Genomic DNA, 72,089 nt, shown 5'->3' with positions numbered 1-72,089 from the left:
CATTTAACGCACCGCGAACACCTGCAAACAGTCCATTTGCACAACCGCAAACTCCCCATTTACACAAGGTTGGATACCAAGCTAGCCATGTCCCGTTCCTTGTCCTCACTGACGTCAATGAACCTTTTGGAGATTGCAGGCGATGGGGGTTTTTCAAAGCCTATGGTCGTGCTGAGGTAGTTCAGTGACAGTTAAGTGACCCAGAAAACAATGATTCTGCAGTGTGGGCCCATTGTTGGCCTAGTAGGCTTTAATGATCACCTTAGATTATCACAAAAAAAATTAATGTTTTTTTTTATGCAAAATTATCCAGCCGATCGCTTTTGGTCTGTTCACAATGAAGCAATGACCTTATCATCTGGGGTGTGCCAACATTGCCATTGCCAACACACTCATAGAGGTGGTCGCTTCATTGTGATACGCAAGCCCCTTCACCACAACAAGGTAATGATCACGAAGGGGAATTGACACATGTATGTGCCTTTTTCTTTTGTTTTGTTTTTGCAGCCACAGTGCAGCACCAGAGGCCAGAAAAATTAGGCATGTACACATGCCTGAAAAAGTAGGTATTGTTGCAGCCGCTGCTGTAGCAGCGGCCAGAAAAATTGATGTTTTCCAGGCAGAAAGTGCACTAAAACATTGCGGCTTGAACCATATTTGGTGGCGGATAAGTCACGTAAGTCATCCGGCATGCAGAGATAAAATACAGCAGCGTGTGGAACATTTGTAGCCCAAGGAAGCTCATCTCATCAGGCCTTTAGTCAAATGTATCCAGTGGCGTCTCCAGCTTTCATATTTAGGGGGGGCACATGGGGGGACAGGGACAAAAGTAGGGGGGCCAACTATAAAATGCAATTATATATATATATATATATATATATATATATATATATATATATATCCTGGGGCCCTTTACTACGATCCCACTATGGGCCCTTTCACATGTTCTGCAGTGAGCTCCCTTCCTACTATACTGGGGCCCCCAGGGTGGCAGAAAACAAGAAATATATGTCACCAGCACACCAAGAAAATATAAGGGTCCAAAGCAGTGGAAGAACTATCATTGTTGCAAAGGTTGTCTTGCCACCGGGCCCTGGTGTTCTGCCACAGTGGGGATCCCCTGCTGTCATGTCCCTGCTATTTACAGCGCTGGTCTGGCATCTGTCTCCTTGGCAGCGGCGGCAGTCTATTAGGACCTAGTGCTGGTGACATTATGGGTGCATGCAGGGGAAGGCTGGCACTATTGGTTATAGAGAGCCGAGCCCCCAGCTGGTCACCTAGCAGCAGTAATGCTGTATAACCTTCTCTGTTGACATGCTGATTGGGATGTGATCCAGGTGATGCTCCCAGTCAGATCTAATAAACACAGTGGCCCAGATTCAAGTAGATTTGCGCTTTATTTGCTCCCGCGCCGAGCTGTACGCGCATGCTCCGTCGGGAAACTTTCCCAACGTGCATTGCGGCAAATGACGTCGCAAGGACATCATTTGCTTCAAAGTGAACGTGAATGGCGTCCAGCGCCATTCACGAATCACTTACGCAAATGCTGTGAAATTCAAATTTCACGTCGCGGGAAGGCCGGCTATACTTTAGCATTGGCTGCCCCTACTATTAGAAGAGTACAACCACATAAATATAATCAACCGTATGATCAGCAGCCATGTGGGCTCTATGCCTGTAAAGTGTGGGCTTTGATCAATAAAATCACTGATATTTATGACTAGGATTTGATTAAGAGCATCACCTGGATTGCATCCCGATCAGCATGTCAGAGAAGGGTCCACTGCTGCTAAGCAACCTGCAGGGAGCTCAACTGTCTACAACCAATAGAGATGGGCTCGGGTGTGTTTGAAATCCCACATGCCCGATCACGCCAGGAAGCCGACACTCCACAGTGCTAATCAATGTATGGGCTGCCTAAGAGCTAAGACCAGCCATAGACAGTTTTAATCTCAGCTGGTTCAGCAGAAACTGGCTGAGATTTGAACCATTAATGAGCAGATTCTCTTATAATTATCACAAGTGGTTGCTGTATAGCCACTGGTGATAATCACTGTTTGTCGGGAGAATACAATTGCTGGGCAGGAGGGATATTCCCCTGTCACCACTGTCTGTTGATGGGGGAATAATGCAAGTTTCTTTCCTGCAATCTGTGGATGCAGGAAAGAAATTTGCATTGTATATTATCTGCCTAACTGAAAGTGAAAGTAAATTGTGAATGTTTTGAAAGAACAGGAGAGGGGGAGGGAGACAGATGGGGGGGGAGAGAAGGGATGGAGATAATGTAGTTCAGTGATTACAGTGTACTGCAGTCTGCAGTGCACACACTTAAACACAGTCCAGGCTAGAATATCTGGTTGTGTGAGCGCTCGCATTATGCAGTGTCGGCGAGCAGAGCTGACTGGGGCCGCTCTCCCTCTCGGGGGGGAAAATACCAAAATTGCAAAAAAAAAAAAAAATTTTTTTTTTTTTTTTGGGGGGGCACATGGTGGGGCACAGCATGATGTTGGGGGGGTCAGGGCCCCCTCTGGCCCCCCCTAGGGACGCCTCTGAATGTATCTCCCACTGTCAGTCCCTTCGGGATCCATGCCTCATTCATCTTAATAAAGGTGAGGTAATCTAGACTTTTTTGACCTAGGCGACTTCCCTTCTCAGTGACAATACCTCCTGCTGCACTGAAGGTCCTTTCTGAAAGGAAACTTGAAGCGGGGCAGGCCAGAAGTTTTATCGCAAATTGGGATAGCTCAGGCCACAGGTCAAGCCTGCACACCCAGTAGTCAAGGGGTTCATCGCCCCTCAGAGTGTCGATATCTGCAGTTAAGGCGGGGTAGTCTGCTACCTGTCGGTCGAGTCGTTCTCTGAGGGTGGACCCCGAAGGGCTGTGGCGACGCATAGGGCTGAAAAAGCTCTGCATGTCCTCCATCAACAACACGTCTGTAAAGCGTCCTGTCCTTGCCGGCGTGGTCATGGTAGGAGGAGGATTACTTTTACCCAGGGCCGTCTTTAATATGGTTTGGGCCCTGGGCAAACATTTTTTTTGGGCCCCCCTCCAGCTTATTTTGGGCCTGGCTGGTTCACATGTATGTGTTTTGGCGGCCCTCATTTGTGCAGGTACAGCAGCCCATTGATTTGAATGGGCTGCCATGCCTTCATTTCCTGCAGAAAAAAGGTGCATTCAGCATTTTAAAAATACAGTTGCCTTGAAATCCATTCTGCTTTTGCACCATGCTACCTGCAGTTCTTGCACACACAAACACACTGTGTTTTTAAAAGCGTGACCTAAACGTCTAAAAATGCAGCAAGTTTGACAGTGCGGGAACTGCAGATAAGTCACAGCAGACAGCAGAATGGACAGACAGTGCTGTATTTCAGTGCTTGATGGGCATAGGCGTGCCGTGTTCGCAGCCTATTACATGAGGCATGTGCTTTTCTTTGCAGGAAACGCAGGAATGGCGGCCCATTCAAATGAATGGGCTGCTGTGCCTGCGCAAATGTGGGCCGCCAAAACACATACATGTGAACCAGCCAGGCCCAAAATAAGCCCATCAAGCAGTTAAATACAGACAGTAATGCCATGTGCTCTGAGGCCTTACTGTGATTTAAAGAGTTCCTCTATTTTACACATGGCATGGCATGGGGTCCCATGGTGCTAAAGCAGAATGGACAGACGGTGCTGTGACCCCATGCCATGCCATGTGTAAAATAGAGGAACTTTTTAAAACATTGACCAGACCTGCAGTGAATCATCAAATATTATAAAGACTTTGGGCACACTCTACAGAAAACTTCTATTTACAATATAGATTAGCAAACAGTGACATACCTTGAGGAGCAGGACATGAAGAAGTCAGCCTCGGGAAGAGCAAACTGGGGATGTTATAAAATCACATTCTAATTCACTTTTATATACAAGCAGCACCCAGTGGCAGGATGGGAGAAGTGCACGTCTAAAGGGAAGCCAGGGGTGCTGTACATTTTAAAACACTGGGAAGGGAAGCAGTACTGTGACTGGCTGCGTGCCACTGATGATTTTCAGCCTGATTTGTGGGCAGCACAGGGGCTTAACAGGCGGCAGGGCATGGGCCCCCTGGAGCAGAGAACCGGGGGGGGGGTGCCGCGAATTTATAAGCGGGGGTCCTTTACAAAAAAAGAAATAAAGAAAGAAATAAAGAAAAATATATATAAAAAAAGGGGTGTAGCCATCCGGGGCCCTGGGGACCTCTGGGCCCTTTAATTAAAAAAATATATATATAAACAAAAATAAAAAAATAAACATTTATAAAAAAAATAAAAAAGGGTGTTTGCCACATGGGGCCCTGGGGACCTCTGAGCCCTTTAATAATAATGAAAAAAAAAATATATATATATATATATATATATATATATATATATAAAATAAAATAAATAAAGAAATATATAAAAAAGATTTTTTTTTATAAAAAAAGGAGGGTTGTCATCCGGGGCCCTGGGGAAATACGGGCCCCTGGGGACCCCCAGACCTCTAAAAAAAAATTGGCCCTTTAATAAAAAATAAAAATATATAAAAAATATATATTTTTTTTTATTTAAAAATAAATAAAAAAAGGGGGGTTGCCATCTGGGGGCCTCCGGGCCCCTGGGACCCCTAACAAAAATTGTCCCTTTAATAAAAAATAAAAATATATTAAAAAAAAAATGTTTTTTAATTTAAAAGTAAATAAAAAAAGGGGGGCCCTGGGGGCCTCCGGAACCCTAAAAAAAACAGTGACAGGGCCCTGGGCAGCTTCCCCGTTTGCCCTGTGGTAAAGACGGCCCTGCTTTTACCTCTTCCACTGTTAGATTCCCGTTGTGCTGTGACATCACCCTTGTACGCTGTGTAAAGCATACTTTTTAATTTATTTTGGAACTGCTGCATCCTTTCCGACTTCCGGTAATTTGGTAACATTTCAGGCACTTTCTGCTTATACCGGGGGTCTAGTAGCGTGGCCACCCAGTACAGGTCGTTCTCCTTCAGCCTTTTTATACGAGGGTCCCTCAACAGGCACGACAGCATGAAAGACCCCATTTGCACAAGGTTGGATGCCGAGCTACTCATGTCCCGTTCCTCGTCCTCACTGATCTCACTGAAGGTCTGTTCTTCCTCCCAGCCACGTACAACACCACGGGTACCAGATAGGTGACAACGAGCACCCTGGGATGCCTGCTGTGGTTGGTCTTCCTCCTCCTCAAAGCCACATTCCTCCTCTGACTCCTCTTCCTCACACTCCTCTTCCAGCGTTTCTGCAGGTCCAGCAAGTGATGCTGATAAGGCTGTTTCTGGTGGTGATGGTGACCACAACTCTTCCTCTTCCTCTTCCTGCTCATCTACGGCCTGATCCAGCACTCTTCGCAGGGCACGTTCCAGGAAGAAAACTGTAACGGAACCCCAAATGGGACAGGAGTTAAATCCGTTCACGATATTCCATTCCACCGAAGACAGCTTATCGACACTCCACAATCAGGCAAACGAACACGACTGATAAGAATCCCCCCCCAGAAACGAGACACACAGCTCGGTTTGAGGTTCAAAACAGGGAATGACTCTTTATTATCTGCACATGGTAATACATTCCTTTTCAAAATACATTCCTCCCACCCTTGGGAAACAGGGTGGGTTAAATTGTCCAATGACAATGGTGATACAGGTCAGGTGTGTTCAAACTTCTCCTTCAGTAAACTGTCTTAGCAGGGGGGGGGGTTGCTGGAGTGATCCCCCCCCCTTTCCTCACAGCAAGACACTTAAACATCCCATAATAGGTATGCAGACTGTACACCAAGCTCCAATCCACATAGCAGACTTAATTACCACAATAGACAATGGAATGCAATCACACCCCACCCCTTTCATCACAGCAAGCTGACTAGTATACATCAGCCAACACACAATATATATACAATATATACAATATCTGACCGCATTAAATGTGACTAGCACAGACCATAGTGGGGTTCTCATTCACCCTGTGCCCCTAAAGTGACTCCCGTTACATGACTCCCTCCTTGTGGAACACTCCGGCAGACCCGGCTTGATCCTTTTCGGGTCAACTTGGGGATGTCCGGAACTAGGAGGCCGGGATGACGTCTGTTTGCCGGGATAAACCATCAGCATTGCCATTTGGCTTACCAGGTTGGTAGCTGATGGTGTAGGGGAATAATGGAATTCAGTTCTGGAACAGTCACTTGCTTTGCTCTCTCAATGGCTCCCAAAACCTGTTGCTGATGCTCTTGGGAGAGATAAGGCACCACCTGGATGCAAATCCCATTTAATCTTTTGACAATTTCAGCCTGTTTGTGCATTTCAATGTTCAAGCCACGGGACATCTCATAATACATGACGTAGTGTCGTTGCATTCCCATTTTAGACTGTGATATTGTCCCGGATCTATAGTACATGTCGGGGAAGGTAGTCTTACCCGGGTCTCAGCAGCAAGCGGGTTGGTTCCAGCAACGCGGGTCTGGGCACAGGTAGTCACTGTGTGGGCTTCATCGGGGAACATCGGGGCGTACGCAGAAACAAGGGGGGCCAAATCATTCCCCAGTAGTACATCCGCTGGCAAATCCTTCATCACCCCCACATTCACATGTCCCGAACCAACCCCCCAATCCAGGTGAACCCGGGCAACGGGTAGCCGGAAGACGGTGCCTCCCGCTACTCTTACGGCTACAGTGTCTCCGGTGTGCTGGCTCTCTGGGATGAGTTTCTTCTGTAGCAGGGTCATGGTGGCTCCAGTATCACGTAGGCCATTGGCTACCTTTCCATTGACCCAGACAGTCTGCCTGTGTTGCTGCCTGTTGTCCTGGTTAGCTGCTTGTATTGGATCTGCCTCGTGCAGGACGCCCCAATGTTCTTCCTCCTCAATGCAGTGGGCCGCAGGCATGGGTGTGCGGGGGTTCCCCCTTTCTAGCTGTCTCCATGACTGTGACTGCCTGGGTGGATTCAATGGACAGTCTAGCTTTTTGTGTCCTAGCTGTTTACACCCAAAACACTTGATGGGTTGTGAGTAGTCCTGGGAGTTGAACCTGGGCTGCTGAGGATAAGTGGCCGCTGGAGGTGGTGTTGTAGGACGGTCCGACTGGGGTTTGTAGGCAATAGCCGGCGGGGGTGCCGCTGATCGATGATCCACCCGAGCTGTTGTCTTGACCACAGAGTTATCCAGTTTGCGGGCGTCTGTGTATTCGTCCGCCAGGCGAGCTGCTTCAGACAAGGAGAAAGGGTTTCTGTCCCGGACCCACTCTCTGACTTCCCGGGACAGTTTGTCAAAGAAGTGCAGCATTAGGAACACCTGCAGCACCTCTTCCCCGGATTCTGCTTGGCATCCATTGACCCAGTGGGATGCTGTGCGGTGTAGGCGGCATGCCCACTCGGTATATGAGTCTCCAGTCTGCTTGCTCGTCTCTCGGAAACGCCTTGGGTATGCCTCTGGTGTGACGGCATACCTGGCCAAAAGTGCTTCTTTTACCAGTCCATAGTTCATAATATCCTTGCCTGGGATGGCCCTGAATGCTTCACTGGCCCGGCCGGACAATTTCCCAGACAAAATGGTAACCCATTCCTCTGTGGGCACCCGGTGTAGGGCACATTGCCGTTCAAAATCAGCAAGGTACCCATCAATCTCCCCTTCAGTTTCAATGAAATTCTTAAAAGCAGCAAAATGTATCTTTCTCCTTTCAGTTGGTGCTGCTGTGACTTCTGCTGCTGCAGAACCTCTTTGCCGTAGCCAATTTGCATCCACAGCAGCTATAACTCGGTCTATGATCTCCGGTGGAGGGTTAGGACCATAGTGTGCCAGTCTTAGTTTAACAGCCCGATCAAAACTTGCCTCTTTGGGTGTCCTGTCTGTTATGCTGGGCCTTTCTGTTAAGTTGGGTCTTTCAGCTCCATCCATTTGGACAAGTTCTGTGATCACGTCCATCTTCTTATGGTTGCTGGCCGGTCTGCCACAGTTCTCTAGTAAGTCCTTGAGGGTAGAGAGCTTCAGCCGTTCCTACTGTGTCTCCATTGTCCTGTGTCCTTGTAGCTGCCCTTTAAGGCTGTGGGATCATCTCACTGCTTGCCAACAATTGTAACGGAACCCCAAATGGGACAGGAGTTAAATCCATTCACGAAATTCCATTCCACCCAAGACAGCTTATCGACACTCCACAATCAGGCAAACGAACACGACCGATAAGAATCCCCCCCCCCCCAGAAACGAGACACACAGCTCGGTTTGAGGTTCAAAACAGGGAATGACTCTTTATTATCTGCACATGGTAATACATTCCTTTTCAAAATACATTCCTCCCACCCTTGGGAAACAGGGTGGGCTAAATTGTCCAATGACAATGGTGATACAGGTCAGGTGTATTCAAACTTCTCCTTCAGTAAACAGTCTTAGCAGGGGGGGTTGCTGGAGTGACCCCCCCCCCTTTCCTCACAGCAAGACACTTAAACATCCCAGTATGCAGACTGTCCACCAAGCTCCAATCCACATAGCAGACTTAATTACCACAATAGACAATGGAATGCAATCACACCCCACCCCTTTCATCACAGCAAGCTGACTAGTATACATCAGCCAACACACAATATATATACAATATATACAATATCTGACCGCATTAAATGTGACTAGCACAGACCATAGTGGGGTTCTCATTCACCCTGTGCCCCTAAAGTGACTCCCGTTACAAAAACAAATGGGATGATGTCGCTGATGCTGCCTTCAGTGCGACTGACTAGGTTTGTCACCTCCTCAAAAGGACGCATGAGCCTACAGGCATTGCGCATGAGCGTCCAGTAACGTGGCAAAAAAATTCCCAGCTGCGCAGAGGCTGTCCTAGCAACCCCCCCGGTCATACAAATACTCGTTGACGACTTTTTCTTGTTGGAGCAGGCGGTCGAACATTAGGAGTGTTGAATTCCAACGTGTCGGACTGTCGCAAATCAGTCGCCTCACTGGCATGTTGTTTCGCCGCTGGATATCTGAAAAGTGCGCCATGGCCGTGTAGGAACGTCTGAAATGGCCACACACCTTCCTGGCCTGCTTGAGGACATCCTGTAAGTCTGGGTACTTATGCACAAAGCGTTGTACAATCAGATTCATCACATGTGCCATGCACGGGACATGTGTCAACTTGCCCAAATTCAATGCCGCCAACAAATTGCTTCCGTTGTCACACACCACTTTGCCAATCTCCAGTTGGTGCAGAGTCAGCTACTGATCCACCTGTGCATTCAGGGCGGACAGGAGTGCTGGTCCGGTGTGACTCTCTGCTTTTAGGCAAGTCAACCCCAAGACGGCGTGACACTGTCGTATCCGTGATGTGGAATAGCCCCTGGGGAGCTGGGGGGTTCCAGTTGATGTGGAGCAAGACGCAGCAGCAGAAGAGGACTCAGCCGAGGAGGTTATCGAAGAGGATGGAGTAGGAGGAGTAGAGGAGGTGGCAGCAGACCTGCCTGCAAGTCGTGGCGGTGTCACCAACTCCTCTGCAGAGCCACGCATTACATGCTTGGCAGTAGTCAGCAGGTTTACCCAATGCGCAGTGTAGGTGATATACCTGCCTGACCGTGCTTTGCAGACCAGGTATCAGTGGTCAGATGGACCCTTGCCCCAACACTGTGTGCCAGGGATGCCATGACTTCCTTTTGCACAATAGAGTACAGGTTGGGGATTGCCTTTTGTGAAAATAAATTTCGGCCGGGTACCTTCCACTAGCTACAAATCTTTTGAAGGATTTAGACTCCACCAGCTTGTGTAAAAGCTGGCGGGCTAAGAGTTCCGACAAGCCAGCTGTCAGACGCCAGGCAAGGGGGTGACTCTGTGACATTGGCTTCTTATGCTCAAACATTCCTTGACAGACACTTGACTGTGGGCAGATGAGCAGGAACTGCTCAAGGTGAGAGACTGAGTGGCGGATGGTTGAGAGGGGGCAAGGAGGACAACAGTGGTTGACGTGACTGAAGATGCTGCACCAGGAGGAGGATGGTGGCTTTGAGCTTGTGTGCTGCTTGTACTCGTCATCATGTGTTAATCCCATAGGCGTTTGTGATGTGCGATCATGTGCCTTCGCAAAGCAGTTGTACCTAGGTGGGTGTTGGATTTCCCACGACTCAGTTTCTTTTGGCACAGGTTGCAAATGGCATCACTGTTATCAGAGGCAGACACACACAAAAAATGCCACACTGCTGAGCTTTGCAATGACGGCATTCTGGTGGTGGCAAGAGCATGCGTTGATTGGCGTGCTGTCTGGCTGACTCCGGGTGCCGATACATGCTGTCTGACTGTGCCACTAGCTCCTTGCGATGACCTCCCCCTGCTTCCAACTCGTCTCCTCCTCCTCTCTGTCTGCCCATCTGAACTCTCCCCCTGTTCTTCTTCTCTTCGAGCAGGCACCCACGTGACAACCCCCGGACACATCGTCATGTCATAGAATAATTAATAAAGCACGTACATAATTAATAATCAGAGAAATATTAATATCGCACGTAAATAATTAAAATAAGCTATAAAAACCTTTTTGTCTATATAAAAATTAAAGCAAAGAATAGCGCTGCGAAAAAGAGAAAAGTATTACATTTATTGATACAGAGAAGACACTTGTATTAATCCAATATTTACAAACCATAACATAAAGGATACCACCTTCAAAACCAAGATGATATCCCAGGCACACAATTATACAAACAGTAAGATGGCTAAAATGGATACATCAGTATCTCAAGACAATTCATAGGAAAGGAAAAGTTACAGAGATTAAGCTTAGGAAGGGAGAGATAGAGAGAGAGAGAGAGAGGGAAGAAGAGAGAGAGAGAGAGAGGGAAGGAGAGAGAGAGAGAGAGAGAGAGAGAGGGAAGGAGAGAGAGAGAGAGAGAAGGAAAGAGAGAGAGAGAGTTATATCACCACGCCTGGGTCAGCTCATCCATCATGCTTCAGGGCAAGAGAGAGCTCTCAGAGCTTTCTCTCTGACCTTTATGCTCCCTTGCCCTCCTCTGCCCCCCTCCCTCCAGGATTCAAAATCCTTAGGATGCTATTGGTGTAAAATGGCCTTACGAGCGGATTGGTTGAATCTCAAACTTAGATATTCATTAGTTCCGAGTTCCATCCAAATCCTGATTGGTTGCCTTCCAAGCCTTATAAAAATGTTTCTAGCATGCACTAATCTAAAAAAACTTATCAGTCTAGGGTATGTCAAACGTTCCTTTGATGCGTGGTTTGACCATTTGCTCCATTAGCATGCTAAGGGCCCCTACTGTGATGGGGCCTTTCAGACTATCAGAGCTTCCTTTCAAGACAAAAGGATGATTTAGCTCATTTAATTAATACCTGACACCTTTTACTGATTCCCACGACAGGAGATGCCTTCTACAGTACAAGCGTGGCCCTGTCCTAGTAAAACATACATTCATCTTTTGCACTGGTATGAAATATGAAGTTCAAACTTTCCACCACAGTCATCATCAACCGCTTCACTTGTATCTGACAACTCAGCAAAGGAAGCAGCAGGGGGTACATTATCATCACACCATACGTCCATGTGTGTAATGCTGCCTGGCTATCCCTTTTATCTACAACCTCTGGCAATAATGGTTGCGCATCACTCATTTCTTCCAACTGATGTGTAAATAACTCCTTTGACAGATCAAGTGAAGCAGCTGTGATGCTAGTGTTGGTGGTGGCGGCATGCGGGCGAGTGGTAACTTGAGAGGTGCCCGAAGCTGAGCTGGAGGAGGATGGTGCGTCAAGGTTACGAGCGGAAGCTGTAGAAGATTGGGTGTCCTGTGTTAGCCAGTCAACTATGTCCTCAGAACTTTTCGAGTTCAGGGTACGTGGCCTCTGAACACTGGGCGTTATTCTAGGGCCAAAGGGAATCACAGCACCACGACCACGACAGCCCCTGCGGGGTGGCCTGCCTCTGCCAGTCATTTTTTTTATTTGTTTAGTTGTACTATGCGTGCAAGCTACTGTGACACCAGATATGAGTGGCACTATGTACTGGCAGAAGTTGGCAGAGTAGACGCTGTAGGCCTGACACACACCTGCAGACAACTAACTGCTATTCTATTGCAGTCAAAATTGTGTTTTTTCTTTTTAAATGTATTCTACTATGCCACCAGATATATGAGTGGTGGCACTGGGCAAGTGGGCACAGTATACACTATGAGCCTGACACACACTGGCAACTGACTACTATTCTATTGCAGTCAATTTTTGGGGGTTTTTAAATGTTATGTACTGTGCCACCAAGACAGATGAGAGGTGGGTGGCACTGGGCACAGTGTACGCTGTACCCCTGACACACGCTGGCAGCCAGGCAACTGACTACTATTCTATTGCAGTAATAATTTTTATTTAATTTTTTAAATGTTATGTACTGTGCCACCAAGATAGATGAGTGGTGGGTGGCACTGGGCACAGTGTATGCTGTACCCCTGACACACGCTGGCAGCCAGGCAACTGACTACTATTCTATTGCAGTAATAAACAATTTTATTTTTTAAATGTTATGTACTGTGCCACCAAGATAGATGAGTGGTGGGTGGCACTGGGCACAGTGTACGCTGTACCCCTGACACACGCTGGCAGCCAGGCAACTGACTACTATTCTATTGCAGTAAAACACATTTTTTTTTAAATGTTATCTACTGTGCCACCAAGATAGATGAGTGGTGGGTGGCACTGGGCATAGTGCACGCTGTGATCCTGACACACACACACGTTGCCTAGCAGGCAACTGCAATTAGATTACAGAGAAAAAAAAAAGCAGACTGATATACTAGCCCTAAAAAGGGCTTTTTGGGGTGCTGTCCTTACAGCAGAGATCAGATGAGTCTTTCAGGACTGGAGTGGACACTGAAAACACTAGCCTAGCTATAGATTTGCCTATAAATTTAGCAGCAGCAACACTATCCCTCCTCTCACTAAGAATGCAGGTTCAGAATGAATCAAAAATGGATGCTGCCCGAGAGGTGGGAAGGTCAGGGAGGGAGGGTATGCTGCTGATTGGCTTGAATGTGTCTGCTGACTGTGAGGTAGAGGGTCAAAGTTTGCTCAATGTTAATTAATAGGACTCGGATCGAACAACGCATATGTTCGCCCGCATCGGCGAACGCGCAAAAATCGCTGTGAATTATTCGCCGGCGAACAGTTCTGTACATCTCTAGTCACAAACTGCACAGAATAGACAGCTGAGTGTAATCTGAGACTTGATACTGTGAAATTATAATAATACCTGCGCTACTGTACTGTAAAATATGTATTTTGTGCAGGTGGCTGCTAACAGTAATATGTTCCCACACCTATGGATAAATTATTTGTAATAAACCTGTTGCACCCCCTCAAACGTATAAATACAAATTCTCACCTTAAAAAGAAACTATTGCAAGCCTCCTTAAAACACGTATGTGCAAATCACAAACCCATAAAGTGCATAAATCATGTGCAAAATATGCAGATATTGCACATACAAAAGAAATTCATATATATACATTTCCACGGTGCAAAAAAAATGGTACTCTTTAGTACTATGAAGCAAAAGTCTTTGTGGAAGATATTTACGTGTACATCCAGTGGTCAGGTATTTTTTCAGTTTATTCTTTTTAAGAGCTGTGATTCCCACCACCATTCGCCTGTGCTCTCACCTCAAAGGATGGACCCGCTATGAGGTCTAATGCGACTTCCCCTTGGGCAGGGGAAAGAGAGATGGCCGCTCCAGGTGGAAACCTTGGCAAAAATCAACCCCACAGAGATCCCAGGTGCAGGCAATGCAATCCGCAAGGCAGGAATAACAAGGATGAATTTCTGGACTCTTGAACAATCGTTGCCTTTATTTAAAACAGGAACAGCACTACAAGTCAGCCAGCTATTACTAAACACTAGATATAGTGTGAAACGCGTCAGATGTCTGAGGTTCGATTGCTGTGACTTGTAGTACTGTTCCTGTTTTAAATAAAGGCAAAGATTGTTCAAGAGTGCGGCTGTCCAGAAATTCATCCTTGTTATTCCTTCCCCTTGGGCAGGGACTGCCTTAAATCCTGTTCCGTTATGGTGCTTCTACTAGTTTTCCTGTTTTGGTCACTCTTGGAATGGTCACAAATAGATAGGCATGTGGCCCTTTAAAAGATTGTGTGCATGTCCTGCAATGGACAACAAGGGGGATCCCCCATAGTGCAGTAAGCTTAAACAAAGGTGTTTATTTATTAAAAGTACACTTACAAGATGCAACAATAGTATCAGCTTGTATTTAAAACAGCGGGGCCGCGGCTCCCACGTCACTTCCAGTTTCGTCAATCTGTCAGTCTCCCAGCTTTGCGGACATAAGTGTGAATGCACGCTTGGTATTGACCTGTTTTATGGGTAATTTACGTAAGCACCAAATGTTAATAAAAGTGCATTTTTCTGCAACAAGGACAACTAATGGCAAATCATAAGGCTATGCATCCTCTCACATACACCGATCAGCCATAACATTATGACTACCCACCTAATATTGAGTTTGCTAAAACAGCCCTGACCCATTGAGTCATGGACACCAAAGTAACATCCACATGAATGGCAGGACCCAATGTTTCCCAGCAGAACATTGCTCAAAGCATCACACACTGCCTCTGCCGATTTGCCTTCTTATACCACATTCTGGTGCCATCTCTTCTTCAGGTAAGTGACGCACACACACCCGACTATCCACATTATGTAAAAGAAAACGTGATTCATCAGACCAGGCCACCTTCTTCTATTGCTCTGTAGTCCAGTTCTGATGTTCATGTGACCCAGGGGCAGATCCAGAGTCTAATCTTCGGGAGGAACACTGCCAAACATTTTGTGGGCAATTTGTAGGGTGGATGCAGCCAGGTGGAGGGGAGGACAGGGTAGATGCAGTCAGGTAGAAGGAAGGGAGCAGCCAGGTGGAGGGAGGACAGGGTGGGAGCAGCCAGGTGGAGGGAGGACAGGATGGGAGCAGCCAGGTGGATGGAGGACAGGGTGGATGCAGTCAGGTAGAAGGAAGGGAGCAGCCAGGTGGAGGGAGGACAGGGTGGGAGCAGCCAGGTGGAGGGAGGACAGGGTGGGAGCAGCCAGGTGGAGGGAGGACAGGGTGGATGCAGCCAGGAGGAGGGGAGGATAGGGTGGATGCAGCCAGGTGGAGGGGAGGACAGGGTGGATGCAGCCAGGAGGAGGGGAGGATAGGGTGGATGCAGCCAGGTGGAGGGGAGGACAGGGTGGATGCAGCCAGGAGGAGGGGAGGACAGGGTGGATGCAGCCAGGAGGAGGGGAGGACAGGTTGGGAGCAGCCAGGTAGAGGGGAGGACAGGGTGGATGCAGCCAGGTGGAGGGGATGAAAGAGTGGGAGAAGCCAGGTGGAGGAGAGGTAAGTTCTTACCTTGGAGGATAATAATAGATTCACTGGCTCACTCCACTCGACAGCCTCATGGTCTCTCTTCTCCTCTCTTCCTCTTCCCCCTTCCCCTCCCGCTCGGCATGTTGGGGGCTGCAGTCCTCTCAGGGAATCATCATGGGGCATGCTGGTATCCGGGACTACATGTCCCATAATGCTCTAGCTTCTAGTTTCCCAGCCAATCCCTCTGAATGTAGCCAATAGGAGCAGGCATTGCCAGGTGAATGCTCGGCTCAAGGAGGAGAAGGAGGGGTGGAATTCTCTGCCTGTGTCTTTTCACAGAACCTGTCAGTTTCGGCGCTGCTGCCCTGTCCTGATGGGGGTCGGCATCAGCACAGCCTGCTCACTAGTTTCTCGTGGGGGCAATTTCCCCAATGCCCCCCCCCCTGGATCCGCCCCTGATGTGACCATTGTAGAAGCTTGATTGTGGACATGGGTCACCATGGGCTTTACAGCCTCATACACAACAAACTGCGATGCCCATTTTTTTTCTGCTTTCACCACATCAACTTCATGGACAACATGTTTACTTGCTGCCTAATAGATCCCACATATTTTAAGATGCCATTATAACGAGATATTCCCTTCATCTCTCAGTGGTCATAATGTTATAGCTGATCAGTGTATTTTAATGTACCAAAATAATGGTGTCCACCTATGCTTTAATCTGATTGTTCAAAGTGACAAAACGTTTTATATTTTGGTCTAATCTAAGCAAAACTCGAGAGTAAAAAAATTCCTTTTTGATCTCTTTATGTTCATGAAAAAGAAGAGATTAAGATAGGTCATAATATTTTCAGTCATTTTGAGATTTAAAAGCATAAAATGTATTTTTTGATCCAATCCTTTGAGCATGCCTATTTGATCACTTCCTTTTTTTTTGACCTGTCATTAAATGACCGTGCCATATAATTGCTGCTTGAATCCAAAGTCAATTAATTGGTATTTAAATTCCATCATTTCATGTATTCCCATATTTTAGACTAATTTTTTTTTTTTTTTTAAATCCAGAAACACACGAGTTGGTGATCAAAAATAAATGAATCTTAGATCTAATCAAGCAGCTCGATTATATGCAAATTAAAATAAAATATTGATGTGCATGGCCAATATGATGAAATAAAAATGAATCTGACAGTTTGACCTACCTCTTCCCCTAGATATATTACCTTTCTTTATATACAACACATGAATAGTTAAACAACTGCTTGTGCAGTTAACGCTTTATTTACACCATAGCGTGCGAAATCCCTGACGGTAACCTGCAATCAATGAGGATGCCTCAGGGAGGTGTGTGGGGGCAGGAAGGCAGGTACTCAGGAGGCAGCAGCCACATCTTCTTGTTGCTAGGTAACTGGCACGCACAGTCTGTACCGAACGATTTTCTTGAGCAGAACACATCTACCAGCATATACATGCCGTCGTGCTTGCCCTTTTCCACAGCCTAATAAATGGCAACATTATAAAAGCCTGTCATTGAGTTCCAAGAGCCCCCTCACGTCCTCCACAAACACAAACCCATCCTCCTCCATTTTTCTTTTGTTCCCGTGAAGTTCTGTGAATTCTCCATGGTAACGATGGTAGCAACTGATCACGTGCACGGAGAGAGTACATATGCACAAGGCAGTGGCTCAAGCAATGTATAGGGCTGCATGCTGGGCTTCCTCTGCATTTTTCCGCACCCAGTTGGGCGGATTTCTAAAAACTGCAAATGGAAGGTCTGAGTTGTCCAGTGACTAGAAATGGAAGATATGAGTGATAGCAACCAATAAAATATCCATAAGAAAATAAAAGCAAACACCTGTTTGGTTGCTGTAGGCTTCTGTGCTCTAGTGCATTAGACAAAAACATGATACATGTAGAAACATTGATATATATCAGGGTTCATTTACTAAAGGTAAATAGGCTGTTCATTTTTCAAAGGGAATGTTCTCTTAGCTTAGTGAAATAGGTGAAGCGCTGCTGACTTCTATTAACCAATCACGTGAAAGCAAAAATTATGGGCTAGATTCAGATAGCCCTGCGTAACATTGTGCGGGCGTAACGTATCTCCGATACGTTACGCCGCCGTAAATTAGGGCGCAAGTTCCGTATTCAGAAAGAACTTGCGCCCTAAGTTACGGCGGCGTAACGTATGTGCTCCGGCGTAAGCCCGCCTAATTAAAATTTGGATTATGTGGGCGTGTTTTATTCAAATTTAGTGTGACCCCACGTATTTGACGTTTTTTACGCCGTTCGTAAAAGAATCCCAGTGTGCATGCTCGAAATTCCGCCACAAATCGTCAATGCTTTAGACGTGAACGCAACTTACGTACAGCCCTATTCGCGAACGACTTACGCAAACGACGTAAAAATGTCAAAATTCGACGCGGGAACAACGTCCATACTTAACATTGCGTACGCCTCATATAGCAGGAGAACCTTACGCCGGAAAAAGCCTAACGTAAACGACGAAAAAAAATGCGCCGGGCGTACATACGTGCAGGCAATATGTTAAATCGCATGCCAAATCGCTCCAATGTGAACCTGGGCTTACTCACACTAAAGGCCAGATTCACATAGAACTGCGGCGGCATAACGTATCGTAGATACGTTACACCACTGCAAGTTTTCATCGCAAGTGCCTGATTCACAAAGCACTTGCGATGAAAACTACGCTGGCAGCCTCCGGTGCAAGGCAGGCCAATTCAAATGGGCGTGTGCCATTTAAATTAGGCGCGCTCCCACGCCGGACCTACTGCGCATGCTCAGTTTCGCAATTCCCGCCGTGCTTTGCGCGCAGTGACATCATTTTTTCAAACGGCGATGCGCGTAGCGTAATTCCGTATTCCCGGACTTGTTACGCCAACGACGTTAAATTTTAAATTTGGACGCGGGAACGACTGCTGAGTAAAGTTAGGGCAGTTCAAACGATGACTAACTTTGCGACGGGAAACTAGACTAGCAGCGACGTAGCGAAAATCCGTCGGGAATCGCCGTAACTCCTAATTTGCATACCCGACGCTGGTTTACGACACAAACTCCCCCCAGCGGCGGCCGCGGTACTGCATCCTAAGATCCGACAGTGTAAAACAATTACACCTGTCGGATCTTATGGATATCTATGCGTAACTGATTCTATGAATCAGTAGCATAGATAGAAACAGAGATACGACGGCGTATCTCTTTGGTGAATCTGGCCCTATATCCCCATCTGGCAGGGCAGGAGACCTGATTTTTCTTTAATAATATTTTTTTTAGGAACTTTTACAAACAGGTGAACACAGAAATGCAAATACTTACAACTACAACAAATTTGTAAGAAAACAGTGTTGTCAAGAGTGTGACCCTGCCAGGTCTGACAAAAGGAGACCTGCAGTAATGTCCTTGTCCTTGTCTCCCACCTGTGACTGAACAGTGAAGTGAGAGCAGCAGATTGCCCTCTCCTTCTATCAGCATGCTACCTACACTGCAGCACAACTAATTGGTTACTTGCGCTGCTTCTCCCTCTTCCAGTCTGAGCTCTGCTGTACAGGGACAGCAAGAGGTTTATATCAGGTCAAATTCAGGTTTGCATGTTAAAAAAAAAATAATAGGAATGTATTCAAGTGAAACTAAAGTCTGCAATACTTGCTGCTTCAGCAGTCAGGCGCCCACAAGGTCCCTTGTAGGTGCTTGCATTTTCTCCCCAGCTTTTTTTCAGTGCTGGTCTTCAGCCATCTTAATTGGTCAGTGCAGGATGATGTCTCTCCTGCCCATGCAGTGCAGGAGTTCAGTCATCCCTGCACACAGGTACTGTGCACGCACAGCTCACTGTACATTTTAAGGAAGAATGCGAGCGGGCGGGTAGGTTTATTTTGTAGCAAAAGAGACTTTGGGCCAGATCCACGAAGCAGTTACGCTGGCGTATATATTGATTCACCGCGTAACTGCTAGGTTGCTCCGGTGTATCTTTGTTTTGTATCCACAAAACAAGATACGCCTGAAACTGGGCTAGATCCGACTGGCGTACGTCTTAGTACGCCGTCGGATCTAAGGTGCATATTTACGCTGGCCGCTAGGTGGCGCTTCCGTTGATTTCAGTGTTGAGTATGCAAATTAGCTAGATACGCGAATCCACAAACGTACGTCCGGCCGGCGCATTTTTTTACCTCGTTTCCGTAAGGCTTTTTTCAGCGTAACGTTACCCCTGCTATATGAGGCGTAGCCAATGTTAAGTATGGACGCCGGGCTAGCGTCAAATTTTCCGTCGTGTATGTCGTTTGCGTAAAACGTTCGCGAATAGGGCTTTGCGTAGAATGACGTTCACGTCGAAAGCATTGGCTTGTTGCGGGTTAATTTGGAGCATGCGCACTGGGATACCCCCACGGACAGCGCATGCGCCATTCAGAAAAAACGTCATTTACGTCGGGTCAAGAGGTATTAACATAAAACACGCCCCCATCTCATCCATTTGAATTGCGCGCCCTTACGCCGACACAGTTACACTACGCCGCCGTAACTTACGGCGCAAATTCTTTGTGGATATGGGAAATACGCTGTAAGTTACAGCGGCGTAGTGTATCTGAGATACACTACGCCGGACGTAAAGAAGCGCCGAGGTACGTGGATCTGGCCCTTTGCATTTAAATTTTAGACTTTAGTTCTGCTCCTATCAAGAAAAGGAAATGCATTAACCTGTGTCTTTTATATCTTTAGGATTCATAATGCGGTAATATTGCCAAGCTGTCATATGTGTATTATTAGCACTGCATTCATGGGATGCACCCACATGTATATAAGCACATGCAGTCTTATGCCCCGTACACACCATCGGAATTTCCAATGAAAAGAGTCTGTGTTCCGTCTGTGTTTAGAAATAGAACATGTTTTATTTTTTTCCGATGAAAAAAAAAAAACAATAAGAAATTCCAATCGTCTGTGTGCAACGCCGACGGAGAAAAAACCCACGCATGCTCAGAATCAAGTCGACGCATGCTCGGACGCATTGAACTTTTATTTTTCTCGGCTCGTCGTAGTGTTTTACGTCACCGCGTTTTGGACTGTCGGAATTTGGTCTGACAGTGTGTATGCAAGACAGCTTGAACGCAATTCCCACGATAAATTCCATCGGAAATTGCGATCGTGTGTACGGGGCATTATCCTTGAGAATGAAAATGCTTCAATGTCTTGTATTACTGATTCTCCCACACCCAGTATCCCTGATAAATGACAAGCAGGCAGGGACACACCTAAAATAAATGTGTCCTGATTATTAGACCAAATCCAGGCAGACACGCTAGAGTGCACATGCAGCCCACACTTTATCACGCTGATGGCTTTTGTGTGAAGTGCAGACTCTGCCTCTTTATTTGTCTCCTCCTCTGTCTGTCCCTTCTCTGGGTTCCTTCCCTCCATCACTCCTGGACAGCATCCCTCCTTCCTCTTCTCCCTTGTCTTGTCCTGGGTACCAATGCCACTAGTGTTACAGTCCTCCAGTAGGGCATCTCTCCCATTGTTAACTAGCATGTAGGAGAGTCCCTTTGTAAGGTGTCCAGAATTGCTCTTTTGTTACAGCGGGATACAGAGATTTTGCAGACCCTCCCCCATGTGCTCTGTATTCATTCACAGGCATCCTTTGGGCTCCTTACTACTGTAGCTCAGCATCCTGCTCTACCTCTCTTTGTTCCTGGTCTCCCCTTAAAGTCGGTTTGATGTTTCCTTCTCTACCCTGCATCTCCCTCCCTTGACAGGTAAATATATTTTTAGCTAGCTCTCGAGATGTTGCTTGTGGATTTTGCTGGTTTGATTGCATGGAGTATGTATTCAGGGCTGGGCTAATGATTTACCGGAATACTCATTGAATTAGGAATATGCACACAGCAGTTGGCATCTCCATCTATTATACTTCTCAGATATAACACCGATGGCATTATCCTTATGTCATTTCTCCATTTGCAATTTATGGTGAGGATCTATTGATTACTGTGAAATGCTATATTCCTTAGTAATATGCAGCTACAATCAGCCCATATCATTAAGTGTGCTGAAATGCATCCCTTGCAGTAATTACAGTAAAAACCTTGGTTTGAGAGTAACTTGGTTTGAGAGCGTTTTGCAAGACAAGCAAAATGTTTTAATAAATGTTGCCTTGGTATACAAGCGATGTCTTGATATAAGAGTAGCGTCATGTTACAACTGAGTATAACAAAGAAGAGCGGAGCAATATGGTTACATTTAATGAAGGTACAACATTTAGCAACTTATTGCTACACTTAGAGGTGCCTCTCTTCTCTTTTATACCCTGTAAAAAAAATGCTTTGATATACAAGTGCTTTGGATTACAAGCATGTTTCTGGAACGAATTCTGCTCGCAAACCAAGGTTTTACCGTACATCTTTTGACAAGTTATACCACGCTGACAGATATTATGGCTGCAGTATTTATGGCATTTAAATAAAAATTCTGAAAAAGATACCAGTTGAGTTTATTTGTCTACATTATTTTTGCACATTCTTACTTGCTTGAGTGCAGGACTGGCTTTGTAACTACTAAACAGTATTAATATCATGTGTAAAACCACATGCGTCCTTATGTCTCTAGGTATCCGATATCTGAAGCGTTGTCATTCTTGCGTGTTGCAATTTTCTACCCATTTTTTTTATTTTTTATGTTTGATTGTATACGAGTATTAAAGTGTCAAGGCAGTGGTCAGGGTCTCAATCATGTACTCTTCAAGCATGAAGGACAATATTGCATTGTACTATAGTTATCATTCCACAGACTACAGAAAATTTGGCTTTACCTGTCCAGCTAGGAACGCTATCTGCATGGAGTTGGTATGCTTAACGTGTGTTTGAGTAGGTTTATTCTGATTGTTTCCTCCCCCAACCCAAATACATACTGATACATTCACTGGCATCTTACCAAACTGGCCCTAGAGAAGGTTTGCATATGAGCTTACATAAGATAATACAATGATTCTTCCTACTGACACCAATAATAGGATACTATTCTTCCTACTGACCCCAATAATAGGATACTATTCTTCCTACTGACCCCAATAATAGGATATTATTCTTCCTACTGACCCCAATAACAGGATACTATTCTTCCTACTGACCCCAATGATAGGGTACTATTCCTCCTACTAACACCAACATCTGGCCCCCTTAAAGTCTGAAGGCCCTTTGTTTAAAATGTTTGGAGACCCCTATTCTAGAGGAATCCCACAGATATAGTTGTAGCGACCTGCTCCTGTTGAACAGGCACTACTGTAAATTTAGAGGGGGTCTGAGTCGTTATTTGGCTCAGACAAATATGATTGAGGGCAATTTAGCCTCTGTTCCAGCCATGGCAGTGCTGGGAGTAACCACCATTGCTCACCTGGGTGTGTTATTACCATCCCAGGCCAAGGGTGGCAGCAGCAGAGTTAGGGTGTATTGGGTGTCCCCCCTCGGCAGCAAATCAGTGGGAGTGGTCGCCCTGCTGTGCATGCTGGGGAGGGGTAGTTAAGGGATAGACGCCATTAGCGGGGGCCCGTTGTTCGCGCCTCATAGCCCGCCTGGCCTGGGGTGCGTGTTCCTGAATCCTGACTCCGGGACCACGTTGGTCCGGGATTGCGGCTTCGCTTGGTAGGCCCAGTGATCAAACTGGGTCTGCATTTGCAAGGTGATCATGTGCTGTCTGTCCTGCGGGAGGAAGCCACTTGATGAAGAAGGCCAGGGGAGGACCTGTCCTGGAGAGGACCATGCAAGAGGCTGGTATCTTGGGAGAAGGCCTGGAAACTTCATCGAAGGATGCACCATACTCTCAAGTTAATCTGGAGAGATCCGGGTGCTGAATCCTGTGGCAGGGGATTCTGGACCGAAAGTGTCTCCTCATAAGGGAAGGTCTGTGGCAGAGACTGTACTTTATTCCGTGCGCCATTCCGGCTGCTAGGCCAGTGAGAGGGACCTATCCGGTTGAGAAATACCCACTCTGGCTAGAGTGGCGATGAGAACTGTTTGCTGGAAACAGGAGTGTTTCCTATTTGTGATTATATACCTGAACCTACCTACTTATTTACCCTTCCACCCCTCCAACTTCTTTTCTACTAAGTTCTACAAATAAATCCTAGAAAAAAAAAGTGTCTTCGCACTCTCTTTACCACCCCGGGCAGCGAGAAGATTGAGGGTTACCTATCGTTAGTGCCACCCAAAATTACTCAGCAGCTCCTTCGGGGGTAGTGCTACATAGTATATGCATAATTACATTGGTATAAGCTGGTCCAATGTAACTATGTAAAAAATACCCAGAATTAGCGTTGCACTGATACCGATACTTGTACTCGTGCAAATGCTCTGAAACTGAAACCAATACCTACAGACTCGGTTCACATATGTTTGGGCTGGTTTTCAGTGCAACATCAAAGCCCAGCCCCGTCCGGTGCAATTTCGTTCAACCATTCATGTGATTCCAATGCAAATTGTAGTGTATGAGATTAGAAATGGCACCTAAACTGGACTGAAATCGCACAGGACTCTTTTTCAAATCAGGCTGTAAAAAATCAGTGAAAGCACATGAAAACCGATGTGAAACACATCTCTGCAAGTGAAATCTGTGCTGTTTTTCCATCAGTTTTCATGCATGCATGGTGTGAATGAGCCCTAAAAAAAACTGTCACATGACACTAAAAATAGGTATCGTAATTGGTATCAGCGAGTACTTGAGAAAACGAATCAGTACTCGTACTCGGTCTTAAAAAAATGGAAACCGTGCAGCCCTTCCCTTCTTTTTTCTCTAAACAATTTTTTTTTTATAATCAAAAGTAACAGTCGTACAATCATACTAGCATTTGTACATGAATTTTAGCATGGAAAATTTGACATTTAACATAGCTGGATTCAGTAGTGGAGTGTTCTTTTTTTCTTTTTCTCCTTTTTCCTTTTTTTTTCCCCTTTTCTTCCCCTTCCCAAACAACTTTATTGTAACAGAGAGTGCATACATGTCATTACATACATCTAAAGTGTCAATGATTATATGAGGGTGTGCAGCATTCAAAATACCAACAGTTCAAGGCCGGTGTCATGGCCAACAAAGAGACATTTTACAATGCACAGAGGAAACAAAGAGAGCAGTCTGGTGCCCACCATGCAGGTACTCCAGACCCGCACCGGAGCGCCCAGCCAGGTGTAGGCCACCCATCTGGCAACATAGACCTGTGGTGCCTCACATTCAAGTATCCGGGTCCAGTAACAAACGGTCCCAAATTTTATCATATTTGGTCGGGCATTCCCTGTTAATGTACATAATCTTTTTGTACGGAAGATTATTATGGACCTCCACCTTCCATTCCACAAGTCTAGGGGGTACGGGTCGCATACAGCTCCGAGCAATGACCTTCCGCACTGAGAACAAGGTCTCATGCAGGAACGTCTTTGTGTATTTGTCTATAGTATCCGGAAGCACCCCAAGTAGGCACTGTTTTGGGTCCAGCGTAACTGGAGAGCCCATGTGATCGTGCAGAAATGTTACCGCTTGTGCCCACAGGCCCTGCACTTTGGGACATGACCATATTAAAAGAAAGAACATACCCACCTCCCTCCCACACATCTGACAGAGTGTAGATTGGGTGCTTCTATATCTGGCAACCCGGAGGGGGGTGAGATATGCCTGATGGACAATATAGATTTGGGTCAACCTGTCGGCGAGGTTTGCAGGATTCCAAAGCCTCTTCCCACTCCTCATCCTCCAGGGGGCCCAACACTCTCTCCCAGCGAGGTTTGAGTTTATATGCCAATTTGGTTGAAACGGGGGAAGCCCTTCCCTTCTTTAACTTGTAAATACATTGGTAAAGAAATCCTCTGATGCTTTAAGAAAAATGTTAACTATGTAAAATATGACTACATAACCAGCAAACTCTTAGTTCAATTTTAGCATGCTTTCTGGGAAGAATGGTTGCCATTTGGGATGCATTTACCATGCATTTACATTGACTTGTACAGAGGAATAACAGTAATACATGGTAAAAACAACATTAAAAACTGCTTGTGATAAAATTTAAAATCCAATTTTATTCTACATCTTGTGGAACAGTTGTGAATTAAAGGAAAATGGGGGCTACTTTTGCTGATTTTTCTTTCTGAACATAGAATTTCCATGGTTGACATGGTGGTCCTATGGCTTCAATACTATTTGAGTCACTGACTCCTGTGACAGATTTCCTTTAAAGCCCAACTGAACCTTTAGTTTAAATCAGCTAAATACTTTAGATGTGCATTAAAACAAAAGGTGTGCAAAGTAGCCACAGATTTACAAAGTCTGTCTCCTGCCAGCATGCTGTGGAGAAGGACCCTTGCTCTCTTGGTGGAAGCAGTGGTCCCGCTTTAGAGGTCAGACACACTCTCTGCTGAGCATAGGCGTGGGCACACCCTAATCACCATGCACTGTGCAGATTCCCCCTGCTGCCTGGCTGCAGAGAAAGGGACTGGGGAATCTCTGTCCTCAGTCCCTTTCTCTCTCTCAAAAGTTAGAAATCAGGGGTCTGTTTAGACCACTGATGTTTCACCAAAGCCCCCCAACAGGGCTCCTAAAAAAAGAAAAAATATATATATATGTATATATATATATATATATATATATATATATATATATATATATATATATATATATATATATATATATATATATATTTAAAAAAATGTAAAAAAATAATAATAATAATAATAATAATACAAAAAAAGACACTGACACCAATCTCTGCCCTGCTGACAAAGCCCTACTGACTTGCCCACAGCCATGTACGGTAAATTACACACGCATGTGTGTTTGAGCTTTGGTGTGCACACCCTAATGCCATTGGCTGCGCACACCTATGCTGCTGAGTCAGACCCAGAGCTCTCCAATAAGCAAGAAGCATGGGATTTGGGGAATGCTCACTCATTTCTGAGCTGTGTGGTGAGAGAGGAAAGCCTTTTTCAAAAGGTCATGAGACACCAACGTGTATTTACTCTGAAAGACACTACAATACTTTCAGTAAAGTGTTATTTTTTTTAAGTTTTGGATTTTTAACCCAAAATGTGATGACTCTTTTCAAAAGGCACTCCTTACCCACGAGAAATTCATGTTTGCTTAAGAGCCAGTATCCCAAATGGCCATTCCAGGATTCAGCAACCTTTAATTTGGACTGCCCGTGTTTTAATTACTTGGCAAAACCAAGAAAAAATCCAGTGCCAGCATACAAATTCCGACAGGCAGATTAAAAATAGGCAAGAGAGAGATAACTTAGGAATGAGTACAATGAACTGCATCTTCAGAAGATAAAAAGTTTAACCAAAGCTAAATTGACAGATTTGGGCAAAGGTCCTCATTATGCGCTATTCTTAAGCACCATTACTTCTGTTTTGATGACAAGAGAGCAGACATATGACACAGACCTAGTATATGGTGCCAAGCATTACCATGTGCATATATAGGCACCACTGTCAACTCACCTTATACAGCAACTGTTATGCCCTGTACACATGATCCGAAAATAATAATGATAATCGTATCGTTAGTACAGAGCTTTCGAGAGCTGATCATGACAGTACATCCTATATTATTCCACCGGACGCGCACAATATTTTTTATCGTACGATGCCAGATTGTACGATTTTCGTTTAATCAGTACAGCTATAGTTCGAAAATGCAATACAAATGCATTACAACACACGACATCACTTCCAAATTTTTATTCTGTCGTGCGAGAATTTTCGTGACTTTAGTAAACTCAACAGATTCGACCTGAGATTAGCATACAAAAAAAACGGACAATCATTCGTCCGATAATCTCATTGTGTGTACAGGGCATTACTTACCTTAACTCACTGTGAATCAGATTGCGGTCAGCCATGCAAACATGATTAGACAAAAGATCTTTTATAAATATTAATTACTGGATTATCTAGGCTTGCATATTTGTGCCCATGGTAGTGAGGGAGAGGAAGGCATCTATGTGTAGCGCCTATGTACCTTACAGTACTGGTGCTAGCTAAATTTATATGTAGATCAGATATATATATGTAGTTAAACTCTGATCCAGATTGTTAGTAGCAAAATGCAGTCTCTGTCTCAGCTTGGCTGTGCTGTGAGTCCATTCTGCTGTACTGGGTGTTCTTCCAACCCCGGTGCTGCAGGTGGAGTCAAGGTTTGGGTGCTCTTCCCAGCAGCCATTCACGGGGGTTTGTCCCCGCTGTGCATGCTGGGGAGGGGTATTTATGGGGCAGACGTCATTGGTTCTGGGTTCTTCTTCATCCAGTGTGGCACCCACCTTTAGGGTGGCCACATCACGGCGCCCCGGTGTTATGGCCTACCTTGCCGGGGCGTGCGTGCTATGCAGTGTTCCTGGTTCCAGGGCCATGCGAATCTGGAGCATCTGAGCAGCGACGGGGACCCAGTGAGCGACTGGGTCCCCATTCTTGAAGATCCCAAGCTGTACTGCTGTTCGGTGGGGAGTCCGTCTGAGGAGCACCATTGAGAGGCTGGCGGACACTGAAGGATTGATCACCTGTCAGTCGGTACCTGGGCGGCAAGTTGAAGAAGATCCAGACTTAACTCAATTAAGGAGGCATATCTCCAAGAATTCAACCCATAGGGTTCACTGAGAGGGGTCTGTGGCAGAGACTTTCTCCCAAGTTCAAGTTCACCAAGGAGGGTCTGTGGCAGTGGCTTCATCCTAAAATTGTCCGAGTGATACTCCGGCTGCCAGGTCAGTGAGAGTAGGCCTGTCCGGGTACACTAAACCCACATCGGCGGGAGTGGTGAAAAGGAGTGTTACGTTTGGGAGCAGGACTGTTTCCTATCATTACGCCTGAATCTGCTAATCTCCTATATTCTTCAACCTTACTTTCCTCACCACAAGTTTTACCGTTTTCACCCGGCTGAGTAATAAAGAGCACTGCAAAGAGCACCTGTCTGGACATTTCTTTACTTCTACTACATGCAATACGCATCATTCACCCCTAGGAATTTCGGAGGAGCCACGAGGTAACACGCCGCCCAAAAATCCAGCAGCTCTACTGGGGGTAATGCTACATATGGTATATGCTTCTTCTCTCAGCCTAAAAAAATCTAAACCAACTAATCAGTTATTCCCTAGAGTATGCAATGTATGGAGAGGTGGGTGGGTTATGTATGTAATGTATATAGAGGTGGGATATGTACGTATATAATGAATGGAAAGGCGGGGTATATATGTATGGGGTGGAGTATGTATGTAGGTATGTAATGTATTGGAGAGGCAGACAAACTAAACCCAGAACAATCCTTTTTTTTTCTGTGATCATCTTAAAGGAAACATGGAAATAGATTAATAGATTAAGTCTATTGATGATCTCTTCTTCTGAAAATGCTAGATACCTGGCTGTCTTGCTAACGCAAGATCATTGGTGCTTAACTGCTTAGTAAGTTACTGTCCTGGAGCAAGGAAGAGGATCAGAAGTTCTGACTTCCCTTGCTGCATTTTTGTTCTGGATCAGTGACCTACAAAGTATGGAAGCATCAAATAAGCAGTACGTCCGCTATCAATTTTGAAAGTAAGCAACTGTAACCACCTATTTCTGTCAGCACAAGTTTCCATTCAGCAAACAGCTGAGGTAGCACATAACAACAAGAAAAGAGACGCTTTCGGTCTTGTAGACTAAAATCAATCAACAAATCTGTTTAAAAATAGATTAAAAAGAATTTAAACTTTGTAGAAAGATCCTTAACCAATTATGGACCTTGGGTCCATCCACAAAAACAGCAACAACGTACCTTTCATGTACCTGGTTCACTCTGGTCTTCCTGTCTGCTCTGAAGCTGTTGGAAATTGCCAATCCTGACAGCCAAGTCCTGGTTTGTGCTGCAGGGGTGCTGAAAATGGATTCTGTAGTAAAACAAAGCATGTAAACACTTTTTGCGGGTTAGAGCAACCAGGCAAGTGAAAAAATCTGTTTTTCTTATATTTTAAAGTGTACCTATTTGACCCTTCATTTAAAGCCAAACTCCAGGAACCCCTAAAAATTCTTCCCTGTATTGGGGCTATGCCTGCACTCCAATTGTTAACTGTTTGTTTCATCTAGGGGGACTATATAAAAGCTCCTCCCCGCAGGCAGTGCATTACTCTATGTTCGAGAGGGTTGGCCTGTCCCTCAACGTTCTCACGTCCAATGCAGGGCTATAGACCCTGTATCGGTCTTGGTGACCCTAAGGTGTGGGTGCTTTGTAGAAAAGAGGCTGCTGAGTACCAGCACTGAGAAGCCTGCAGGAGCGGAGGATCGGGTAAGTAAAACTGCTTTCCTAAATCCTTTAGACAGACATGAGCAGTTAATCCATGCAGCACAGCCCCACTGCAGAGGAGGATTTTTACCTTTCCTGGAGTTCAAATTTAACTTTAATCACTACTAATTTACATCTTCCTCCCCTTCATCCCTTTTAGATTTTCCAATGAATTTTACTAATTTTAGCAATGTTTTTTGTGGTGACGTATTGAATTATAGAATACAATTTGTACCTTTTGTCTACTTATAAATGTGTTTACACAATGTTCACACAACTTTCGCCCAAGTTTTACTCAAGAATCAATATGATCGATATCTCCTCTCCAATATTCCAGCAAATCCTGCTACGTCGATCTTTTCAGATCCTCAGTTGTAGAACATTACCTCCAGCAAAGCTGAAAAACACAAGAACAACACTACACTTGAATAAGGCAGGTAGTAGCTGCTGTCCTGAAAGACTTCCTGGAAACCAAGTTACTTGTAAGCCTAACTTGACTTTTCCCAAATTATCTTCCAGGACAGCATCCAAAAGATTAAACAAGAACTTACTATTCAGGGGGATCACAGCCTGCAAGACCCTCCTGCCAAAAGACTGGTCACTAGCTGACAAGAGGTCCAACCTGTAGTGGCAGCAGAAGGCTCTAAAGTTTCACATCACTGCCTTGCAAAATCTGTTCTGGGGCAGCAGCAGCCCTTCAGCCCAGGTAGATGCCAAAGCTCTAGTGCAGGAGTCTCCAAACTTTCCAAACAAAGGGCCAGTTTACTGTCCTTCTGGCTTTTAGGGGGGCCGGACTGTGGCCAGTGAGAGTAGAAAATGTCATGTGGGAGGGATAGTGCCTCAATGTTGGTGTCAGTGGGAGGAATAGCGACCCATCATTGGTGTCAGCAGTAGGAATAGCTCCCCATTATTGGTGTCAGTGAGAGGATTGGTGCCCCAATGTTGGTGTCAGTTGGAGAAATAATGCCCCATCATTGGTGTCAGTGGGAGGAATAATGGCTCATTGTTGGTGTCAGTGGTAGAAATGATGGCCCACTGCTGGTGTCAGTGGAGAGTATAATGCCTTTTACTAGTGCCCAAGGGCCAGATAAAAACAAGCAAAGGGCCACATCCGGCCCCCAGGCCACAGTTTGTAGACCACAGCTCTAGTGGAAGGTGTATGAACCCCCCACTTGGGGATCCAGATTTATATGGTTATATGATTCTCTAATAGCTGTCCTTAACCATCTGGCTATAGAATTCTATGAAGACCTTTGGATCTTCTTGACACCAGCGAGCAACACATAGAAAGAATACGTTTTACTAAAATTTCCAGTTACCTCCAGGTAATGTAACACATGTAATATTTTTTTCTCTATTGCAAACTCGATTAGGACAGACTGTAGGAAGAATAATGTCCTGAAAACGATGGTAGAAGAGCGATGATAGGCAAAAACTCTGGATCTATCTTCAATACAGTTTGGTCTGGGAAGACTGGCAGAAAAAGCTCCCTTATAAATAAAGTTTGCAACTCAAAGTCAATGCCACCAGAAGAATAGTCCTAGGTGTGGGGACTTTTATGTTTCCAGAATCGAAAAGTTCCTTGATCAAAGCCTGTAGAACCACAAAGAGGTCCCGCTTAGGAAATTCTCTAAGGCCTTGTACACACGATAGGTTAAACAGATGACAACGATCTGATGGACCGTTTTCATCGGTCAAAACCGATCGTGTGTGAACCCCATAGGTTATTTAACCATCAGTTAAAAAAAAGCCAACTTGCTTTAAATTTAACCGATGGATTCCTAACCGATGGGGAAAAAAAACGATCGTTAGTAGGCACAACCATTGGTTAAAAATCCATGCATGCTCAGAATCAAGTCGATGCATGCTTGGATGCATTGAACTTCGTTTTTTTCAGCACGTCGTTGTGTTTTACGTCACTGCGTTCTGACACGATCGTTTTTTTAACCGATGGTGTGTAGGCGCGACGGACCATCAGTCAGCTTAATCGGTTAACCGATGAAAACGGTCCATCGGTCCGTTCTCATCGGATGGGCCGATCATGTGTATGAGGCTTTAGAGGCACCATCTAGCTAGTGCGTAAAAAATTTGGTACCCAAAGGTTTCTTAGCAAAAGATTTTTTTTTAAAAACACTCAAAGCTGCTATCTGCACCTTTAGCATGCTAATGGCTATTCTCTTGTCAGCTCCATCCTGCAAAAATTCTAAAACCGGAGCATAATGCTAAGTCAGATGGAATTTTTTCATCGGATATTCCGACCATGTGTGTATGCCCCATCTGAGTTTTTCTTTCGGGAATTCCGACGAACTTAGAAAGAGAACATGTTCTCTTTTTTCCGATGGAAATTCCATTAGTCTGTATGGAACTCTGAGGCCCTGTACACACGGTCGGTCCAAACTGATGAAAACGGAATGAAGTTCAGTTTCATCGGTCCAAACCGACCGTGTGTAGGCCCCATCAGTCTGTTGTCCTTCGGTCCAAAAATTTAGAACTTGCTTTAAAATCGGACCGATGGACGCCTGACCGATCGGTCAAAACCGATGGTTAGTACGCAAAAGCACCGGTTCCAAACCCGCGCATGCTCAGAATCATGTCGACGCATGCTTGGAAGCATTGAACTTCATTTTTTTCAGCACGTCATTGTGTTTTACGTCACCGCGTTGGACTCGATCGGTTTTTGAACTGATGGTGTGTATGCACATCAGACCATCAGTCTGCTTCATCGGTGAACCGATGAAACTGAACTTCAGTCCGTTTTCATCGGTTTGGACTGATCGTGTGTACGAGTCCTTAGGGAGAAAAAAACAAGCATGCTCAGAATCAAGTCGACGCATGCTCGGAAGCATTGAACTTAATTTTGGCTCGTCGTAGTGTACGAAACTGCGTTCTTGACAGTCGGAAATTTGGTGTGACAGTGTGTATGCAAGACAGCTTGAGCGGAAATTCCGTCAGGAAACATCCATCTGAGTTTATTCCAACGGAAATTCCGATCGTGTGTACAAGACGTTGCAATTATTCATCTCGCATCGTGAGATTAAAATTCTTCACATTTTGCCAAAATGGCTCTGGTTACCCTCTTGGGACTCCTGAACAAGGTAAGAGAACCACACTATCAGGACAAACCTGAAAGAGTGCACCTACCATACAGTTCTGTGGGGAGGAGCCTTCCGGTGTAGCAATGCTTCCTGAAAGATGATTAGGGAAAATAGCTTTGGTCTTTAAGGGGGTATAATGGTGTAATAACTGAAGTGATGATTAAATAAAAGTACAAGCAATCTGACAATTATATTTGTACTTTATGTCTTTAGGCATCCACTGGTCCCACATCTCAATAGTCACCCACTGGGTGCCATGATATCCACTAAAGAGAAGACCAAACCTCGGCCTCCAAAGGACAGCATGACTCTCTTACCATGCTTCTATTTTGTGGAGGTGAGTCTTTTACTGTATAGAACTGACAGATGTAATAAACAGGACATGTGTGACTTAAAGCGGGGGTTCACCCTTAGAGAGCACTTTTTCCCCTTAGATTCCTGCTCGTTTTCTCTAGGGGAATCGGCTATTTGTTTTAAAATATGTGCAGTACTTACCCGTTTACGAGATGCATCCTCTCCGTCGCTTCCGGGTATGGGCTGCGGGAATGGGCGTTCCTTCTTGATTGACAGTCTTCCGAGAGGCTTCCGACGGTCGCATCCATCGCGTCACGATTTTCCGAAAGAAGCCGAACGTCGGTGCGCAGGCGCAGTATAGAGCCGCACCGACGTTCGGCTTCTTTCGGCTACGAGTGACGCGATGGATGCGACCGTCGGAAGCCTCTCGGAAGACTGTCAATCAAGAAGGAACGCCCGCTCCCAAAGACCCATACCCGGAAGCGACGGAAGAAGATGCATCTCGAAAACGGGTAAGTACGGATCATATTTTAATACAAATAGCCGATTCCCCTAGACCGAACGAGCAGGAATCTAAGGGGAGAAAATTTTTTTTTTATTAAATGGGTGAACTCCCGCTTTAACATATAATATTATTACAACTCCCAGGGCTGTAAGTTCCTGTATGTATAGTCAGGGGTTGCCATCAGGGGGGTACAGGCATTACACCTGTAAGGGGCCCGATGGTCCCCAGGGGCCAGGCTGGTCCCCCTCCCGTTTTTTCTCCGCATTACACCTGTAAGGGGCACGATGGTCCCCCGCTTATTATCTTGTGTCAGGAGATAAGAAACCCCCCCCCCCCCCCCGGTTCTCTGCTCCAGGAAGCTGTGTAAGGGGCCCCAAAATTTGTGATGGCTGCCCTGTGTGTAGTTGAGAATAAGGCAAAAGCTAATAATGTACATTATTCCACTTTTACCTAACCTTCAATTTTTTTTTTTAAATATCACTGTGTCTCTTGTCTCTTATCTAATTACCATTAACCGATTCAGCTCTGGAAGGTTTAACCCCCTTCATGACTAGGCCATTTTTTGCGATACGCCACTGCGTTAATTTAACTGACACTTGTGCGGTTGTGCGAAGCTATACTCAAATAAAATGTATTTTCCTTTTTTTCCCCACAAATAGAGCTTTCTTCTGGTGTTATTTGATCACCTATGTGATTCTTATTTTTTGCGCTATAAACAAAAAAGGCGTCAATTTTGAAAACAAAAAAAAAACCACGATTTTTTACTTTCTGCTATAAAACATATCCAATAAAAAATTGAAAAATCAAATGTGCCTTGAACAATCGGCGGGTCCCAGCAGGCATCACGTCCACTGGACCTGCTGATCCCAATCACAGCAGGAGCGGGTCGACGGTGGCGTAAGTGCGCGCCCTAGACCTGGAAACGTGATTCAGCACACATGAGCCACCGCACCACAGGGGCAGTCAGCAAGAGGTTAAGGTATAACTAAAGCCAATTTTTTTTTTTACGTTTTTAACCACTTCCAGACCTGCGCACGACGATGTACGTCCTATTTTTAAAGACTGATATCTCGGTAACGGCAGCAGCTGCTGCCACAATCGAGGTATCAATCTTTAGTGTGCGCGGTCTGGAATCCGATAATGGCGGTCTCCGCGGCGGATTCACCGCGAGATCGCCGTTATCGGTGGCGGGAGAGGGGCCCCCCCCCTCCCGCCGCTCTCCCGCGCCCTCCGCCGCTTACCGGAGCCTTCAGTAGCGGCGGAGGCGATCGGGTGCTGTCGGCTGGTGAGCGGGGACGAGACTGAAGGAAAAATCTCCTTCGCCCGTCCCCATAGCTCGGCTGGGCGGAAGTGACGTCAAAACGTCAGTCCTGCCCAGCCTCTTAAAGAGACAAATTTTTTTTTTGGTCATTTGAAAAAATGACATTTTTTATTTTATTTTTATTTTTTGCATTTAAGCCCAAATATGAGATCTGAGGTCTTTTTGACCCCAGATCTCATATTTAAGAGGACCTGTCATGCTTTTTTCTATTACAAGGGATGTTTACATTCCTTGTAATAGGAATAAAAGTGATCAAATTATTTATTTTTTTTTCAGTGTAAAAAATAATAAAATAAATAAAAATAAATAAGAAAACAAAACATTTTTTTTTAAAGCGCCCCGTCCCGACGAGCTCGCGCGCAGAAGCGAACGCATACGCGAGTAGCACCCGCATATGAAAACGGTGTTCAAATCACACAAGTGAGGTATCGCCGCGATCGTTAGAGCGAGAGCAATAATTATAGCCCTAGAGCTACTCTGTAGCTAAAAAAATGCAATCTCTAGAATTTTTTAAACATCGCCTATCGAGATTTTTAAGGGTAAAAGTTTGACGCCATGCCACGAGCGGGCGCAATTTTTAAGCGTGACATGTTGGGCATCATTTTACTCGGCGTAACATTATCTTTCACAATATATAAAAAAATTGGGCCAAATTTATTGTTGTCTTATTTTTTAATTCAAAAAAGTGAATTTTTTCCAAAAAAAGTGCGCTTGTAAGACCGCTGCGCAAATACGGTGTGACAAAAAGTATTGGAATGACCACTATTTTATTCTCTAGGGTGTTAGAAAAAAATAATATATAATGTTTGGGGGTTTTAAGTAATTTTCTAGCAGAAAAAACTGTTTTAGTCTTGCAAACACCGAATCTGAAAAACACCTAAGGTCTGGAAGTGGTTAATAGAGTGAAGATGGATTAGAACATAGGTCAGTTTTTATTGCTGTCTGTGCCCCTGTTGAGGAGATTTGTATTCTCTATTTGTCCTGTTTACCATTATCATTGAAAGTGAAAGTAAAAAATAAAATCCCAAATTTTGGGCTTGTCCCCAGAAAAGTAATAGACGGAAAATCTTCCAATGGGGACACTAGTTCTGGTGACCTGAGAATTCCCTTTAGTCGCAAGAAGATCCTCTCACTTCCTGTTTGGCTATTGGACAGGAAGTGAGATGAAATCTCTGCAATAGGACACAGAAGGCAACAAAATCTGTCGGGCTATGATCCTCCCTTACTCTATCCAAAATGCAAAATAAGAGTTTTGCCTATAGTTCTACTTTAATGCCAAATGGTTTTGAGAGAAGAGTCTGAAACGAACGAGATACAAATGTTTACAATGTAAAGAGTTTTGTTTTCACAGTTATGGTTCTTGCTTCAGCCATACAAATGTTTTTGCTGCACCTCGTATGACTAATGTCTAACATCTACTTCACGATTTTTACATAATCCTTAAAATCCAACAAAGCAAGCATCAGAAGAGTATGTGATTCATGCATAATTACTATGGAGACAAAGGAAACTGATTGCTTTGTGTTTTTAGAAATGGTTCCAAGACATTGGCCCACATAATAAGCAGGCACATTTGTTTTGCATGTTTTAGGAATAAAGTCACAGTGCTGCATTTTCAAGCACATTTTCACTTCAGACAGGCATATATATTTTAAACCCAATTAAACCTGCATATTAAAAAAAAAAAAAAAGTATGCAGTAAGTCTGCATAAAAAGGAATGAATATGTGATTTTTAAAATATTTTTTTAATAGGTTAGTGCGTTACTAGTCAGGAAAAACTGGCATAGCTGATTAGAGCACTGTGCAGATGACCTGTAAGCATAGGTGTGCCCGATATGACTGGGCAAGCCCTTATCACCTAGTGTTCCAGGGCCCTGGTAGGGCAATACAGCTGGCCCTCAGTTCAAAAAGGGGGGCCCAGGCTGTACTGCCGTATTGCAGACACCGATCCTTTTGTTCCTTCCCCTGCATAACTGCTGGATTCTTCTCCTCTCTCCTCCTCTCGTGCCCTCCACCTGCACTGCAGGGAGATTAGTTCTAGTAGCTAGGCCCCCTTCCTCTTGCTGTGCGCACCCCTGCATCGCTTCCAGCTTCTCTCCTCTCTTCTTTAGATGGCAGATGCTACGGACACACAGGGGGATATTACATTATGGAGAGTAGGAGAAGGGGACAGTAGATATGTCCTTTTCTGGATGAACACAGTGAGCAATCAGTAGGATCGCTTTTCTGTCCATTGATCGCTAAAGCATAGTAAGCTATGTTTACTATGATTCTGTTTGTAAATGAACATGAAGCCTGTGAGTGCTTAAAGCGGTTGTATAGTCCTAAAAAAAATGTTTTTTTCCCACCTGTAAGGTAAAAGGCATAATGAGCTAGTATGCACTGCATACTAGCCCATTATGAAATTTTTACCTTAGAACGAGGCGTCGGCATCTCTGCCGGTCCACACCGAAGGAGATGACATTTTCCCTGGGCATGTCTTCCGGGTATCACGGCTCCAGCTCTGTGAGTGGCTGGAGCCGCGATGTCGTCAGTCCCGCGCATGCGCGCAGGAGACTTCTTTCCGGCAAGGTCCCGCGTCTGCCTTGCCTTCAGCCGAGAATCCCCTGTGCGCATGCTCCACTGCAGTCAGTGGCTCATTGCGAGGGGAATATCTCCTAAACCGTAAAGGTTTAGGAGATTTTTTTTACCTACAGGTTAAAGCGGGGGGTTTACCCTAAAAAAAAAATTCTAACATTACAATGAGCTGACCTGTGACAGCATAATGTCCGTGTCACAGGTCAGCTCATTGTAATGTTAGAATTTTTTTTTAGGGTGAACCCCCGCTTTAAGCCTCGTACACACGCTCAGCAAGAACCAGCAAGAAAACTTGTATACCGAGCGTGTGTACGAGGCTTTTAGGTTTCTCGTCAAGAAAACTGTCTAAAATCTCGACGAGAAAAATAGAGAATCTGCTCTCTGTTTTATCGCCGTGATTCTCCGCGGTGTTTTCCTGCCGAGTAAACCGAGAATTCCTATACTTACCTGTCGCCGTGGAAAACCGTGCATGCTCGAAGTGATGATGCATGCGCGGTAGCTTCCTTGCAGGCGAGGAAAGGTGACGTCACTGGCAAGCGACGCATTTCTGAGCGTACGGACTGTGTGTAGCGTGGCAGTCGCGCTCCTTTGTAAAGCTGATGGATCGGGATGTAGGACTAGATTTTTATTGTGAAAAGAGGAGGGGCCAAGGCGAGAGGGGCAGTGATTGGGTGGAACGGATGTATGACAGGACCGTCTGCTATGTGCCACGTGATGTAGGTGTATACAACGGGGACTAGTGATGAGCTAAGGTATGTTTGGATCCTATTCAAACTGACTTGAGTGAGTTGTAATCTGTACTGGGCCAATAATCGGCAGCCAGGACGTTCCCCACCCTGCAGCCATACATATGCATGTATAAGTGCAGCTGCAGGGCAGTGAAAGCCTCAGATGACAGCACATGGGTTCAGGCCCGAGCCCATCACATGTAAAGTGTGTATATATATATATATATATATATATATATATATATATATATATATATATTCAGGGCTTTTTTTCAGGGGGAACTTGGTGGAACGCAGTTCCCCCACCTCTAGCTGAGACCCTTTGGTGCCTGCTCACCACAATCACTTGTAAACACAGAAGTTCGGCTTCTGTGTTTACAAGTCACAGCTCTGCACTCTGTGTGTAACCCCTCTGAACTCTGTATGTAATGCAATCCTGGTATTTAATGCACCTTTAAGACCCTCCTACTGTTTGTGAAATCTGACCACACCCACTATTTGATGTGATTTGGAGGGTGTGTTTAGGGGGAGGAGTTTGGGGGGGGTTGTGGTTGAGTTCCAGCACCTCATGTTTGAGAGAAAAAGCCCTGTGTATATATATATATATATATATATATATATATATATTTATGGTTGGAGCCTTATGGCCGATACAAACATGGACACAGACTGACTAGGACTCACAACATACAATGGGCCTGAAGTGTGCGCTGGCCCTAATGGACGGTACGCCAAAATAAGGGGGCATACCCTGTTAAATGATGGATGTTTGTGGAGAGTAATGAAGCTGGGAATTCCTGTGAATGGGATGGGGGGGGGGTGGGTGAAATGCGCCGGAAGTCTCGTGCTGAGACAGGAAGCCGACGGAGCCCGGGAGCAGGTGAGGTGTTTATATAGGCTGCCGGGCTCCTCCCATAAACACAGGCCGCTGCTCGGCCTTCTTACATATATATATATATATATATATATATATATATATATTTTTTTATTCATATACATATGCAATACAAATCAGAAAATCTACCCAAATGTATGTTACTGTCTTCTACCTTACACTTTTTTTTTTCTTTAAGCTTCCCATTGTGGCCTCCTCCATAGTATCTCTGTACTTTCTGGAGCTGACCGACGTTTTCCGGCCCGCACAGGGTGGATTTCAGTGTCATGATCGATCACTCTCTATGCCATATGTTGAGAGCAATGAAGAGCTCATCCCACTACTCATGCTGCTCAGTCTTGCATTTGCTGCCCCTGCAGCCTCTGTAAGTACCTCTATTTTTCGTGATACTGCTTTGAAGGCAGAAGTTCATTGTGCTAATATATTACTCTTCTGTGTTCCTTCAGATCATGCTCGGAGAGGGAATCCTTTACTGTATCCAGTCCAAACTGAAGGGCCGTGGTAGCTCTGAAGGAAGTATTAATGCAGGGGGCTGCAATTTCAATTCCTTTTTGCGCAGGACAGTTCGATTTGTAGGTAAGCGGGATTTTGAATTGATTTTCTCCCTGATTTCCTCTTAACTTCTTTTACTCTGGCCTCTTCTCTTTACTTTAGGTGTTCACGTTTTTGGCCTGTGTGCAACTGCATTGGTCACTGATGTCATTCAGCTAGCTACTGGATATCATGCTCCATTCTTCCTCACGGTCTGTAAGCCTAACTACACAAGGCTTGGCACTTCATGTGCTACAAACCCCTTTATCACACAGGACATATGTACTGGAAATGACCAACATGCTATTTTGTCTGCCAGGTAAGCACAACTGTTAAAAAAAAAAATCTAAATAGTAAATTCAACTGCATACAGTAAAACCTTGGTTTGCAAGCATAATTCGTTCCAGAAACATGCTTCATAATCCAAAGCACTTGTACTGTATATCAAAGCATTTTTTTACAGGGTATAAAAGAGAAGAGAGGCACCTCTAAGGCCGGGTACACACGGGCAAACATGTACGATGAAACCGGTCCGTCGGACCGTTTTCACCGTACATGTCTGCCCGGGGACTTCTGTACGATGGCTGTACTAACCATCGTACAGAAGTCTGCGCGTAAACAATACGCGGGGCGTGTCCGCGCCGTCGCCGCGACGATGACGCGGCGACGTGGGCGGGCCTGCCTTTTAAATGCTTCCACGCATGCGTTGAAGTCATTCGACGCATACGAGGGACGGCGGGCGCTCGGACATGTACGGTAGGTCTGTACTGACGACCATACATGTCCGAGCTGGCAGGATTCCAGCGGACGGTTTTAAAACAAGTCCAGGAATATTTGCCCACTGGGAAAAGGCCCGGCGGGCAAATGTTTGCTGGAATTCTGCCCGCTCGCGCCTACACATGACCGAACATGTATGCTGAAACTGGTCCGCGGACCAGTTTCAGCATACATGTTTGGTCGTGTGTATGGGGCCTTAGTGTAGCAATAAGTTGCTAAATGTTGTACCTTTAATAAATGTACCGTATATACTCGAGTATAAGCCAAGTTTTTCAGCAAATTTTTTTGTGCTGAAAATGCCCCCCTCAGCTTATACTCAAGTCACCTTTTTGAGCCTAATCTCCCGGACTTTGGGGACCTAGTACAGGTCACCTGCACACATATAGCCCCACTCTTCCTCTACAAGTACGCAAAGTTTGTTGTCCGACAGACCTACGGCCAGGGAGCACCGATTTTTCAAATTCGGGCACCCCTTCCATAGACTCCCATGTTAAATGGTAATTTCTCTGGTAACTTTGGGGACCCGGTACCGGCCGGCCGTAGGTCTTATGGACAGAAAATGTGGCACACAAGTTTTCTGTCTGGGGGACCTATGGCCGGGGAGCACCGTTTTTTTAAAGCCGGGCACCCCTTTTATATACTCCCATGTTAAACGTAAGTCTAGTCATGGACACAGTGAGGCATGGGCACAGTAAGGCATGGACTCAGTGAGGCACAGTGAGGCATGGACACAGTGAGGCATGGACACAGTGAGGCATGGGCACAGTGAGGCATGGACACAGTGAGGCATGGGCACAGTGAGGCATGGACACAGTGAGGCATGGGCACAGTGAGGCATGCACATGGACAAAGTGAGGCCCAGTGAGGCATGCAGATGAACACCCTAGGCTTCTACTCGAGTCAATACGTTTTCCCAGTTTTTTGTGGTAAAATTAGGTGCCTCGGCTTATATTTGGGCAGGCCTATACTCAAAGTATATACGGTAACCATATTGCTACACTTAGAGGCTCCTCTCTTCTTTTTTATACTCAGTTGTGACATGATTCTACTCTTATATCAAGACATCGCTTGTATATCAAGGCAACATTTATTAAAACATTTTGCTTGTCTTGCAAAACGCTCTCAAACCAAGTTACTCTCAAACCAAGTTACTCTCAAACCAAGGTTTTACTGTATTAGATAACTGGTAAGATACACCAAGACCATGTAAAGCACAGACTCAAGAAAGCGTGTTCACATAGTGAGGGCAGGTGCATCAAAAGAAAGGTAGCTAAGCAACCCTGTTTGCTTCCTAGCAACAGTGAACTGCAGTTGCAAAACAGCAGAAATGGGGCAATTTATGTCACCGTGAATATCCACACCTACTGCAAGTTTCCAGAAAATAATGTGTGAGGTAAATATAGCATGTCAAAGGAATATTGTAAAAGAATGATGACACATTGAATTCTCCCCCAGCACACCAAGGACAGGGATGTCTTTATGTAGACATTATTTATTAAAAAGCACTTGTGTTATGTATCTGCTATGAGTTGTGTTCTATTGCTGCAATATGCATCTGCATACTATTTTTAGTTACCTGTGCATATCATAAAATTATGTTTCCAGGAAGACGTTCCCTTCTCAACATGCCACACTTTCGGCTTTTGCAGCTGTCTACGTTTCTGTGAGTATCTGCTGGCCTAAAAGTGCTCATTAGTGTCATTCTAATAGGTAGTGCTGCCACAGGACACAGTATTGCACAAAAGAAGTAAAATGTAATTATTCTCATATCTAAATGGGTCTTCATTAGGAATTGACAAGTACAAATACTATAAATGGAATGCAAAAAGACAAAAAAAAAAAGTAAATGTCTTATTTAGAAAACAGGAAAATAAGAAACTGAGGTCAAGAATGCAAAGGATTTCCTTCAAACAAGGCTTCTTCCACGTTATCTTTTTGAAGGATAGGTCTGTAACACAGCAGAGTCTAAAAGGATGTTATATGCAAACAAAAAAAGACAAAGTCAGCATTAACCTTTTTTGAGACCAGGTCACTGACGCTTGGATGCTAAGACCGCACGCATCCGTTAACTTGACTATAATTCTAAACCTATAAATATCTGTGTATCCTTTTTTAAGCTGTCAAATGTACAAAAAAAAAAAAATTAAATGCAATTTATACATATCAGCTTTTAATAATAACTCTAATGCCGCGTACACGCGATCGGTTCGTCTGATGAAAACGGTCTGATGGACCGTTTTTATCAGACGAACCGATCGTGTGTGGGCCCCATCGTTTTTTTTCCCATCGGTGAAAAAACTTAGAACCTGTTTTAAAATTATCTGATGGTTAAAAAACGATAGAAAAAAAAACATCGTCTGCGGGGAAATCCATTGGTTAAAAATCAATGCATGCTCGGAATCAAGTCGACGCATGCTCGGAAGCATTGAACTTGATTTTTCTCAGCACGTCGTCGTGTTTTAGGGCACCGCTTTCTGACACGATCGTTTTTTTTAACTGATGGAAGTCAGCTTCATCGGATATCTGATGAAAAAATCCATCAGACCATTTTCATCGGATGAACCGATCGTGTGTACGTGGCATTAGTCTTTATATCAGTCACCTTTGCAGTCTATATATCGTGTTAACAGCTGCAGCCTGTAGGCCACTGCTGTCAAACTGCCTCTCTCTCTCTCTGCTAGACACAATGACAGCTGGAGTGGCAGGATTGTTTATAGAGAAACCCATGTGATTACTATGAATGGCTGTCATAATAACCACATAATCACAAACCAGATCAAAATGAATGTGCTCAGCATGATTTCTAATTACTGGTAAAAGAGAAACTGACACTGCGCCCATGCAAATAGCTGAATATAAGAAATAAATGGTCCATGAAAACAGCCTACAATGACCCTTTATTACAGGTTTCCTTGAAAACCTTATAGCATCACAACTTGGCCTAATTGATAACATTGGCCTATCTAGAGTAGAGCAAACCTGCATGAACATTCTACAAGGAAAATGATATAAAATTATCTATAGCAACAGGGCAGTTTTGCAAGTTACTCACACTGCACTGATAAGTATTGGCTCGCTTTCTGCTTTCATAGCAGCTGCCTAGTTATCCCAATTTTTAAATAAGGAAAGGTATGGAAAGGTTTCTTTACAGTAAGAGCTGTGAAAATGTGGAACAGACTCCCTCCAGAGGTGGTTCTGGCCAGCTCAGTAGAGTGCTTTAAGAAAGGCCTGGATACTTTCCTAAATGTACATAATATAACTGGGTACTAACATTTATAGGTAAAGTTGATCCAGGGAATATACGATTGCCTCTTGGGGGATCAGGAAGGAATTTTTTCCCCTGCTGTAGCAAATTGGATCATGCTTTGCTGTTTTTTTTACCTTCCTCTGGATCAACTGTGGGTATAGGATTTGGTACATGGGATTGTAATTTATTTATTTTTTGTTTCTTTTTTAACTGGATGGACTTGTGTCTATATTCAACCTGTATATTCAACCATAGTACACAGTGTATAGTAACAGTGATGGCTGGTGCTCTAATTTTTTGTGGGGGGTGGCGCACAAACCCCCAGACCCCACCCCCCCCCCCCCCTTTTTCTTTTGTTTGGTCAAACCAATCGCACTTTTTTTTTTTTAGCATATGATTAGAGCTCTAATTAGAGCCTCAGGCTCTAATCATATGCTAACAAAAAAAATAGAAATCCATGCGTCCGGTGCCCCTAAAGGAAAGGCTGCCACTGTATAGTGCCTACATGCTAGAGTGATGGAAATCAAGACAGCTAATGGTAACATACTGGGTCACAATAATGACTTATACCACCGTTTTATTTTTCAGATGTATTTTAACTCCATCATAACAGATAGTACAAAACTTCTAAAGCCATTGCTAGTTTTCTCTTTTGCCATTGCCGCTGGAGTGTGTGGACTTACCCAGATCACACAGTACCGTAGTCATCCAGTAGATGTGTATGCAGGATTCCTAATTGGAGCAGGCATTGCTGCTTATTTGGTGAGTGATCATTTGTGTTTGTTTTTTTTAAATACTGTAATATTTTTATAAATGCAAAAAACAGAAAGTGAGTGCTATGTGGACTACAGCAGCTAGCACAAAAGAGTGATCATACAACTTCCTAAAGTAACAAAAGATGCCAATGGTGTGCAGCGCTCAATATTGATATCAAACAATATAAAAAAACGTATGTGTAAAAGTCTAAAGTGATAAGATAATAATGTCCCAAAATATAAGCGTAAAAACTGTTCGTAAAGTGACTTGAGTATCCACCATGTGTTGTAAGGATAATCCAGTGGCTAAATGTAGTACATCTATGCACTCACAGCCTCAAACTGCCATTACACTCCACCTGGTGTTGTGAATTGGATGGAGGGAACCAGAAAGTTCTTTAAACTGTATAAAAAATCTCACCACCGGGAGCCCAAAGAGTACCAATATAGTGTAGTATTTAATTAAAAATTTCAATAAAAGCAAATACAATGCTCCAGCAAGAAAAAACACATTGTCCAAACTTAGGCCCCATACTCACGAGCAAACATGTCTGCTGAAACTGGCCCGCAGGCCAGTTTCAGCAGACATGTTTGGTCGTGTGTGGGCGCGAGCGGGCCGAATTCCAGCAAACATTTGCCCGCCGGGCCTTTTCCCAGCAGACAAATATTCCTGGACTTGTTTTAAAACAGCCCGCTGGAATTCAGCCCGCTCGGACATGTACGGTCGTCAGTACAGACCTACCGTACATGTCCAGGCGCCCGCCGTCCCTCGCATGCGTCGAATGACTTCGACGCATGCGTGGAAGCATTTTAAAGGCGGGCCGCGCACGTCGCCGCGTCATTGTCGCGGCGACACCGCGTCATCGACGCGGCGACACCGCGGACACGCCCCGCGTATTGTTTACGCGCGGACTTCTGTACGATGGTGTGTACAACCATCGTACAGAAGCCCTCTGGCAGACATGTATGGTGAAAACGGTCCGACGGACCGCTTTCACCATACATGTTTGTCCGTGTGTACCCGGCCTTACTGTAATGTCTGCCGCTCCTAGCACGAGGAATCTGCGGCGATGATGTCAGCATGTAAGGCCCACTGACGCGTTTCATGCACATGCATGTTATCAGGGGAAAAATTTACTGTCAGAGCGCTAAGGATGTGGAACTTCCTTCCACAATCAGAAGGGTCGATCATTTTAAAAAAAAAACGTAGGGCATCTTAAAGAACGCAACATACTGGGATATACTAAAGGTTTTGACATAAACACACCCACACAGGTTAAACTGGATGGACTGTTGTCTTTATTCAACCCTACTAACTATATAAAAATGTAATATTACCTTACTGTGCAGATGTCATGTAATGAGCTTTCAATATGCATTAACTATTCATGCTTTATGGAACTAATTGCCTTGCTTGATACCAATGTTAGGCTTATCATGCTGTGGGTAATTTTCGGGCATCCTCTGAGGACTCTTTGCCAGCACCCCCAAGTAAAGACGGTTTACGTGCTTTGACACAACGTGGACATGAATCTGTATATCACCAGAACAAATCCTCAAGCAATGATGAACTATCTCCCCGTCCAGGTGGCCAGGCTACCCAACGCCAGGTTAGTGAGATACAAATATTAATTGTTTGTTCTAAAAAAAATTAAGCTCAAACCTAATGTTAAATTAAATATGTACACAATACATATTCTAGGCACACTCACTGACAGGACTTATTGTAATATATAAAAGTAGCCTAAAAACTCACAAAATCCAATACCCTAATCCCACAGACAATTTCCTGGCACAGGAATCAGGAAAATAAAACAATTTCTTGCACAATGGCCACTGTGACAATGTAAAACGTGATGTAACATGCTAAAGGCGTAGTACAATGCATATTTTATAACTGACTGCTCCAGCATGCACTTATTCTTATAAGGTTATAAACAACCTATGTGCTGTTAGGATTTAGGAAAGGTCTTATTATTTCCCTAGCTCCGTCAGGCTACATTCTATTTCTACTGACACTTGAGGATCACAAACTGATATCTATTTATTTATTCAAAGTGAAAATCTAGAAGAAGGTTTGTGACTGCATTTTTTTGTGCATGCCGTGTGGTGCACTGCAATGGTTTGTAGGAGTGCAAATGTGTTGCAGAGGTGCATTGGGGGGACATTCAAATTGAATTTGAGGCCAGTTCACCACCTTACCATACCACATGTGTGAACAGGCCCTAATGGTTATGAAAAATTATGCAGGGTACGCCCATGAGACTGGTGTCACTTGGTTTTCTAAAATAAGAGAACAACGGTTTGCTTTCATCTCTGGGTGAGCTAATAACAGATGCGGCTGACAGCAGGAGTCTGGTGCGTCCCTTTTCTCTGTTTCAGGGAAGAATCAGACCTGGATTTTTGCCTGAATTCGGACCTGAAACAGAGCCAATGATGCACAAAATCCCTGTGCAATTTGCGCTGCAGCTGCCCCGGAGCTGTGTGAATCGGCTCCATTAAGAGCCGGTCACAGTCTCCTGTCATGCAAATTAGATGTGGGGAGACCCATATCCAATTCGCACTAGTGTGAACCCAGCCTTAGGGCTTCACTGTCTTATTTATAAAGGACAGCACTGACTTTATGACTCTGACACAAGCAGAACACTATTTATAACAATGGGGGAAAAGGTGTCAGGGGGAGGACAGCTCGGTCATTTATTTGGTTCTTCTTCAAATTATGGAGCTCTCTCTGCAGCATTATGGTCTGTGAGTGACTATGAGCTTTGAGTTTGTCTCAAAGGGCAAACGCAGTGTGTTTTCAGGTGCATTTTGCTTGCATTTCAAATAAAAATGGAAACCACTCCAATCAATTTATGACTAGCTTTTAAAGTAAGGTGCACATGGATGGGCTTTGCAAAGAACAACAATTTCCCAGCAAACTTACAAGGTAGCCAGCAAAAAAAAAATCGATTTTACATCGTTTATCAATTTGCGGAAGCCACACTGCCTCATCAAAGCGTTTCTGTGTAGTGTAGTCCTGAGTAGTTCTAGTCTATGAGAGCTTCCATATACGTATAACAGTGGATAAAATGAGGGCAGGTATCAGTGTTGCCAACCTACGTGATTGAAATTAACTGACACAACCCCCAAAACTTACTGGCACAGCCAAGTTTTTACTGGCATTTCCAAAAGTTACATGACTGCTGTATAACTGTATGTCCCTTCAGTACTTAACCCCCTATGTTACCAAATGCTATACCTCCCTTTAAGTAACTTAGACCAATACCAAGGGTGTGGAGTAAACATGGCCGTAGCAGCCTCCTTTATTTAAAATATATTAACTTTAACATTAACTCAAAACATTTCCAAAACCATACGTCAAAGGTGTCAATAATTTTTGCAGGGAAAACCTTTATTATACACTTCCTTCAATTTCTGCACTGCGGTCTTCTCCCATCCGATAATAGGCCTCAAGCCAACCTGCTGACTCAAAGACAATCCTGACCGCATTGCCCCATTCCCAGTGCTTCCAGCTAAGCCTCCGCTTTCTGAAAGCCAAAACATCAGGACCCATACCACCGACAAGTCCTGACCCATCTTTTACCAGGTATTTCCTTCTCCTGCAAAACGACCAGACACCCGCCACAGCGCACCACTGTAAAAGCCTTTACAGTTGGGCGACCCTCCACACCCTAAGGGCTCTCTGTATGCCATCCTGTATGCCCAATGCCCACATGTCAATCCCAATGTCATTTAAGTGCACCCCGTCTCCACGTAAGTACCTCCACGTCTCCTCTTCCAGCTCCATGTGGCGAATCACTAAGCTTCCATTCCTCCCCATGAACCTTCCCACATCTCTGTTCACTTTCATCCTGGCTCTATTAATGCCCTCCCAAGATCTAGCAAGGCGCCACGACGTGCGAGACACCATGTCAGACCAGACTATTATCATGTCCGGGAAAGCCATGCGCAGGCGAAGGACATCAAATTTAATGTCCTTGGTTAGGTCCAGCATTGACCTAAGGCCTAGATCATTCCCGCCCACGTGCAGGATAAGAACGTCGGGCGGGCGGTCCAGACGCGCATACTTATGCACTTCAGGGACCATCCTACTCCACAGCATGCCCGACACTCCCAGCCAGTGAATCCGGGCCTCCTCCCTGGGAAACCCCAATTGCCGGCCTTCCGGTCTAGCCTCAGCCCTCTTAGCCCCTCAAAACACATAGGAGTGCCCTAGTATCCAAACCAGAGCCGCCGCCGCACCTTAAAAGGAAAGAAAGAAATTGCTCCGCCGTAACCTAGCAGCCCCGACCACTTACACATATGCATAACCAAACAGCGATCACGTCTTACCAGCAATACTACCCCCCCCCCCATTTTTTTTTTCACAAATTGACCAACAAATGGGGGCACACATAAATACGAGACCTATTGGACTCCCATCTCCCAATCCGCTTCACCGATTCCTCATCTAAACCACTTCTGGCTGCCTCTGTAGCTGCCCCTATCCGGAATGAGTGTGACGAATATTCCCTGTCTGCCAAACCCAATGACCTCAAACATGTGCGAAAGACCGCAGTAAACTGAAACCTGGATAGTGGCAACCCATCTGCGTGTATCAGTAAGGACCCTCCTTTGTCTGGGCGTTTCTCCAAAAATCCCCGGACCGCACCCACCGGACATAACGGTGATTCTGGTAAGGCAAAAACAATTACCCTTTTGCCCTTCCCACTTTGATCAGTCTTAGATCTTCTTAACCATATTGCCACCCTATCGCCGCAACAACAGACCTCCGACAAACTGCCAAACAAGCCCTGCAGTAACTCAAACGAAACTGGCCATCTGGCATCCCTGCTGGGCCTGGCCCGTCTATATCCCTTTAGCGCCTGTCTCACCCAAAAATCTTTTGTAAGATCAGGCAACCCCTGCCATTTAAATAAAAAAGCAAGCCTGGCCACTTTCTTACTCAACATGGATACCGACACCCCTGCCTCCATCAACCGTGAAATGAAATAAAGCACCAGCAACCTCACTTCTGGACCTGTGATCTCCACACCTGTTTCGCGGCCTACCTCAGCCCACTCCTGCCACACTTTGCTGTAAGCGGCGCACGTCATCTCACTCACCGACCTCCGAATCTATCCGTGTGCTACTCCAAGGCAATCTTCCACAGCCAGTCGGGACATGTGATTCCTTGTTGCTCCGCTTCCGGCGCCAACTCCCGAAATCTGTCCCACTGGAAACGAGATAACGCGTCAGCAATGACGTTTTCTACCCCAGGAAGGCGCACTGCATATATGAAAATGTTCAGTTGCATGCAACGCAACACCAACCTCTGCAGCATGCGTACCACCGGAGGTGACGATGCTGATGCTTTGTTGATAACCTGAACGACTCCCAGGTTGTCACCATGAAAACGAACTTTTCGATCCCGAAAAGACTCGCCCCATAATTCCACTGCCAACACTACTGGAAATAACTCCAACAGTACCAAATTTTTGGTAAATCCCGCCTGCACCCAACACTGAGGCCATGGACCGGCTCTCCATTTGCCCTGGAAGAAAGCTCCAAAGCCAGTGGAACCCGCCGCATCCGTAAACAATTCCATATCGAAATTGCTGACGGGCCCAGCCATCCACAGCGCCCTTCCGTTGAAGGATTCTAAGAATGTGTGCCACACCTGCAAATCCAGCCTATGCGCCTTTACCAAACGGACAAAGTGGTGTGGTGACCGCACCCCCGCCGTGCTAGCTGACAGAAGTCTACAAAATGCCCTGCCCATGGGTACAATGCAGCACGCAAAGTTGAGCTTGCCCAACAACGATTGCAGTGTTCGCAGTTGCACTGTGTGTAGTGCCAACATACATCGTATCTCTTCCTTCAATGCGTCCACCTTGCCCTCGGGCAACCTGCTCTCCATGGCCGCCGAGTCCAATGTGATCCCCAAAAATATGAGAACCGTCCTAGGACCCTCCGTCTTGTCCGGAGCCAACGGGACACCGAACATACCTAACAGTATCGCACACGTCCTGGACACCGCCGGGCCCACGCAGAGGAAGTTATCCAAGTAATGGATAATGGAATTCACCCCTGACACGTCCCTGACCACCCATTCCAGAAACGAACTGAACTGTTCGAACAGTGCACACGACACTGAGCACCCCATTGGCAGGCATCGATCCACGAAAAATTCATCATTCCATGTGCACCCCAACAGGCAAAAGCTTACGGGGTGCACCGGCAAGAGTCTAAAAGCCGCTTCCACGTCGGCCTTAGCCATGAGTGCACCACGTCCGTAATGACGCACCCATGACACGGCAGCGTCAAATGACGTGTAGCTAACCGCGCAAGTGTCCGGGTCTATGGCATCATTCACCGACCCCCCTTTTGGAAAGGAAAGGTGGTGAATCAATCTAAATTTGTTCGGCTCCTATTTCGGAAACAACCCCCAAAGGAGAAACCACCAAATCTGGCAATGGAGCCTCTGAAAAGGGGCCTGCCAATACGCCCCAAAGCCACTTCCTTCAGTAGTTTCTCTGAAACCACCTCAGGATGTCACAATGCACACCGCAAATTGCGAGGAACGGGCGGTATTACCTGCAACAAGCATGGAATCCTAAAACCTTCCGCAAAACCCTCCTCCAATAAGCGGGTCGCCTGCCTGTCCGGATACTTACTTAGAAACGGACGCATCCTTCCCACTATCACCGGAGTCCTCCCTTTTGTTACCAAACTCACCTGAACGGCCTTTTCCTTGTTTAAAACATCTGGACAAGGTGTGCGTTCCCCCGCACCCGGAACACTCGTGTTTGAACCTGCATGTTGCCCCAAACTTGTTATATTGCCAACACACCCCTTTTGTTTTACTAGCCGGCTGTCCAGAGGAAGACGATCCGCCGGCCCCTCCCTGAAAAAACTGATTCGGGGCCCTGGCCGAAGTCATGAGACGGACCCACAAATTTATGTCTTTGTGGTCCCACCTCAAGTCCGGTCGAACTGGCATCCGCTGCCTAAACTGCTCGTCGTATCTAAGCCAAGCAGTGCCCCCGCTGCCCCGCACTCTGGCTTTTTAGTGCTAATCACACTAGCCAAAATACTAAACGCCTGCAACCAATTCGAGAAAGTACGTGGGATCAGCCGATACCTACGCTTTTCTTTATCGTCTTTTTTGTAGTCATCCGGCTTGACCCTATCCAGGTTGAACTTTTCCAACGGCAACAATGAAAATATCTCGACGTACTCACCTTTACCAATTTTCGCGCGTACCTCCGCCTTCAAATGAGTCCCAATGGACCCTCCAAGCATATGTATACTTCGCATTTTGCCGCATCTGCCAAACTCACCACATCCTGCCTTTCCACCGTGGCCTTGCTACCCTCCTCCCCCGTTTTCTTTGCGCTATCCAGAACCGCGGAGGTGGGGGGGACAACCGGCGCAGGGGGCACCACCACCCCAGCCTCAGGTATACTCACCACTACGCTCGTCTGCGGGGACCCCCATGCAGCCGCCGGACTAGCCCCACTCCCTCCCTGCTCAAAACGGCTGACCAGCTCCTTTATACCCGCCAAAAATCCCTTAAAACCAGCCTCCTCCGTCTTTGACCCCCCTGTCCCTGACCTGTCCTGGCTACCACCTGTAACCCCTCCCCCAGACATGTTAGCAGCAGTTAAAGTAGGTATGGACTTACCGGGCTGCCTAGGAAGAGACCCACCAGCCGACCACCGTCCCGAATCCTTCACCGCCGACCTCGCTGGGATCACCCGCTCCTCATCAGATCCGGACAATTCGCCCTCCGACCTGTCTGCGACCCGCTCTCCTTCAGATGAAAACCCCCCAGGGGAGGATCCCTGGGAGGCGAGGGTCCTGCCGACTCCTGGCTCCGCCTCCTGGCAGCAGACCCGCCGACCGATGTCCTCGGCGCTTTCCCTGGACTGGGGGGGCTCTCTCCAGCCCTGCTGCTCACACTCTGCTCTGCCGCTCTGGAGGCCTGCGTTGGGGCTGGGGAAATTAGAATTAGAGTATTTAGAATTAGAGTATTTAGGCTACAAACAAATACAATATGCAATTAGCAATATGATTTAAGGTAGATAATAAGGCAAAAACATATTTCTTATTTTAGATATAGTAAGTAGCTCAGGGACCAGCCTCAGGAGGGCAAGAAACTCTCACAGTGACACCAACAGCAGTGTGCAGAAGCACAGATGATGATGAGACCTCACTGACACGACATGTCACCTCCTGAGTCACAGAGTCACTCCAAGCCAAGCGGCCCCCAAAAGTCCACTCCAGTCTAAACAGCACTGATGGTCCTGGTCCCAGCCTGCCTTGCTCCCATCCTGCAGACCCGCACACGAGGCTCTGGCTGCTCTACTTGCACCATGACATCACACGACATGCTCAGGCACCACACCCTCAAAAGCTGCCCGATCACACTGTAGCAAGCACTCGGATGGTCCAAGTCAGCTCCGGACCAAGTCGAGCGTCACAGCCATATTTGTTTACTGGCAGCCTTTTACTGGCATTTACTGGCAGGAGAAAATTGCCTGTTTTTTACTGGCTGCCAGTAAAAATACTGGCGGTTGACAACACTGGCAGGTCAGCCAAGAGGTAGCCCTTTTCACTTGCATTTGAAATCAATCTGAGATGCTGCTGTATACATCGCCATATTTACTGGACTATAAATAATTAAAACTATTTATTGTAAATGCATTTTTTTATTGCCTGAATACATTACATACATTATGAAAAATATATATATATATAAAAAAAAAAAAAACACTATACATTTCCTTTAAGTGCAATGACTGATACTGTAAGCTTGGCTAGAGCAATCAAGTGTACATTTACATAGATTTCATTACTATAATCCAAATGACTAACTCATCTGGTGAGAGAATATGAAATGTTAGCATATATTAATATAATGAAAATAAATTCTATTCATTTATATATTTCTTCTAAACCAGGGGTCTCAAACTCAAATTACCTGAGGGCCACAAGACAAGTTTTCATATGCCATGGGGGGCCGCATGCAAACTTTCAAACTTGAAAGAGGAGGGATAACAATATCCTCACATGTAGTGTGCATGTGGATATTATAAAGTAAAGAAAGGGTGCCACGTCCTAGTATAAATGATAAAGGAGATAACTAAGGGCTAGTTTTTGGACTTTTTAGGCACGATTTGGTTGGTCAGAATATATTTACACAAGAAGAGATTTTCTCTAAAAAGTAGGTTTGTTTATTTAGATATAAAATATCATAATATGTAGAACAAATAAAGAAGAAAAAGTATTGCCGTTTCCAGCACAAAAAACTATCTAAGAGGCTAACTAGGCAAGCCTATCCATAAACATTGACAGGAATTATACATAAAATATAACAATGTATCCACAATGAGATTGAACACTTCCAAGAGGATTTGGAATAAAGTGTATAAATATAATTAGTAATCCTGTCAAGTTGTGGAAATGCAGGCAAGGGTATGTCTGCGGTGGTTTGGCTTGCTGCGTTGGTAGACTCGACCGGTTTCGCGCATTAGCAGCGCTTCCTCACGGAGTCAGCAGTGTAGTTTTAACTATAGGACAACATTGAACAATGACACACAAAAGAATAGATAAAAACAGTATATCAATTTGGATAATAACACTGATGAAGCAGTAAAATAAATAAATATAAACAGGGATATATACACGGGCAAGTGGAGGTGGAGGAGAAAGGTAAGGGAAGAGGGGGGGGGTGGGGGGGGGGGGGAAAGGGGAGGTGGAGAGTGAGGGAAGAATAGAAAAGGGGGGGGGAGGACGTAAGGGGGTGAAGACAGGGGAGGGGAGAGGGAGAAAGGAAGCATAGAGTCCTGATAAGTAAATGCAACCCCAGAGCATTTCCTCAATGATGCAGTGGGAGCGAGGGTAGGTAGGTATAAACAATGTAGAATAGTTTAGGGGAGGAGAAAATAATAATAGGATAAAGGAGCTAATATAGATACTTACAGACAGTATTGATTGGTAGGGGGATCGATATATAAATTTTCTGGTAATAATAAAGGAAGAAACAGACTGTGTCCGGACTGCTGGACGTTGTAAGGGGTATAGGGGAACGACCCAAATAAAATAGAAAGTAACAGTCTGAAGAATAAAGAAATACAATGAGTATACTATAAATCTAATACAGAGTGATAGCAAAATAATAACAATGGGGACATCCTACCTTCAATGAAGGAGGGCAGGGCTTGAGGCAAGGAAAGAAGGGAGAGAGTAAACAGTACCCTCTAACAATCCTCAATAAATGCTACACTTCCTGGTAGCAGAAGTGAGAAACCAGAGCTGGGTGCCGGCTGATAGCCAGGTATTAAGGCAGTGGGTAAGCCTGGTATGATAAAGAGAAAAATGCAACCTATTAGTTAGAGAGAACGGGGTAGAGATAAACAGAGGGTAGTAGGAAGGGGCATACCTGATTCAGTGTATGCGACAGCAATCTCCTCCACGAGTCTCCCGAGAGACTGCAGCGATCGGGTCTCGTGTACGGGGGCTTAAATAGGGACTCGCTCAGTGCGGAGAGGACGTAACACACGGGGATTGCGTGTGACGTCATCCGCAGTAGCCGCGCGTCTCCTCATCATGCGTGCGCGCCGTAGAAACAAACAACACGGCGCCACACGTGAGAGGCATCGCTCCAGGATGGAGGACTCCATCTAGTGGTGCGAATACAGATCTCTGTACAGAGATCTGTGATGCGTGGCCAGCCACTGCATCGAAAGGGGAGGGGGAGGAAAAAATCTCAAAGGGTGGAATGAACCATGGCAGGACTAAGAAGAGTAGTAGATAATAGAAACTAACATCGTGTGGGTAAAGCAGGGGGAAGGGGAAGTCAGAGCATAGATGATTGCCCGTGTGTATATAATGCTAAGTACTAATTACAATATCAATGGTTATTGGGATATAACACATAAAATTCATTGATAGTTGGAGATTCCTTGGATAGATAGAATAGTATAAGAATAAAATGGGGGGGGGGGAATAAAGGGGAAGGGAGAGAGAGGAAACGAAAAAAAGGAGGACCCCAAAAAGCGAAAAAGCGGAAATAATTGAGGTTTGGTAAACAACAGAGTCACATCCCATTGATAACATACCAACAGGGTTACACAGAATTCTGCACAGTAGTCTCAACACACACATAGATAGATGCGACACACGAGCCATACATAGATATACATACATTGGTCTTTATACATACATAGATAGATGGAGCTTGCAAAAAAACAGCTAGTATTACATATCATCTCATAAAGACTTATATTAACAAAGTGATGATTAGAATATATATATGTGGGAATTTGCCCCAATGTGTCCATTACTAATCTATATTATTAGATGGTACTTGTGATGTCAAGAGATAGGAGGCTAGAATACCAAATTTGAAAATAGAAAATAAATAAAGAAATTTATAAAAAAGGTTTGTACGATTGTGCCTCGTTGAGGCCGGGGGCATAAAGGGCGTTGAGGCGTTCTATCCACAGAGTTTCTCTTTGCAATACCAACTTATCCCAATTACCTCCTCGATCATTTTTAGGAATCACAGCGAGAGCAATAAAGGAAACTACCTTATTGTTAAAGCTGTGGTATAGATCTAGGTGTCGACTCACAGAAGTCACCATTTTTCCTTTTTCGGAATAGTAAACGTGGTCACGGATCCTGGCTTTGAATTTTCTGATGGTTTTACCCACATAGAAGGCCTGACATTGACATGTCATCAAATAAATAACTCCCTCTGTGTTACAATCAGCATGGAAGTTGGGTATAAATGTTTCCCCATTGGGCAGGATAAATCTAGTGCCAACAGTGATCCATGAGCAGAATGAGCAGTGTCCACACCGTGTAATGCCATTAGTAGATGTTCCCTTATTCCGGTTTGATATATAGTGGCTTGATGTGAGTTCATCACGCAGTGATCTGGACCTCCTAAACGTTACATCGGGCTTGGGGCCAAGCCCGATGTAACGTTTAGGAGGTCCAGATCACTGCGTGATGAACTCACATCAAGCCACTATATATCAAACCGGAATAAGGGAACATCTACTAATGGCATTACACGGTGTGGACACTGCTCATTCTGCTCATGGATCACTGTTGGCACTAGATTTATCCTGCCCAATGGGGAAACATTTATACCCAACTTCCATGCTGATTGTAACACAGAGGGAGTTATTTATTTGATGACATGTCAATGTCAGGCCTTCTATGTGGGTAAAACCATCAGAAAATTCAAAGCCAGGATCCGTGACCACGTTTACTATTCCGAAAAAGGAAAAATGGTGACTTCTGTGAGTCGACACCTAGATCTATACCACAGCTTTAACAATAAGGTAGTTTCCTTTATTGCTCTCGCTGTGATTCCTAAAAATGATCGAGGAGGTAATTGGGATAAGTTGGTATTGCAAAGAGAAACTCTGTGGATAGAACGCCTCAACGCCCTTTATGCCCCCGGCCTCAACGAGGCACAATCGTACAAACCTTTTTTATAAATTTCTTTATTTATTTTCTATTTTCAAATTTGGTATTCTAGCCTCCTATCTCTTGACATCACAAGTACCATCTAATAATATAGATTAGTAATGGACACATTGGGGCAAATTCCCAGATATATATATTCTAATCATCACTTTGTTAATATAAGTCTTTATGAGATGATATGTAATACTAGCTGTTTTTTTGCAAGCTCCATCTATCTATGTATGTATAAAGACCAATGTATGTATATCTATGTATGGCTCGTGTGTCGCATCTATCTATGTGTGTGTTGAGACTACTGTGCAGAATTCTGTGTAACCCTGTTGGTATGTTATCAATGGGATGTGACTCTGTTGTTTACCAAACCTCAATTATTTCCGCTTTTTCGCTTTTTGGGGTCCTCCTTTTTTTCGTTTCCTCTCTCTCCCTTCCCCTTTATTTCCCCCCCCCCCATTTTATTCTTATACTATTCTATCTATCCAAGGAATCTCCAACTATCAATGAATTTTATGTGTTATATCCCAATAACCATTGATATTGTAATTAGTACTTAGCATTATATACACACGGGCAATCATCTATGCTCTGACTTCCCCTTCCCCCTGCTTTACCCACACGATGTTAGTTTCTATTATCTACTACTCTTCTTAGTCCTGCCATGGTTCATTCCACCCTTTGAGATTTTTTCCTCCCCCTCCCCTTTCGATGCAGTGGCTGGCCGCGCATCACAGATCTCTGTACAGAGATCTGTATTCGCACCACTAGATGGAGTCCTCCATCCTGGAGCGATGCCTCTCATGTGTGGCGCCGTGTTGTTTGTTTCTACGGCGCGCACGCATGATGAGGAGACGCGCGGCTACTGCGGATGACGTCACACGCAATCCCCGTGTGTTACGTCCTCTCCGCACTGAGCGAGTCCCTATTTAAGCCCCCGTACACGAGACCCGATCGCTGCAGTCTCTCGGGAGACTCGTGGAGGAGATTGCTGTCGCATACACTGAATCAGGTATGCCCCTTCCTACTACCCTCTGTTTATCTCTACCCCGTTCTCTCTAACTAATAGGTTGCATTTTTCTCTTTATCATACCAGGCTTACCCACTGCCTTAATACCTGGCTATCAGCCGGCACCCAGCTCTGGTTTCTCACTTCTGCTACCAGGAAGTGTAGCATTTTTTGAGGATTGTTAGAGGGTACTGTTTACTCTCTCCCTTCTTTCCTTGCCTCAAGCCCTGCCCTCCTTCATTGAAGGTAGGATGTCCCCATTGTTATTATTTTGCTATCACTCTGTATTAGATTTATAGTATACTCATTGTATTTCTTTATTCTTCAGACTGTTACTTTCTATTTTATTTGGGTCGTTCCCCTATACCCCTTACAACGTCCAGCAGTCCGGACACAGTCTGTTTCTTCCTTTATTATTACCAGAAAATTTATATATCGATCCCCCTACCAATCAATACTGTCTGTAAGTATCTATATTAGCTCCTTTATCCTATTATTATTTTCTCCTCCCCTAAACTATTCTACATTGTTTATACCTACCTACCCTCGCTCCCACTGCATCATTGAGGAAATGCTCTGGGGTTGCATTTACTTATCAGGACTCTATGCTTCCTTTCTCCCTCTCCCCTCCCCTGTCTTCACCCCCTTACGTCCTCCCCCCCCCCTTTTCTATTCTTCCCTCACTCTCCACCTCCCCTTTCCCCCCCCCCCCACCCCCCCCTCTTCCCTTACCTTTCTCCTCCACCTCCACTTGCCCGTGTATATATCCCTGTTTATATTTATTTATTTTACTGCTTCATCAGTGTTATTATCCAAATTGATATACTGTTTTTATCTATTCTTTTGTGTGTCATTGTTCAATGTTGTCCTATAGTTAAAACTACACTGCTGACTCCGTGAGGAAGCGCTGCTAATGCGCGAAACCGGTCGAGTCTACCAACGCAGCAAGCCAAACCACCGCAGACATACCCTTGCCTGCATTTCCACAACTTGACAGGATTACTAATTATATTTATACACTTTATTCCAAATCCTCTTGGAAGTGTTCAATCTCATTGTGGATACATTGTTATATTTTATGTATAATTCCTGTCAATGTTTATGGATAGGCTTGCCTAGTTAGCCTCTTAGATAGTTTTTTGTGCTGGAAACGGCAATACTTTTTCTTCTTTATTTGTTCTACATATTATGATATTTTATATCTAAATAAACAAACCTACTTTTTAGAGAAAATCTCTTCTTGTGTAAATATATTCTGACCAACCAAATCGTGCCTAAAAAGTCCAAAAACTAGCCCTTAGTTATCTCCTTTATCAAACTTTCAAACTTAAAAAACAACAGTACTGGTGTCAGCGAACACATTATTAACCCCCAGCACTGGTGTCAGCGAGCGCATTATTACCACCAGCACTGGTGTAAGTCAGGGTTTGACAAATTTGCTTGGAATCTAGGAGCCAGCTAAAAAAGTTAGGAGCCAGAAAACGCACCCGTCCCGACGAGCTTGCGCGCAGAAGCGAACACATACGTGAGCAGCGCCCGCATATGTAAACGGTGTTCAAACCACACATGTGAGGTATCGCCGCGATTGGTAGAGTGAGAGCAATAATTCTAGCTCCTCTGTAACTTAAAACATGCAACCTGTAGATTTTTTTAAACGTCGCCTAAAAAGATTTTAAAGGGTAAAAAAGTTTGTCGGCATTCCACAAGCGGACACAATTTTGAAGCGTGACATGTTGGGTATGAATTTACTCGGCGTAACATTATCTTTCATAATATTAAAAAAAATGGGGATAACTAAAAATAAGACAATTTTTTCCCAAAAAAGTGCGCTTGTAAGACCGCTGCGCAAATACGGCGTAACAGAAAGTATTGCAACGATCGCTATTTTATTCTCTAGGGTGTTAGGATAAAAAATATATATAATGTTTGTGGGTTTTCTTTAGAGGGAAGAATATGGCAGTGAAAATAGTGTAAAATGACATTAGAATTGCTGTTTAACTTGTAATACTTAACTTGTAATACCAACGGCCACCACCAGATGGCGCCAGCTCACATCTGGTGGTAATAACTTGTAATACCAACGGCTCACCACCAGATGGCTCCAGCTCAAAAAAAAAAAAAAAAAAAATTTTTTTTTTTTTTTTTTTTTTGCTCCCCTCACTTCCACCCTGCCTGCAGGCCATTTATAACTGGTCCGCGGGCCGCAAATGGCCCGCGGGCCGGTACTTTGAGACCACTGTTCTAAACCATTAATTAGTTTGGGCATGACGTTTCTTTGTTCATTCGTGTTCTTTTGTAAAATACTTATTTTACTAAAAAATCTTTCACTTGAAGTTCTCTTTCACAAACTGTGACCAGCCACCAGTTCTCCATAACCATGACTGGCTCTTATGCCAACTTTTTATACCCTGGCTATGCAAATTGGTACCAAGTGCGCAATGCAACCTGTTGTTTAACGCAGGGTTTGACAAATTTGCTTGGAATCTAGGAGCCAGCAAAAAAAGTTAGGAGCCAAAAAACGCACCCCGTGCCGCCAAGTTCGCACGCAGAAGCGAACGCATACGTGAGTAGCGCCCGCATATGTAAACAATATTCAAACCACACATGTGAGGTATCGCCTCAATTGGTAGAGCGAGAGAAATAATTCTAGCCCTAGACCTCCTCTGTAACTCAAAAATATGCAACCTGTAGAATTTTTTAAACGTCGCCTATGGAGATTTTAAAGGGTAAAAGTTTGTCGCCATTCCACGAGCGGAAGCAATTTTGAAACGTGACATGTTGGGTATCAACATTTTCTTTTACATATAAAAAAAATTGGGCTAACTTTACTGTTGTCTTATTTTTTAATTAAAAAAAGTGTATTTTTTCCCCAAAAAAGTGCGCTTGTAAGACCACTGCGCAAATACGGTGTAAAAGAAAGTATTTCAACGACCGCTATTTTATTCTCTAGGGTGTTAGAATAAAAAATATATATAATGTTTGGGGGTTCTAATTAGAGAGAAGGAGATGGCAGTGAAAAAAAACATTAGAACTGCTGTTTTTTGCTACTTGGAATGTAATGTAATGTAACCTGTAATGCCAACGGCCACCACAAGATGGCCACTCCTAGATTCCTTCTGCAGGCCTCAGCTTCCTTCTGTGAAGGCCTCAAAGCCGCGACCTTAATTACCGGCCGGCCCGCGCCGGCCGGAAATTGAGGCCGCGGCTTTGCGGTCTTCTGCAGTCCTCAGCTTCCTTCTGTGAAGGCCTCAATTACCGGCAGGCGCGGGCCTGCCGCCATCGCGCTCCCCGCCGGCCGGTAATTGGGGCCGTGGCTTTGTAGCCTTCTGCAGTCCTCAGCTTCCTTCTGTGAAGGCCTCAATTACCCACCGCGATCACGCCCTCCCGCCGACCGGTAATTGAGGCCGTGGCTTTGCGGCCTTCTGCAGCCCTAAGCTTCCCCAGGCGCCAGGTCGCAATTTCTTGACGCAATTGCGACTTGGCGCCCGGATTTTGTCGAGGCCTGGTTTAACGTAGGGTTTTTCTCTTTCAATACATTTTTATTTTAAAGTTTTAAGAAATACAATGTGTAACTGCGATCAGATATACAGACAGAAGACTAATAACAGTGACTTAGTCCGCAGCAGTCGTACATCAAGCAGAGAAATTATAGCAAATGACGTCTAGCATGTCAAAGAGCACATTATTCCATTATGCCATAACAGAAAAACAATATAGATAAAAGGAAATCAAATCCGTGCACCTATACCAGGGAATTAGGTGCTGGCGGATGAGATGCTTATATATTGAGTTTACTATACAAGAAACAATAAAATGCGTAAGTAGAGACCATCCCTACAGATGAGACTAAGTAGATAGGAGAAGGAGAGGAGACAGAGGGGCGAAGAAAAGTGGAAAGTAGAAAAGGACACCAATAGTACCCCAGCTGGAACCCCAGGGTCTCAGTGCACATAGCAATTAATAACTGGCCATTGATATAGAAGGGTGAGCATATTGGATCAAAGTAGGGTTTTTCAATGCAGACATGATAAGTGGCAAGTACAAACTCAGCTTCAATAGGTGCTCTAGAAACCCTGATTGCTCCTTCTAATAACTACTCTAGCCCGTCTACCAATTCCTGATCTTCTTTCTGCCTGCCCAGGCCAATGCTGGTCATCTGCTTTGACATGAACAAAGTCTGCCCCAACAATGTTTTGACTTACTCTCTTGCTTCATGGCTTGTGACCTGTTTTTTGTCTCAAATCCTTGGAGTGTCATATAGTGTAACGTAGACCACTTTGCAGGGCAAACATTAGGAAATCATTATACCCCTTTCCTTTTGGATGGAAAGGGGGGGGTGCATCTGTATTCTACTGGTGACACAGGGGGTTCACAAAACCCACGATACTTATCAAAATGAATTCACTAAAATTGTCTGATGATGCAACTTTCTTAATGCTTCTTTTTCAAATGAGCTTAATTTGAAGGCATCATACATTTTAAGCATATTCATACTTAAACTCACCATACATATTACAGTCTGACCATAGAATTTGTGTGCACTCTCTTTACTAAAACTATGTAATATGAGGACTTACCTAAAGTATCCAATTAATTTGTATGAAATCAAGCAGGCCCCTGTTCTACACAGTTGTTGGTAGAGACTACAATCAGATTGTAGCATATGTCAGGAGATTAAGGGCAGCATCTATTCCATAAATACATCTATTGAAAAATAATTGCTTTGATTTTAATGATTTCATTGACTGATGATGTTTCTTTATAGGTTCAGCGTGAGAAAAATTCTCTTGGCAGCCTAAAACGTGCCAGCGTGGATGTTGACTTATTAGCCCCTAGAAGTCCCATGGGAAAGGAGAACATGGTGACTTTTAGCAACACTTTGCCCAGGGTGAGTACCCCATCCATGGAGGATGCTGGCCGTCGGCACATGACTATGCACATGCCCAGTGAAGGCTCTCGTCAGAGGACAGCAGGTCCTGAATGGAAGCCAAAGCCTATGGAAGGGCGTAGTCTGACACTTGGGGAGGAGGTAGCATTGGCACAAGCCCATCGAAGAGCAGCCTCTGAAACTTCGGGTATTATACTTGATGAGCCAGACCCTGACAGAGTTCCTCCATCACTTTATCCCACAGTTCAGGCTCGGCCAGGAGCTCCTCGGGTACTTATTCAGCCACGCCCTGCAGCTCCACCACTTCTTCACATCCCTGAAGAAAATCAACTTGGTTCCCCAAAAAGCAGTTCAGCAATTAGAGCCAAGTGGATGATGATGGCTGAAAAAGGTGGGGCACCAAGGGCAACTACAAATCCTCCTAGATTAATGCAGGTGATTGCCATGTCAAAGCAACAGCAACAGCAGCAGGCAACCGTGCTAGGCTCGGGTACTCCAAAACATTCTGAAACATCTTCCTCTTCAACTACCAGCAGTTCTGACTCTTCACAGTATCGCTCACCCTCAGAAAGAGATAGTTCCAGCATTGTCACTATTGACGCTCATGCACCTCATCACCCTGTTGTTCATCTCTCCTCAGGCAATGGCCCATGGGAGTGGAAGGCAGGACAAAAAGCTGGGGATGCCCAAGAACCAGGAAGTTATGACATGAGCAAAGATTTTCGTGGCTACAGGCCACCAAAAGGCGCTGGTGTGTCTCCTGGTTCCTCCATTAGTGACCTAGAGCCTGACTCTGAACCACGTTGTGGACCAACTGTCAATGTTGCTGGAGGTGTGCCAACACCTCTAATAGCTGAAGCTATTGGCCTTGCTAGCCGGGAAGCTAGTCTGAGAAGGAAACCCCATACAATCGAAAGGGAGGGTAGTGAAGAAGGGGACGAGCCATTTTACAAGAAGATTCAGAATCAGCGATTTAAGGACTGAAATATAGAAGAGGAAAAATGTAAATATGTTGGCATGTTGGACATGGGGAAATGACACTACACAAAACAGAAGCAAATCACTGCCCAATTAGCATGGAAGAATTACTCTTGTACAGAAAGTGATGTCAAATCTCCATGGAAACTACTGAAATGACATTTTGAACTCTGTGTAAGAACATAAGTATGACATACGTTTTCATACAGTAATGACTCAAGTTGCCTTCCTAATTTGTACAGCACATGGAACTGATAGCAACTAATCATGAATGCTCCTGTTTTGCTTACGAAAGACAATTCCGTCAAGATGATTTTTGTAACATTTATAAGTATGTATGACAACATTTTCTTTCCTTGACCAAATGGGAATCCACAGGTCTCTGCGGCTCAGTTAAAAATTTGTTTCCCTCTGCTCAAACTTGCTCAGGAAGAAATAATGCACTGCACAATGTCAATTCAGAGATTAAAGATCGCAGTTTTGTAAACAAAATATTTCAGGCAGAAGTCATGGTTAAAACAAATGTAAATTTTCTAAAGATTTGTGGATAAAGAGAGTGATAAACGTAAAAAATAAGGTGCACAACAGTAAGGTATGAGTAAGGTTACTTTATTCAGTAGTTGAGAACTGCAGTAATCCATAATTATATTAACTCAGAAGACCTAAAAAACATTTGGTGTGGAAAGTGTGTTTTACACAGGCCTCCCCTCTGAAGGAGAATACATTCTGTGGTTCTCAAAGGTGCTCAGTCTTTTTCATGTTGGAGGAAAAGCTATTATTACACCACTTACATTTTTTTGGCAACAAAAATATGTGTCCTACATATTCCAGTAGAAGTCCATATTTGATCATATGAAAAAACTTGTAATATTGGATTCAAATTGGGACCTGACCCACAGGCTGCACTCCATACGGCATGACAGGGGTGCATCCTAAACCACTGTTTGAAGAATTTGTATTCAGTTTCCACCAGCCTTTTGTCCAATTAAACTGTCTCAATTTTCTGTTGTTTTACAGGCTCAAGTCATTGAAAAAAATGATAATTTGGTTTTCTCCTGTTTTGTGCAAATCATGGTCCAAATAGCAGTACATATTATTCCAATGGAGGTGAACTAATTACATAATGAAAGCTCTTGTAACCAGTTGTTATTTATGCTAGGCAAAACTACTGCTGTCAATTTCCCTGGTTAATTCTGAAATAAAGTAAAACCTTGGATTGCGAGCATAATTTGTTCCGGAAGCATGCTTGTAATCCAAAGCACTCTTATATCAAAGCGAATTTCCCCAGAAGAAATAATGGAAACTCAAATGATTCGTTCCACAACTATTTCTTCATAGGTCCTTCAGTCTATAGTCCATATAAAAAGATTATAGTAATGTGACCGGGTTGAGTAACCATAAAATGTCCCTACACAAGGGGAGTAGAAGCAAAATCCAGCCGGAGCTAGAGAGTATAAAAGAGAAGTTTTCGATTTTCAAAACTATTCAAATTCGAAAACTATTCAAATTCAAATCGTCTTTGAATAGTTTTCGAATTTAAATAGTTTTGAAATTCGAAAACTTTTCAAATTCGAAATCTTTTCAAATAGTTTTCAAATTTGACAACTTTTTGAATTCAAATCGTTTTCCAATTTCCAAAGAGAATAAAATAGATTGAAAAATAAAGAAATAGAATGGAAAACAAAAACAAATTCAATTGTATTCCTTTATTTTCTATTCTATTTTATTGTTTTTGGAAATTCGAAAACTTTTCAAATTAAAAAACTTTTCGAATCGATTCGAAAACGAATCCTGAAAACAAATTAAACCAATGAAACAAATTTAAGTGTAGCAATATGGATACATTTAATGAAGGTACAACATTTAGCAACTCACATGGTACATCTAAGCATATATATGCAATAGTGATTGTAAAGACTGCCCTGCGGTAGAGCAATCTGAAAGTGAGGCTTGAAGCGCTCGTGGAGTGTAAAGTAAAAGAGATGACAACAATAGCAGTGAGGAGGATGGTCTATGTGGACATCTTTACTCTGAATCCCTGCATACTTAGAAGTGTGTATTTGTGAAGTAAAATGCGCTAACTTATATTTATATAAACATTTTACCACGACTGATCCTGTGAACTTGTTACTCAAAAAACAAAAAGTATATACATGTGTCTATGATTATTAATTAATGTGCAACCAATCAACAGATAGTGTGCAATAAATACCAATACAGTGCCCTGTGCCAAACTATAACATATGAATTTCTCAATCCATCAAAAAAATGTAAAATAAATCCAAAAAGATTTCAAATATGCTACTGTTACAATCCACAGCTTGAATGTGCCCCAAGAAAGCAAGAAAAATGTTTTATATACAAGAAAAAAATAAAACAAATATATATGTATATGTGCTAAGAAAGTCCTTAATAGATAATTTCTTGCAGTGATGCCCAGCTATGTTTCCACCTTCACCGTAAATAGTGCCTACACCGGATAAAATGGCCACTCACCAGATGGACCCAGAAATCTGCCTTTGGTTCATATGGATAACCACTCCCTCTCTCAGGTTTATCAGCAATCACTCCCAATGCTTTGGCTGTAGTCTCGTTCTATATCCACTCATGTAACATATAAAAGACTATCATGGTGTAGTATATCAAAGAATTTATTATGATTAAAACATATATAGTTATTCCACTCACATGTAAAAGTGCCTGGGAGCCGGCACTGAGCTAATCCAGCCGTAAATAGGAGTATACAAATGTATCAGTAGGTCCTGGTCCGCACGTGTGATGCCTCACTTTGTAGTCTGCGTTCCTAGCCTCGTTATACTCAGACTGGACATGACGAGCTGGCAATGGTCCTGCAGCCTCTATGCATTTCGCAACTTAATGCGTCATCAGGAAGCTGCCTCATTGGTGCTCGTCAGTCTTTTTATACCTCCCTGTGCTAATTGTTATCCTATCATCTGCTTCGTACAACAGGAAGCACCACATCCGCCATTTTAACTACTGGTAATTCCCTGACTACTGGAACTTCCGTCCAAACTCCATTTTACCGGAAGTGGACTGGCTGCCATTTTAGTTACTGGCTATTATTCACTGCCGCTGGTGCGACCTTGCTGTAAACATTTTTTTTTTTACATTGCTCCCCCTCCCCCGCTTTAGTCCCATTGGTTTTATATTCACATTATACTTAGAAGGCTGCACTCCCCATTCCTGGAAGTAATACAACCTCTATTTTAACAACTGGTGGGTGTGTATTGCCCCAAGTGGAAACCTGCTGGCAACCCCCCATTGTTGTTATGGAGACTTAACACAATCATTATAATGATTAACCCCCTCAGTTATCCTTAAGCGTGTACCGAGTTACCCCTTTGTACAGCTGGATCGCTCTCACAATTAATTGTTAAAAGACTATTAAAAAACACTATTAAAAACATTGTAAAACAAATAAGTTTGGCCCTAAGGTATTCAAAATATTTGGATAACCACGCCCTCTCTCAGGTGTGTCAGCAATCACTCCCAATGCTTTGGATGTAATCTCGTTCAGATGGACCCAGAAATGTATTAAAACATTGTCATGATGTCTCACCACACTCTTATTTATCCATAGCATTTTGTAGGTTCTTAAACCTTTGCTCTAAGTTCACTGCTGTGGTGTTGTCAAAATTCTCAAAAAAGTTCCCCCCAAATCCAGCCTGCGATTGGCCAAAAATGAAAAAAACCTCCATCCTCTGCTGCCCGTAAAAGTGTTCTACTTAAAAAAGTAAAAAGTGGATTTGTATTTATTGCACACTATTTGTTGATTGTTTGCACATTAATTAATAATCATAGACACATGTATATACTTTTCGTTTTTTGAGTAACAAGTTCACAGGATCAGTCGTGGTAAAATGTTTATATAAATATAAGTTAGCGCAATTTACAAATACACAAATCTAAATCCAACCTTTGAGGTTGCACTTTTATTGCAGCAAGACTTAATAAGAATATTGATATTATCTTGGCGCCGGTAACACACACAATTTTTTCTAAATACTTAGAAGTGCCTCTTTTAATCATCAACCATGTGAGTTTGCTAAATGTTGTACCTTCATTAAATGTAACCATATTGCTACACTTAGAGGCGCCTCTCTTCTTTTTTATACTCTGTTGTGACATGACGCTACTCTTATATCAAGACCTTGCTTGTATATCAAGTCGAAATGTATTAAAAAATGTTGCTTGTCTTGCAAAACACTCTCACACCAAGTTACTCTCAAACCAAGGTTTTACTGTATATCTCTGTAGTGAAGACACACACAGCACTAAAAGCATGTAAGTAGTGTAGAGAAGTATAAGAACATCTGTAAGGTTTTTTTTGCTTTCTGTATTCTGATCAAAATCACCTTCTGTACCAGCTGAATTTCAGTCAGTGTGTAGCCATCCCTGCTTGACAGAAGTGTATTGTTTGTTCAGTGTATTCTAACAATGACAGCCACGGTCCCACTCTCAGAATAAAATATCTGAGAAGAGGATTTGGAGGATGTAAGAATCTGTTGAACCAGTAATCTGGATAAACTAAAAAGAAAACAAGAACAAAAGTGACAGCTCAGGTCGGAGTCATTGTACTAACAAGAAGATGTTAGTACAGCGCTCTTCCCTGCTGGGCTATTGTGTTCTGACAGGGGGACCGGCTACAGAACACACGGGTCGGTTTCTATTGAAATGGGCAATGCCGCCCTGACATTCGGCCCATGAGTACAGTAGACATGTGCTTTTCGTTTCGTTCTAAATTAAAATTCGGGCAAACATTTGTTATTCGGAAATTCGGATGTATCCGAATTTCCAAATTAGGATAGTACCGAATTTAAACAAATAAAAAATAATGAAATTCAAATTCAAATCGTTTTTGAATAGTTTTCGAATTTGAATAGTTTTCAAATTCAAAAACTTTTCAAATTCAAAAACTTTTCAAATAGTTTTCTAATTCGATAACTTTTTGAATTCGAACCGTTTTCCAATTTCCAAAGAGAATAAAATAGAATGGAAAATAAAGGAATAGAATAGAAAACAAAAAAAAATCATTTTTTTGTTTCTATTTTATTCCTTTATTTTCTATTCTATTTTATTATTTTTGGAAATTTGAAAACTTTTCGAATCAATTTGAAAACAAATAAACAAAATGAATCCTGTAAACAAGTTAAACCAATGCAACAAATTTAACTAATTTGTATAAATAGTGAATCAAAACAAAACAATTTTTTTTGTTCTGCACATGTCTAGTGTATGGGGCTTTACTGTTAACAGTGCAGCTAAGAAGTTGTCAACTCACAAGATTTTGTCATGCTCAAAAGGTATATTTTTAGCATTTGTCTAACAGAAAGAACAACCATTTCAATTATATATTTAAAAGACCAAAAGGGAGAAAAAAAAATTCTTTGGGTTTACTTGGCAGTGAAGGGCGTTTAGATATAACAAAGCATCCACCACGTACTGGAAGATTTCTGTAACTAGATTGTTCCATTTCCCCTTCAGATGTATAATTAGTACAACATACCAATTAAATCTACTGTAATATAAGGTCTGTAAAATCAAAGGGACCGGTTTTAAGAACATTACTTTGCAAACTGTCGCTTGAAATCACACATTTATGTGTTCAGTGCCACCTAGTGGATCCAGATCCAAATGTTCTTCAGTTTTTGCTTAATCTAATGCTGTTATTTAAAGGGGAGTTCCACCTTTTTTTTATGTTTATTAAAAGTCAGCAGCTACAAAAAGTGTAGCTGCTGGCTTTTAATAAACAGACACTTACCTGCTCCACGGTTCCAGCGACGCGCCGGCTGGGGCTCCGCTCCTCTCCCCCCCTCTCCGGCCGGCGTCTTCATTCCAAGTGTGGGCACCTACAGCTTTAGGCTTCACGGCCGGGCACCCACTGCGCATGTGCGAGCGACGCTGCGCCGTCCGATTGGACAGGCGATCGCCTACAGGGAGGGGCTGCAGTAAGGCGATAAATCTTTCGCCTTACCAGCCCCTCGGCGGAAGGAGGAAGTGGGACAGGAAGTCCCACTCCTCCTGAAGCCCCCACTCCCCCCCCCCCCAAAAAAATTACATGCCAAATGTGGCATGTAAGGGGGCGAGGAGTGGATTAAGCGGAAGTTCCATTTTTGGGTGGAACTCCGCTTTAACCACTTCAGCCCCTGACCATTTCCCTGGTCAAAGACCAGGCCACTTTTTGCGATTCGGCACTGCATCGCTTTAACTAAAAATTGTGTGGTTGTGCGACGTGGCTCCCAAACAAAATGAACGTCCTTTTTTTCCCACAAATAGAGCTTTATTTTGGTGGTATTTGATCACCTCTGTGGTTTTTATTTTTTGCGCTATAAACAAAAATAGAGCGACAATTTTGAAAAAAAAAACAATATTTTTTACTTTTTGCTATAACAAATATCCCCAAAAATATATGTATAAAAAAAAAATTCCTCAGTTTAGGCCGATACGTATTCTTCTACATATTTTTGGATAAAAAAATCGTAAGCGTTTATTGATCGGTTTGTGCAAAAGTTATAGCGTCTACAAAATAGGGGATAGTTTTATGGCATTTTTATTAATATATATTTTTTTTTTACTAGTAATGTCGGCGATCAGCGATTTTTATTGTGACTGCGACATTATGGCGGACACGTCGGACACTTTTGACACGTTTTAGGGACCATTGTCATTTTTCCCGTTGGGAAAACCGGCCGTGTGTACAGGGAAAAAGGGGCCGAGCCGGTTCCCGGTTTTCCCTTCGGTTTTTCCGGCGGTCTTTTGACCGTCGGGAAAACCGATCGCGTGTACTAGGCATATATAGCCGGATTCAGGTAGAGCGGCGCATCTTTGTGCAGGCGTAGCACATCTCATATGCGCTACGCCGACGTAACTTTGAGAGGCAAGAGCAGTATTCACAAAGCACTCGCCCCCTACGTTGCGCCAGCGTAACTTAAATTGTCCGGCGTAAGCCCGCCTAATTCAAAGTAGGGAGGTAGTGGGCGTGATCTATCAAAATGAAGCGTGACCCCATGTGAATGAAGGGCCGAACGAACGGCGCATGCGCGCGCATTCTCAGAATCACGTCAAATTTACTCCCTAAGATACGCCGGCTCAATGGCAACGACGTGAACGTAACCTACGCCCAGCCCCATTCACGTACCACTTACGAAAATGTCATAAAATACGACGGCTGTTCCGTCGTCCATACCCTAACATGACTTATACCTGCTTTAGGTGTAATAACTATACGCCGGACGTACGCCTTACGTAAACGGCGTAAATTACAGCGACGGGCGCAAGTACGTTCGTGAATCGGCGTATCTCGGTCATTTGCATATTCAACGCGTAAATCAATGAAAGCGCCCCTTGCGGCCAACATAAATATGCGCCCAAGATACGATGGCGTAGGAGACTTACGTCGGTCGGATCAAGCCAAAATTCAAGCATATCTTGTATTGAGAATTAGGCGCACAGATACGACAGCGCACCCGAGAACTTAAGCGGCGTATAAGAAGATACGTTGGCGTAAGTCCTACGTGAATCCGGCTAATAGTGTGGTTTAAAAAAACAAATTGTGTTCTCAATTTAAAAAGCCCCTTCTATTGCTCTCAGCCTCTTCTAAACCTCCAAATTCCTTTTTGTTCTTGCTGTCATCCAACTTCCTGTTAGAGGGTCATACTGTATGTAGGAGTATGACCACCCTTTCTTGCCCACCCTGAAGATGGAGTATGGACTATGGCAGGGGTGGCCAACCAGTGGCCTGGGGGCCACATGTGGCCCGCGGAGCCCTCTGATGTGGCCCGCGACCGTGAATCGGCGTATCTCGGTCATTTGCATATTCAACTCGTAAATCAATGAAAGCGCCCCTTGCGGCCAACATAAATATGCGCCCAAGATACAATGGCGTAGGAGACTTACGTCGGTCGGATCAAGCCAAAATTCAGGCGTATCTTGTATTGAGAATTAGGCGCACAGATACGACAGCGCACCCGAGAACTTACGCGGCGTATCAGAAGATACGTTGGCGTAAGTCCTACGTGAATCCGGCTAATAGTGTGGTTTAAAAAAACAAATTGTGTTCTCAATTTAAAAAGCCCCTTCTATTGCTCTCAGCCTCTTCTAAACCTCCAAATTCCTTTTTGTTCTTGCTGTCATCCAACTTCCTGTTAGAGGGTCATACTGTATGTAGGAGTATGACCACCCTTTCTTGCCCACCCTGAAGATGGAGTATGGACTATGGCAGGGGTGGCCAACCAGTGGCCTGGGGGCCACATGTGGCCCGCGGAGCCCTCTGATGTGGCCCGCGACCGTGAATCGGCGTATCTCGGTCATTTGCATATTCAACTCGTAAATCAATGAAAGCGCCCCTTGCGGCCAACAT

General features: G+C 44.3%; 1 protein-coding gene across 2 annotated transcripts; it reads left to right on the top strand.

Moving 5' to 3' along the window:
* Positions 1-20,689: 20,689 nt before the first annotated feature.
* Positions 20,690-64,713, top strand: PLPPR3 (phospholipid phosphatase related 3). Of its 2 annotated transcripts, none has more exons than XM_040322117.1 (9): positions 20,690-21,101; positions 32,937-33,060; positions 39,223-39,408; positions 39,491-39,620; positions 39,699-39,894; positions 41,958-42,015; positions 44,188-44,361; positions 45,785-45,964; positions 62,609-64,713. In XM_040322117.1, exons 2-9 carry the CDS (start codon positions 32,980-32,982, stop codon positions 63,713-63,715), a joined length of 2,112 nt encoding a protein of 703 aa, XP_040178051.1. In that variant the 5' UTR covers positions 20,690-21,101; positions 32,937-32,979; the 3' UTR covers positions 63,716-64,713. The 2 variants fall into 2 exon arrangements, with proteins under 2 accessions (XP_040178051.1, XP_040178052.1); XM_040322118.1 differs by lacking the exon at positions 20,690-21,101 and adding an exon at positions 30,164-30,334.
* The last annotated feature ends 7,376 nt before the right edge of the window (positions 64,714-72,089 follow it).

The sequence above is a fragment of the Rana temporaria genome, chromosome 1 (assembly GCF_905171775.1).
Source record: "Rana temporaria chromosome 1, aRanTem1.1, whole genome shotgun sequence".
Classification (NCBI taxonomy): Eukaryota; Metazoa; Chordata; class Amphibia; order Anura; family Ranidae; genus Rana; species Rana temporaria.
This window is presented reverse-complemented; position numbering and strand designations above follow the sequence as displayed.

Excerpts from the sequence above, each read along its gene's own strand:
- PLPPR3 (XM_040322117.1), top strand. The coding sequence starts at position 32,980 with ATGATATCCACTAAAGAGAAGACCAAACCTCGGCCTCCAAAGGACAGC. Across the intron at positions 39,409-39,490 it reads TTGCTGCCCCTGCAGCCTCT|ATCATGCTCGGAGAGGGAAT; the intron begins GTAAGTACCTCT and ends GTGTTCCTTCAG. Across the intron at positions 39,621-39,698 it reads CAGGACAGTTCGATTTGTAG|GTGTTCACGTTTTTGGCCTG; the intron begins GTAAGCGGGATT and ends TCTTTACTTTAG.